The sequence below is a fragment of the Carya illinoinensis genome, chromosome 9, assembly GCF_018687715.1.
Source record: "Carya illinoinensis cultivar Pawnee chromosome 9, C.illinoinensisPawnee_v1, whole genome shotgun sequence".
NCBI classification, from domain to species: domain Eukaryota; kingdom Viridiplantae; phylum Streptophyta; class Magnoliopsida; order Fagales; family Juglandaceae; genus Carya; species Carya illinoinensis.
In genome coordinates this window covers 7,732,597-7,793,544 of record NC_056760.1, presented here as the reverse complement: position 1 = coordinate 7,793,544, position 60,948 = coordinate 7,732,597, and the positions used below count along the sequence as shown (strand labels likewise).

Sequence of the window (60,948 nt, the reverse complement as noted above, 5' to 3'; positions counted from 1 at the left end):
TTGCACAAAAGAACTACAATCGATCGAATTCCATTTGACAGTGTGTAGCCCAAGCCAAAGGAGCCTTTAACTAACAAAAATTAAAAAAGAGGATGTTTTTTCATTTTCTACTAAAAGTGGGGAATATGCTTAAGTCAGCTACCATTTCTTATCATCGTGGCAAGAACACCTTGTCCAAGGAATAATTGGTCACAAATTCGACATTCATCCAGATTGCTAACTCAAATGTGTGGATTCAAATTTTTACGGCGTACAAGAGCATTCTCCAGGCATTCGGGGAATAATGTAGTCAGATCCAGTCGAAAAACAGGAAATTAGAAACCCCAAAGGCAATACCGTCGGGCCCAAAATCACTCCAATCTGAACTACGGATTAGTTTTTTTTTTTTTTTTGTTCTTCTTTTCTATGAGCAAATCATATCAACTGAAAAAAACAAAAAACAAAAAACAAAAAAAGAAGTCCTCTTGAATATTGTTTTGACTACTGAAAGAATATCCAACAGCAATAAAATGTGCACCAAGGTTGTCTGAAATAAGGCAGTTGATGAGAATTCCGGATAAATGTGCATACGTCAATGGTGGCTCCCGCTTAAAGACATCCAATCTCATTCAAATGATGGAAAAGGTAAGGAATAGATGTCAAAAGAAGCGAAGAACCCAATTGATGCAATGATGGGTGCATGTGTGGCGGGGACTTGAGTGCCTTGACGCTGCCGAACTACAGATTACTCAGCCCCAGATCTGGTCGAAAGAAAGCTTTTTACTCGCATTAGAGAACTGGGAAAAATGGGTAGAGTTGTAATGGTCCATCTATTAAGTGAAAAACACTGCAATTACAGAGTTGTAATGGTCCATTATAAAAGTTCGGTCAATTTGCCCCACAGTTAATAGAGGCCACACGTGAAATCACAAAATGGTTCCGAATAAGCGCTTTTGTCTCGAAAAAGGTGATTGCAATCAAACTCATAAGATCATGGTTCTTAGAAATTTTAAGTGTGGGTGCTTTCAGGTCCCCTTCACTCTGTGGGTGCTTTGCTTGTCATTATTGACTCAAAATTGTGTATTGCAAAGCAAAATCACGACTAAAGAAGACGGTAAAAGCTGTAAATTAGCATGTGGTATGAGGAAATATACATGATATAAGCTTGCACAATGCATCAGAAACGCTCATCTGAGAACAACATTCAGCTTGCTCTGCACCTGGTCCCTCACATTCCACTGCATACAAAATTACATTTAGTTTGAGGTTTTTTTTGGTAAGATTATTAGTCTTCTTCACTATAAACACACTAAACAAGAGGAAATGTCTACAAACCATATCATAATACCTGCAACTCATTAATTTCCTCATCTGTGAGTGAACGTTCCATGGATCGATATGCAATCCTATAACAATGACTGGTCATTCCTTTCTTGTTGGTGAAATTGTCTATCAAAAGCACCTGAGAGTAAAAAATGTGGTTTGATGACAAGCTTCGGGGCCAAATTTCAATTTTGGCTGAGAAGAAATTTATCCAAGTATAAGATCCATTCCTCCCTCGAGACACCAATGTTAAGCTATGCTCTGGAGTCCTTTGGGGAACAAGGTTAAAGGACTAATGAAAGCATTATATTTACTAATTTCAAAGGGTACAGAGATGGACATAAACAAGATAATTCCCAACTTGCCCATGATATCCAATGGCTTGGTAGGTCTTAAGAGAATATATTGAATTTCATATTTAGCTTGATTCCACATCCATTCATGCCCCTGCAATTGCTAACTAGGTCTAGAGTCGTAGAAAAGTTTTGCTAGGTATGACATCTAAAGACATACCTCCTCAGCAAGATCTCCAGCAACTCCTCTGACAATTTCACATAAATTGTTTTCAGTGAACGATTCATTGATCCAAAAGCTCATGTCTTTGTAACAAGGAGGATACTGCAAAAGAATACAATAATTTCAAAATGTGTTTACAAGTAGCATTAGATGTACTGAACCTTTTCTGACAAGTAGTAAGATGCCTAGAACCTAGTTAGCAAGTAAGTCGGTCAATGCTTGTAAACAAAAGAATCACATGTAAATTTTGTTTACTGAAAGAACTCCATGCACATGATGCACAAAGCAATATAAAAACAAAAACAATATTGTAGCACCTTTCCTCATAAACAAGGACACTTCTGTCAAAAAATTTTCAATTAGACACCGAAGGAAAAAAAGTCAATAATACCTTTGAAAATGGCTTGAATTTGATTCCCAGCTGGCCCTTGGAAAACTGTAAGCTAAAAGCTCTAAATTAGGTACTCAAGTCTTATGGATACCAAGTATGCAATCAGGGATTCAGATATTTAAATTATAAAGAAGACTTTAATTCACAAACTAACATAACAGCAGGGGAGAGGAAAACCATAAAACATTTTCATTTGATGAATTCAGGAAAGACCTGCGAGGTAAATCGTTCATCATTTGACCAGAAAAGTCGGATATCTGGTATGTCAAATAGAACCATTGCCAATCGCTCCAAGCCGAGGCCAAAAGCCCAGGCAACATTATTCACTCTGCCAGCTCTCTTTAAGATTTCTTGTTCCATCACGCCACAACCCAAAACCTCCAGCCATTTCTCCTGACATAATATTGGGCATGGGATGCTTAATTATATGCAGTGCTTAAAGAAAAAAGAAAACAGTAGCAATAGAGTATATATTCAATGGTATGGCAAATTCTACACAAATAATAGCCATTACTTTCAAAATACATTATGTGGCCACAAAATTATTTTCCAACTCAACAAGTTAACTTAGACATAGAGCTGACCCCTATTTAGTTAGGATTTGGAATTAAACCACAGTTGAGTTTAGCTAAAAATATATATTGCTTAAAATGCTCAATAAATTAAGCAGAAACCAAGCTAAGTATAAGACCTTGTAATTCAGTAACTGCGAGACTTTAATCCTTTATTTAGGTCAGGTGCCAATTTGTTAATGCTTCAAAGGTCTTTTTTCCAAGTAAGAGAAGGAATATAAGTCTTAGCAACAGTAAAAAGAATAAGAAAAGGCAATCACCAATGGTTCAAATGGAACCATTTAAAGAAACTTGACTTCTACGGCCACCCCAAAGATCTCCTGTGGCCTGACCTTTCAGAAGAAGCAACAATGCCTTGTGACTATTTCCTATTTTTCATGAAATAGATGAACAGTTCTGTCCAAGAGCATTGCTACTCATCATTCCCACACACCACACTTATTTTTTTTTTTTTGGTCTTATTCTTCTTAAACTAATTGAATTCTTCTACTCATTATTCATACACCACACATTTGGTAAGAGAAAAAAATTAAAAAAAAAATAATAAATGTGATGTGTGGGGATAATGAGTAGAATTTTTCTCTGTCCAAAGAGGTTTGCTACGGATCAGCCACTGTTCACGGCTGATCCGTAGCACACCTTGCATGTAATTTTTTTTTTTTTTTAAAACAAGACCGATGTGCATCCCCTCCCTCCTACCCGATTCCCTCTCTCAACTCACCCAGCTCCGCCGTGCGCCACCTGCAGTCACCAGCCACCACCATCAGCTCCCCCTCAAGCCGGCCAACATCAAGCCTCCACGGTAGCCCCCAACCGGATACTCCTCCCTCCCAACCACCACCATTGAGCCCAGCCAAGCAATCCGCATCGCGTTCAGCCTCTGTCTGCCACTGTCAGCCACCCAGCAGCGCCACCAACCACCTCACCAGCTCTCCCTCACACCGGCGACCCTCTAGTCACCTTCGAGCGTCCATGGCAGCCCCCACGCGCAGCCCCCTCTCCTCTCCCGAAATGGGTCTTACATGAACTTAGCCACAATGCCGCCGCCGTTGTACGCCAGCCCAGCCACCACCACCGAGCCCCACGACCTCCCAACAACCCCCACCGTCGAACCCAAGTCACGGCAACCCTCTCCTCCCTCTCCATCGCATCTCACAACCTGAAATGGGTCTCTCCATCGCATCTCTCATTTGGCCTAGATGGACGCCGGGTGGGGGTGGGGGAGAGGATGCCGATGCCGGGTGGTGGGGGTAGAGGAGGGGCAGGGGCAGGGGGGGCTTGGGCGACACACAAGGTAGAGAGAGGGAGAGGTTTTGTTGTGGGGTGTTTTTGGTCATTTTACTCTATGACACCTAAGGTGTGCAGGGGCTGCTCCCAAACAGGGGCTGATGCCAATACTTTTTCCTGTCCAAATAGTATGTGATAATACTTTTTTTTGATAGGTACATAGTATGTGATATACTTTTTTTTGATAGGTACATAGTATGTGATAATACAGCTGGTACCAGCTCAAGCAATCACTTCAACAGCGGACCCAAGCAAATTATAGAGTATATAGATTTATGGTCCCTGGTCAGCTAGCAAATGCCATAAGCCTTAGTGCCTATAAATACACCTTCCTAAATGCACCAAAAAATAAACATGCATGTGTGGCACTGATAATGTTTTATTGCTCTATGAGGAAACTTTTGATAAGATCTAATCAAGACCTGTAACTAAAGGTTTTGGCCTTCAAGAAATGAAAATGAAATATTCATTGATACAAAATAATTATATCAAAGCCTCTAAAATCAAGATAGAAATTACTTAGTTATGTTAATTGTTGCAATAATGATTTCCTTAGAACTTATAGGCAACAGCCTAGCTAGAATTGTACTGATTAAAAAAAATCAGCCTAGCTAGAATTATAGAGCCTATGACCTTATCACAATAGAATGGAAAAACAGATACATTTTAACACCAGAGTTCACAGTTGGCAGGAAAGGGGATGCATATAGCTGACTGCAATTTAGTTGGAATCAAGATTCAGCTCATTTGAGATTTCTTTACATCAGGTCATCACATAGACTAACATAATCACTTAGCACTCTGAAGCACCAATGTATACGGTTGCACTATCAAATATCCTCCTACAGCTTATTTGTTCCCACAGATATAAGGAGTTGTACGGATCCAAGCAGCACCAGGTGCACCACTGCAGGTTGTACTTTATTCAATACAACGTATTGCAGCTGGCTCCTTTAGTCAAGAGCCAGGAAAGATTAGTGATCTCACATTAATAACCCTATTTTGCCACATCAAGACACGAGCAGGCGAATTTTTTACTAGCAGGAAAAGGAAAAGAAAATTTTCTGAAATCATGAGTATCAGGCTAAGCTGCATAAATTGACACTTGAGCCCCAACCTATAGTACAAGTTTTCTGAATCCCCAAGCTAGAAAGAAGGGCATGGCTTCATATGCGTTCTAAATTAGTGTACAACACAAATGTACACTAACACGACTATGCCTGAGTTCGCATGCATCTGCCTCTAGCTGGAAAGAGAAAGCATGACCCACAAGCATCCAACATTATTAGAAATATACATTATAACAATAAATGCAATACTCTTTTGTTTGTGTACAATATGGTAAATTAACCCATGAGAAAGGGGTGTAATACATGTATGTTCAACTGAAAAAGGACATAATGGGGTTGGAACACATTGGAGACTGTTTCTGTATATCAAATCTGGAGAAACAGAACTCGTATCATTTTTTTTATTGGGACCAGGTGTCCGAGAACAAAGTCCCAACAAATCCCGAGGTGCATAGGCCCTCGACAAGCAATTTCCCGCAAGTGCACTTCGGGTAATTCAAGGGGATATTTCCCCAGTTTGATGACCCCTAAAAATTGTTTGCACCCATGAGGATTTGAACCTTAGACCTAGAGGGAACATACCACGAAGACTAAGGCCATATTATTTAAGCTACTTAATCTTCTGTTGTTTATGTTACTTTCATATTTTATATCATTTATTGGCATAACCACATGTCATATCAGTACTTGTTTATTAAATTTTTGCAACAAAAGAAAATCAGAAAGATCCCTGAAGAAAAGAAGAGTTTATACACCTTTTTTTTTTTTCCTGGCATTTTCAGATTGGCAAGAAAATATTTTAATGAAATGGCCATAACAGAAGGGACTGTACAGAAAATATTATTTCTCATCTTCTATTTGCAGACGATACATTGCTGTTTTGTGATGATAATGTAGGGCATATTCAATCTTTGAAGGCCATTCTACTTTTTTTTGAAGTGGTTTCTGGTTTAAAGATAAATCTCGCAAAGACGGAGATGGTAACGGTGGGGGATGTAAGAAACATTCGGGGGCTGGCCAACATCTTGGGGTGTGGGGTCTCTTCGTTGCCCATGAAGTATCTTGGACTCCCATTAGGTGCATATTTTAAAGCTAAGACAATTTGGGCAGAGGTGATAGAAAAAGTAGAGCGTAGGCTAGCCGGGTGGAAAATGTTGTATTTATCTAAGGGGGGACGGATCATACTTAGTAAGAGTACTTCATCTAACCTCCCCACTAATTTCGTCTCTATTTCCCCTTCCAGCTAGCACTGCTTCAAAGATTGAAAAACTTCAACCTGACTTTTTGTGGAGTGGTCTAGGTGAGGAGTTTAAATTTCATTTAGTTGGATGGGATAAGGTGTGTACACCATTGAGAGAGGGTGGTTTGGGGGTTCACAATGTGAGGGTATTTAATAAGACCCTACTAGGAAAATGATTGTAACACTATAATTATGCGAGGGAGGCCTTATGGAAAGGGGTGATTGATGCGAAGCATGGTAGTGCAAGGAGGGTTGGTGCTCTAATGAGGGGAGGGGGGCATATGGTGTGGGGTTATGGAAGCAAATAAGGAAAGGTTGGGTGGTATTTTCTAGTTACACCAGGCTGTGTATGGGGAATGGCCAGAGGATAGTTTTTGGAATGACGTGTGGGTGGGAGACACGACTCTTGAGGCATCTTACCCCACTATTTTCAGAATTTCAAGGGAGAAAGAAGTGATGGTGGCTGACTTGCGGGGTTCTACACATGATTCCCAAGCGTGGAACATCAATCTCACTAGGTAGGCTCATGATTGGGAAGATGGTATGCTGGTGGAATGTTTTAACATGCTCCATAGCATTTATCTTGCTGTTACAACTGAAGACAAGTTGGTTTGGAGACCTTCTAGGAAAGGGAAATTCTCATTTGGTTCTTTTTATGAGACACTTACAGCCCAACATTCGCCCAACTTTTCGTGGAAGAGCATATGGAGGAGTAAGGCACCTCCCAAGGCTGTGTTCTTTGTTTGGACAGCAGTCCTTGGGAAGATCCTAACCATTGATAACTTAAGAAGGTGTGGTCTATGTGTAAAAACAATGGGGAAATAGTGGACCATTTACTCCTACATTGTGAGTTTGCCCGGGATACATAGAATCATTTTTTTAGCAGAATGGGACTAGCATGGACAATGCCAGGAAGGGTAGTTGAATTACTTGCAAGTTGGAGAGGGATCTCAGGGATAGCACAGATTGCAGCGATATGGAAGATGGCCCCCATTTGTATTCTTTGGTGTATCTTGAGTAAAAGAAATGATAGACATTTTGAGGATCATGAATGCTCTGTAGAAGAGTTTAGAAGTTTTTTATGGAATATTTTATATACGTGGGCCATTGCTTTAGATTTTAAAGGTCTCAGCTTCCATGATTTCCTTGTAACGGTATCTAGTTCTTAAAGCGATGTATTCACATGTTTACTTCCGGTGTACCTGGCTTACGTCTTTCTTCATATAAATAAAATTTCTTATTACTTATCAAAAAAGAAAAAGAAAAAGAAAAAGAAGGGACTGTACAGAAGAAACGAGCAGAGTTCCTCAGAAAGGCAGTATAAGGTTATAGAATGGCATACCTTAAAGTATATCTCAAGTTCAAATGACGGATTGGTGAATGGGAAATAAGCATCAATCCAGCGCATTTCCACAGCACCTGATAATTTTAGCAAATTTTAAATCACAGGGTCTAAACACATTCTACAAAATAAAAAACAAGCCTAAGAACAGAAATTATAAAGAATTATTAGAGTTTTAAGGAAGTATAAAGAATTATTAGAATGTTAAGGAATTAAACACTTCAAAAACAATTTCCCGCATTGATTTAATTTTACTCCCAAAAAAAAACTTTTGCTGGTTTTTCTCACCTAAAATAAACTGAAATTCCCTCCAAATTATTTCCTTTTTTTTCAAACTTAATAATTTTATGGTACTAAGAGCGTACACCATGGAGGCGACTGATTTTTTAGAAGTAATAATGATTGATTAAAGGTGCAAAAGGCGCAATCCAAGTACAGAGGGAGTGTACAAAAAAACGCTCTTCTAGATGGGGAAGAAGATACAAGGAAAGCATGAGAATTAAGCCAAGGAAACCACGGTGGCAATTGATATTATACTGTAAGCATTTGCTCAGAAAGGTTTTCACTCTTAAGTTTACCAAATAGATGCCGTGCCAAACCCTCAAGACATTTCTTCAAGTCCTCGGCTGCATAAGATGTGGCATCCATGCCAGATGCCTCCCACTCATCTGGTTGAAACACACGAACACCTTCCATCTATATATCAACAAAACAAATTCATCAAACACAATGAAGAAGAAGCTTTGATATATAATTCTAATTGTTAGACCCAAAAATTAGAAACCTGATGAAACACAGGGTAATGAGTTGAGTCGATGGAATCTCTCCGGTAGACATCTCCTGTTACAAGAAAATGAGTGTGTCCTTTTCTCAATAGTTCTGCCTGATGTGCACTTGTATGACACCTCAAAACAGTTTGAGAGTCAATATAGTATGTGTCATTATAACTCCTGCTTACATGATCAGCAGGAACCAAGACATCATCAAAGTTCTGCAAGAAGTACACCTACCATCACAAAAATAGAAAACAGAAAACCAGAGAGAGAGAGTGTGTGTGTGTAATGCCCTAATGGAAGGCCCAAAATACATGACCTATACTCCAAAAAGACTAATCAATGATACAATTGGAGTCTCATTGGAACCTTATAAAGAGCAAGACCTTCTCATTTCCAAGTAATGTGGGATCACATGCACCACCTATCCTCAATCTTATCATATGGGAATATCACAATCTATTCCCCTTAAATTCCCGACATCCTCATCGGGCCTGTCTATTGTAGGTGGCACGGTTCAAGTCCCACATTTCTGATTGGGATAGACTCTGATACCAATTGTAACGCCCCAATGGAAAGCCCAAACCACATGACTTATACTCCAAAAGGACTAGTCAATGATACAATTGGAGTCTCATTGGAACCTTATAAAGAGCAAGAACTTCTCCTTCCCAAGCAATGTGGGATCTCATTCACCACCTACCCTCAATCTTATCATATGGGGATATTACACAGAGAGAGAGCGATAATAATTCAAAACATGTCACAAAAAAATAGGAGTCTGAAATCATTGTAAAGTTCAGGAGATTCCGATGAGCACATAAAAGCCATGCATTTAAAGCAATATGGGGAAGGGGGAGTCCAATCTTGCAGGAAACCAGAAGTTTTATGAATGTATATTTCATTCTTTTCCATCACAAATAAGTGGAATACAAGCTGTATAATCTACGTGATGGTTCATAGTTGCATGTGCAATAAACAAATCTGGTCATCATATGAGCAGCAACAGCTAAAGAGAGAGCCATCATAAACATGCAATATGTGATGAAACATTATAACAATTTGCATAAGTACCTGTTTTACTGATACAATTGGGCAAAGATTATCAAACTTATCAAAGGTATTTGAATAACTGGTGTCAAAATACTCATATATTGCATTCTTCAAAATCCCAATCGGATGTTGATCCCTTCTGTGAAGTTGCATTCCGAGTCTTGAAAAAATTGAATCTGGGACGTTGTTTGTGGGATCATCCCTTACCACATCTGCACATCCATTATCCCAAGATATCAACCCAAGGGGAATTTATTTATTTTTGATAAGTAATAAGTAGATTTTATTCATACGAATGAAATAGGCATAGCCTGTGTACACAGAAAGTATACAAAAGAACAGCTAATTACATTCTAGATTAAGAAAAGAAAGTCATGGACATTGTTTCCATCAAGTAAAATGGCTGAAAATCAAAGCATTAAAGTGCACAAAAAAAAATTCTGAAGCTCCGCCATAAACCCAAGGTGAATTTATGTGTAGATAACCAAAACAGTACACTGGCCGTATAAATCCAACAGGTATGGAAGTTGTTTGCACTCTGGTAATGGTTTTTAGGCTCTCCCACAATCCTCATAAATGGAAGTTCAGCAGTGATAAAGAGTACACTCTCTAATTTACCCACTTATTTTTTATCTCTTTTTCCCATACCAGCAAGTATGGCGGCCCGTATTGAGAAGCTCCAGCAAGATTTTTTGTGGGTGGGTCTGGGGGATGAGTTTAAGTTTCACCTGGTTAAGTGGGAGCAGGTTTGCCGTCCTATCACGGGGGGAGGTTTAGGAGTCAGAAAACTAAGGGTTTTCAATCGTGCTTTGCTAGGCAAATGGCTATGGAGATTTACCAGGGAACCAGAATCTTTGTGGAAATTATTGATTGATAAGAAATATGGGGGCCTATGGGGGGGATTGGTGTACCAGAGAAGCAAGGGGGGCCTATGGAGTAGGTTTATGGAAACGCATAAGAAAAGGGTGGGGGGCTTTCAGCCGCTTCACTAAATTCCAATTGGGTACGGGATCTAGAATAAAATTCTGGAGCGATGTCTGGTGTTGAAACAGGGCTTTGAAAGATTTGTTCCCTTTGCTTTTCCAGTTGGCAAGTGCCAAGGATCTCTCAGTAGCGGACGTAATGGAGACATCGGAGGGACAACTTCTTTGGAATATTAATTTTAGTAGGAGGGCACAAGATTGGGAAATGAGCAGCTTCGTAGATTTTTACAGCCTCATCTACTCCATTAGACCAAACAGACAACAAGAGGATGCTCTATGGTGGATCCCTGCAGGCAAAGGTATTTTTACCGTGCGATCATTCTATAAGGCCCTCACTCAAGAGCTTAATATTCAATTTCCCTAGAGAAAGATATGGCATCACAAGGACCCTCCCAAAGTGTCTTTTTTTGGCTGGACGGCCTCCTTAGGCAAGATACTTACCACCGACAACTTAAGAAAAATGAGGATTATTATCGCAGACTGGTGTTGCATGTGCAAAGGAGCCGGATAGTCGGTGGATCACCTTCTTTTGCATTGTGATATAGCAAGGAGTCTATGGAATGAAGTCTTTGCTCGACTGGACATGGCTTGGGTCATGCCAAAAACCGTAGAGGCAGCCTTGGCTTGTTGGACAAGCTTGAGGGGTCGGCAACCTATTAAAGCTATTTGGAAGATGATCCATCTCTGCATTATGTGGTGCTCGTGGCAAGAGCGCAACAAACGGACTTTTGAAGATCAGGCGAGATCATTGGAGGAGCTTAAAGTTTTATTTTTTAGAACTCTTTATAGTTGGGCTATTGCTGGTGACTTCAATGGCATGACCCTTCATGATTTTCTTGTCTCTATTGTGCCTACCTAGTTAGGACATCTTGCCTCTTTATAATACTGGCTTTTGCCATCCGTTTTTGATTAATAAAGTTTGTTTATTTATCAAATAAAAAAAAAAAAGTTCGGCAGTATAGCAGCCAAAACGATATAAAGTTGAGGTCTACTTTTTGAAGAAATTGCATTTCCAAATTGTGACCAGGGCAATCAACTCAGAAATTCGTCCTAACAAAATCCGAGACTAACATAACGTTTTACACAGTCGTATATCAAACAGAATCAGAAAAAATAAATCGCCCCGTACTGCACGGCAACCTCGTAACAGTTAACAAGGAAAACTACACCAACTCAAATGGCAAAAATGCTCACTGAATACAGAAACTACAACCGTACCGCCTTATCACAGAATTTACAGATAAGGAAAATAAACTAACACTAAACCAGTTCAGAGAGTGCAGAATTTGAAAATGTGCAAGATACCCACTATAAATTAAGCGAAAAGGTTCATAATTTTGGACCAACCCCGACCGAAAAATTATAAACTTTCTGAAAGAGGATAAGTTACCTTCTCGACCGATCTTGACTCCACCAAATTCGAGCACCGAGGCCACCGGTTGCCTCCATTTCTTGCGGTGAAGCTCAGAGGAAGAATAAGAGGAAGAAGAGGATGAGGAAGGAATGCAAGTGGTGAAGCTTCTGAGGGCATTTCTGGAGAGGAGTGAAGTTCTGAACAAGAGAGTAGTCTGAGCAAGTGGCACGGCCATTGCGACGCTCTTCACACGAGAAAAGGGCCTCTGATAATACTCCGGATTTGCGGTTGAGTATCTCTTAGCAGCGTTTAAGGTCGCGTCCAGATTGAGCGGGTCGACCAGTAGATACGGTCGAATCAAAACTGAGCGGGTCAAGTTTCTTTTTTTTTTTTTTTTTCCTCGGGGAGTGGGTTTAAATCGCTCAGAATCCCTTGTTACATGACCGGTCTGATTCCTGAATTGTATTTCGCAAAGAAAAATTTTTCTTATCACCTTCACACTTCACACTTCACACACCACACTTATTTTATTTTATTTTTTATTTTTTTTATAATAAATATAAAATATATAGATGATAAATAAAATAATTTAATTAATTTAAATGTTTAATAAGAATAAAATGAAATAAAAAATATAAAAAAATAAAAAATAATATTTTAATATATAAAATGTGTAGTGTGGAATATTGTGTAGCATTCCATATTTATTTATATTGTCATTATTATGATTCCCAGCTCAACCCCATATATATTTTTTTTTTTCAATCCTTGACGCTCTTATTTTTCCGATTCAATTGCGAAGTTGACATTGATCTACTGACTTATAATAAGATCCAAGCTAGGAGTACCTCATGCCGATAGTCCAGCTTCAAAGGGGTGCGTTACGAGACAGAAATCCATAAACATACATAAACGAAAAAGTGGCAAAGTTAGCTTTTCCTCTTGGCCAAAAAGACAAAGTGAACCTGACCGACCACATACAATTTTTTGTTTTCTTTTATAATATTGCACCAAGCGATCTCATTAATTTCTTGAATTTACTTTAAAAGGTTATTAAGACATCAAATTATACATCCTCTGCCATCCATTCCCTCTGGTATCCTCAGTCAGTCCTGCCAAAAATAAGACACAAACTAATCGCTCAGCCAAAATTCCAAAATTTCCAATTAGAACTATGACAGCATGGATAATTCCTCTGAACATGAAAAAACATCTCATTCAATTCATGCTCTTACCACTCGTACATCAAGTGGCAAGCAAATTTTAAATTTTAAACAACACATAACTCTTAAATTTCAATAGGTGTCAAATTTTACAGTGGTCAAAGTTCTGATACAAAACACAGGAGATTCAACATGTTCTATGATTAACCCAACAACCATCTAACTTATCGGATTCGTTGGGAAAAATAAGAGTTAAAACCACATTTGATGCCACCTATATTATCAAACACGTCTAAACAGAACCTTTTATTTTCCTTTTTCTTAAACATGCATTTAAAAGAATTTGAGTAGACCATTTTAGGTCCATATATGCAAGAACCAATTTAAAAAAGCACCAAATATGTTTACCCTATTACCAAATACACAAAAGGCATAAAGATGATCTCAAGTAGATCGACAATGAATTACTTGTAGAGTTTCTCCATTGTATCCTTCAAGCGAGCCACATCAGCGCCAATTACTTCAACAGCCTTTTTCCCCGTTTTAAAAAAATGGAGTGTTGGCTGTAGCAAAAGTATAAAAAATAAACATCTCAGCTTTGTAACACACATGTTTACATGAATACACGAACATTTTAATGATGAGGGATCTCAGATACTATGCAAAGCAGCATGCCTTCCACCCGGTTAAACCCATATAATGTGCCCACATCACACAGATTGGATATAACATCAATATACAAACACGTTCCAAGTATAAACACTCAAAATGTCATACAAATTATATTGGACCACAACTTTTTAAGCCCACGATTAGATTATATGTACTCCCCATTCTTGTCGTCAGGCAAAATTTCATCTTAAACATATAGAATTTGGCCAACAAACCCTAATCTCATCTTTAGTTTTTTTCTTCTTTTTTTTTTTTTAATAAAGAAAGTCATTTTCAACATTTTAGAGATGTAGATGCCAGTGTGCTTGGCATGCTCATGGGCTTCAAGCTGTGGGCAGCACAACACATTAAGCCATGGGTGGACAGGCCAAATGATTCGCTCAATTATGGATGCCATACAAGCTGGACTGCTTTTACTTGAAGGCGTGGGGCTCCGAAGTTGGTGACTTGGTATTGTGGACTAGGATTGATAGGACAACGATGGATCAAAACGGACTAATTTTTACTTGTTAGTAGGATTCTAAAGCCCCAATCCCCAAAACTCGATATTTCCATATGTTCTAAAGGTGTCTATAATTCCCGCCATAACCATAAAAACAATTACACAGTATTTCCTTTTTTGGGGTGAGCAATTACATTGAGGCTTGTTTTCTAAAGGTGCCTATAATTCTTGTTAGAACCATAAAAACAATTGCAGTGTATTTATTTTATATTTTTAGAGATCAATTACATAGGGGATTGTTCTATTACGTGTACAAGCACTTTCACCCATTTTAGAAAATGATATCGCATAAAAAACAGAAAAAAAATATATTGTGGATTAGCATCATGTTGTACTATTTGCTATCCCCAAAAAATAACTCTCTACTCCATGCATTCAAAATAATTTAAATAACAGAAAACCATTTATTCAGTCTTTTGATAAGATGGAACTTAAGACACAGGAAGTACAATTTGACAGAAAGAGAATGTTGTCCATAATGAAATTAAAGAATGTACAGGCACATGGCAGAAATTTGATTGTGGAGTCACATAAAGGCATAAGAACACAAAGCAGAAATGAAAGATCAAATCGTTTACCACAGAGGTAATTTGTAACTTGCTCAATACACTTCCAAGTCCTTCCTGCAAATAAAATAAGATTTCTTACTTATTAAAAAAAAGAATTGGTCTGCCTCAGTTATGCATGAGAAGGTATGATAAAGAATTTTCACTCCCAAGTGAGGAAGTCGCACATAACACTCCAATACAATACAGCCATGCAAATTGCAAAACATGATGTAATACAATCGCTTTGTCAGATATTCTAGTGGAAGGTTAATGGAAGTTCCAATACAAAGCTCAGTTGAAATGATCCAATTCATTTTGTGAGCAACTCTCTGTCCAGCAACAGAATCTTGTTCAAAACAAGTGTTGACTCGTCCCAATGACATTATTTCCACATGTTCATTATAAGTTTCAACAGTATTAAAAGAAATTTTCAGGAAAAAAAAATATTTAGTGCTGTAACATTTCCTTTCCTTTTTGCTTTTTTTTTTTGGCCAGAGGGAGGAGAGTCGATACAGGGTAAGACCTTGCATTACCCAGCCCGAGAAAGTATTTACCATTGTATAATTTGTTTAAGGAGAACTTTACATCTAGAAATACTTCATTTCTTAGCAGCATGATAGATTAAAAACTATTTGTGCTTGCACTTCAAGTTTATGACATTGAAGCTGTTGCCGAGCTTGTGATAGATATCTACAGATACTTTCTTTTTTATAAGTACGATATCTATAGATACTCAAATTCTTTTTCCACTCAAAATGATATGAAAGAACCACAAAAGCTTTACCTTACGATGGAATGATTAGTTACAAAAAAGAAAAATAAGAAGAAAGGGACAGAGTGAACTTTCTTATAAAAAATAAAATATAGTAAAAAGGTAAAATATTGAAATAAAATTGAAACCAACAATTGCTTAACTAATGTTTCCAAGAATTGCTATAATAACATGGTTTCAATCATCAGATCAAAACCAAAATACCTGCATTCCAGACTTGAAATTATTTTTTGTCAACATAAGATTTTATACAAACATTGTATGATGAACATGATGATTCCAACTTCCATGCAAATTAACTTTTTTTTTTTTTGATAAGTAACTTCCATGCAAATTAACCAAAATTGGAAAAGAAAACATCCCAGTTCCCCCTTCCTACCTGGTCAATGTCAATCTTATATGTCTTCACGTGAGGGTATTTCTCACTCAACTCTTCAATGAGAGGAGATATGAACCTGCCTGCACAATAAGGATATCCCATCATTCAATTCAATGAAAGATGAATTACAAAAAAATAAATAAATAAATAAAGAGCTAGGAATGCAATCAGATAATAAAGCACCTTTTAATTCACATTATTTACTAATCAACCTAAATAATTAGAAACTTACAAGGTCCACACCAGACTGCAGTGAAATAGAAAACTGCCGGCAAAGATTCGTCTGCCACAAAAATTATAGCAAAAAATTGCATAAGCTTTCTAGGAGCTGGGCAATACAGTTTTTTTCAAACAAAGAATACATATGCAAAAGGATTCTTGTCTCTGTTTTCATCTAATTTTGGTATAGGACTTTTTTACAAGTGAGAAATCTGTTGTGTGGAAAAAATATACAAGAGGAATGTATATACCTTGAACCTTGCCAAGTGTACTATTGAATTCATTTTCCGACTTAATGAGAAGAATGTTGGATGGACCTGAAATCAAATCATTGATTTGGCATATGATATAAACATGATGTCGGATTATTATCGGATAAAAAATATATCTTGGTAAAACACAAAGCTATATCAAGAGAAATGCTCTTTCCACTCCCATCATGGTTGATTCCACACCATTCACTCACACGATGGGTCCCAAATGTGAGAGAATGAAATATGGAAGAAACCACTATTGAAGCAAAAATAGCGGTTCCAAACATCAATAAAACAACAACAAAAAATCAATTCATGGGAATAAAAAAATATCAAACACATTGACATATATAGGAATTTGTGCAAAACTTCGACTATGTACCACGGCTACCATTGTTTCTGTATCCACGGTATCTCTTTACACTAGTCATCTCTTCACACCTTCCTCTGCACTGACACCAAGTCCATTCCCCCTCCATTCCGACTCAACCGCACTGCAACCAATATCACCTCCCTTATCCCAGCACCCCCTCCCCCCTCAAAAACCCCCGCCTACTCCTACCATAACTTCCGTCACAACACCCACCAATGCCACTTCCGGTACAACCAACACTTTTTATTTTTCTAATCTCGACCGAATGATAGAGAATACTAAGTATTAACAGCTGAATCCCCTTTCTAAGTATGGTTTGCATTCAAGATATAACCGGATGTTACACCCACTCAAAAACTTGTCATCATATTAATATTTCTCAACTCCAATATGATCAAACGCCTTTGGCACATTTATAATGCATGCCAAATATCACATATATTGAAATTATTTTACTGCTCAATACGATCATCTTCTTCGGGAGCAGGATGTGAACCTGTAATTCAACAATGGGTCTAGCAAAGTATAACTTGAGCCGGATCATATAAAAGGGGGTGTGACGGGTGTCAGTGTGCGGGCGGGAGGGCATAGGAACGAATAAATAAAAATTTGGTAAAAACAAAAGAATATGTGCATATAAACACAATTTAACCAATTAAGAAGAAAAACGGAACGCATTGTACAAATGCAGGTACCTGAGGAAGATGAAAAGGGTCGGGATAGCAGGAATGGAAGATTCGAAAAGCGAAATCCCGTGGCGGTGGTGGGATTGGACGAGATGGAGGAGAAGGGTTTAGAAGGACTCGGATGGGAGAGTGATGGGGTTGGATTCGGCGATAGTAGGGTTTCGTAGGAACTAGAATTACCAGAACTAAGATTACAAGATACTGCTGGACTAAGCTTGTTGCAGCCAAGTGCTTGGCGCAGAACTTGGGAGCGAAGAATTGAACTTCTCGCCATTTTTCTCTGCTCTCTCCCTCTCTCAACTGTCTCTGGTCCTTTCAGAGTCAGAAATTTGTTACTACTGATTAGGGTTTTAGCGAGAAGGAGCATTTTCTTTCGATTTTATTTTTTTCCGCAGACAAACGGGCCGTAAAAAGATATCGGGCTGCTCGTTGGTTGTCCCAATCCTTTCGGTTATAAAGTCAAGGCCCATTCTCGTGGTGAAAATAAAAACCGTTGGAAATGTAATTTTTAGTCCCAACTGATGGGAAAATAGTACTTCATTATCTTTAAATTAATATCTTATTATAATATATAAATACTATAATTTATTTTTCAAAATATTGAAAAAAAATTAATTTTAATTTAAAAAAATTTAAAAACTCTAAAAATAAAATAAAAAATAGTTTTTATTGACCTTGTTATTAGGTATATACATAGAGCGGGGAGAAAGGTGCTCAAATTAGCTCAAGGATTTATGAGGCGGTTTATGAATTTTTGGCTTAGTAGTGAAATTGTTTGGATTAAGATATTTTAGTGGGTTTTGAAAAATTAGAGATAAAAAGTTACATTAAAATATCGTTTGAATATAACTTTTGAATATTATTTTTATTTTAGGATGTGAAAAAGTTGAATTATTTTTTATATTTTGTTTGAAAGTTGGAGAAAGTTGTAATGATTGAGTAATAATTAAAAGAAAAAGTTGAAGATTTAAAATTGAAAAGTATTTATATTTGAGTGATATTTAGAAAAGAAATAAGATAAAAAAATTTAAAATGATATGAGATGAGATGAAATCATATTGAGTAACGATAGATATAATCATGGATTGAAAAAATTGAAAATTAATCATTAAAACATTAATTTTTTTTTTACATAGATTTTATATTTATTAACTTTTTTTAAAATTAATGTATAGTATTTACAAAATTATATATGACTGTAAATATTATTTATCTATATCATAAAAAAATAAAAACCCAATATAGACGTATAAGTGAATTCCAATGTGGCTGCCACATCCTTCCTATGGATATAAAGGATGATGAGATTGGGTGGAAGGACTGCTTTGGTCAGTGGAACATTAATTTTTTGCCCTTTCTTGCGAGTGGAAAACGTGTCATGTTCCAACTAGATTTTTTCTCACAGAAAGTATTGCTTTTAAGAGATTTTCGTCCATTTTCCATTCTCCCTTTTTACGGATACCAAAATCATTGCCAAGTAAAAGGCGATTGCAACCTCCAACTTTCTCACCAATTGTAGCACTTTAGTTCCTGTAGCTAAACTATTCCTAATTTGGTTTCTCCTATGATTATAAAAGTGCTCGATTACATGTTGATTTTTTATTTTCTCTAGACAATTCGTAATGGTGTTTAGAGCTGTTAAGTAGATTAAAAAGATTTTATAAAAATAAAATGCATAAATTAATATACTTTTATATGTATTTTTATAACGCCTCATATCTAGATAGGCTACATGTCACTTAAAATCATATCTCAGCATACAGATATAAATTCTAAATTCTCAATTATATATAAAATCTCATTGTTTAAAACAAAATATTCCAAGATAATTAACGAAGAATATCACAAAATCTTAATATAAATGTCAACTACGTCATTAGAGCACAATAAATTTACTAAATAACATTCTCCAATAACTAAGCCTGCACAATGACCCATTCGAATCATATTTTGGCCCAACCTGACCTGGCCCACATGAAAGGCAGCACCCACTCGACCCGACTGACCCGATACGTAAACTTTTGGATCGGGTTGAACTCGTTATTTTTACTCGCATGCTTGTGTTGTATTCAATATTTATTTTTCTACAGCTTTGACCTGTCATCCTCTCTCTCTGAGTATCATGCTCATCCCCGTTCCATAGATCGCTATCTAGTATAGGAGTACGAAAGTGCTACATACTTGGATTTGATTTCTTTACTTTCTCACCGTTCCTTTTGGTGTAGCCTCCCCCAGGTAAAATAGAAAAGAATGGAAAATCTCAACTCTTTAAATCCCACCTGTACCACTTCATTTCTAGAGAATCCTCGTTCTTATCAACTTTGTTTTTAATTTGAAAAATTCTATGTGCAGTCATTTTTGCGGATTCCTTTGCGCACTCCAGTAATACGATTGGTTGTGTATTAAAAAAAAATTAATCCAGCCAATCATATCAGTGGAGTGCGCAGAGAATGCGCAAAAATGACTGTATGTAGCATTACTCTTTTAATTTTTATCAACTCAGTTTTTATCCTAATTCTGGATAATCCCAACTCCCTCTTTATCAACTTTGGTATCTTCTTCTTATCAATCCTCTCAAGTTCTAAATGCCACTTTGCGAGCTTCAACTTTTTAAATCTATTGTGTACTTCTTTTTTATTATCTGAAATTCGATTTGAGTTTTGCTTCTCTTGTCCTTGTGGTTATTTGGTTTATTTTTGGATCTGATATAGAGCTCTAGGGTTTATTTTTAAGGAACTAAGATTCCTTACATTTTTTGATCTAGTATCAGAATTTGCTTGCATTTTGGAAAGTTGGGAGTATTTTCTAAATTCCTCACCTTGTGCTTGTTTGGAAAGGACACTCGGATTCCTTTGGAAAAATAAGGAGAAACCCAGATGGTGGGTGGTTGTATAGCAGCGAAGAAGAAGAATAGGAAGAACGACGGCTATGGTTTGAGAATAAGGAAAAATGGGTGATTGGTTTTGATCGACTTTGAGAGCTGTTAAGCCCGACTTATTGTCCAACCCGATCAACCTGATTTTATTTGGACGTCCTCAATTGGGTCTTTTGGTTCGGATCGAATCCATGCCATTTTGCACAGGCCTACCAATAACCGTGACATCCTTTTGTGCTTAATCTACTATACTTAAATAATTTTGTTTATGCTCCTTAATCTTGATTCTCAACTAAAACATTCAACTTATCTAACAAAAAAATGTGGAAATAAGAAATGGGTTATCAACAACTTAATAAGCAGAGAATTTATATTAGCATGTAAACATTAGCAATTACACGATTTAGAATGCAGAATAAGACATTTCTAATTTCAGAATGCAGAACCAAAACATATTATCAAAATATCAGAGTGACAGTTCAAAATATTCATATTCAAAAGTTCTTTAGCATAACATAACTGAAGATCATCATCATATCATATTATATCATATCGAGCGTTGTATCATAATAGAAGCTGTGTTTAACCCCTATGGTAGGTTTGTGTATATTTGCGGTTAACCAGGTAGAACCTATCACTGTTCGTCACCAAGGTGATGCACTCATAACATATACCACTATTATTTCTCAAGGTGGGGCCGGGGCCACTATTATATCTTGTAGCAGGTTTGGAGACCACTATTATGTCTTGTGGCTAGGCTAAATGCCACTATTATATTCCGTGATAGGGCTATAAATCAGAGCCAAACAAAAATGTTGGTACCAACACATTAACATAAGAAATATCGGAATTAGAACCAGAAGAAGAATTAGAATGTCATGCCAAAAGTTTTCATATGTCATATCATATTAAAATAGAGTACTGAACAGATTCATATAATTTTCACATAATCAAAAACAAATTCAGAGTATCTTCACTTAATCATGCATAAATGTTTAGATTTCATATTCACTCCCTTTGTACAATTCAGAAACGTGATACCAAAAATTTGTTCATGTCTACACTAGTCATGACAAAAAGCACTTTTATCTTTTATACAGATTTCAAGAATAATATAGATAAAATAACTGAGATTATTTTCAAGTCTTTTTTTTTTTCCATAACAAAACATGCGTATTTTCATAAAATCAACCTCAGTCTACTCATTTTATGCAAAGTCTAGTATAAAAACCCGGTTTACCTGACTTCTACAGTATACTATCTAAGTTTTGAACTTAAACAAAATCTTTGTCCTGACCTAATCCAAAAACCACTGATAGATAAATATCACAATTTAACATAGAGGCATACTACTATAAAAATCCTAAAATACTAACATCATTTATATTTCCCTAAATTTTAAAATTAGTCTAACCTTTCATCAGCCTGAGTTCTCAAAAATTGATAACCTCTCTTAAACCCATAACGCATCGGTGTAAGCCCTCAATTGCACGACCCATGATGCAACATAACCCACCAGCTTGTAATATTCACACACACACACACACACACACACAGAACTAACTTGAGAGAGTGGGAGAAAAAACCTGAAAGGTGCAATGAGAAGAAGTGAGAGAACCGAGAGATAGAGAGAGATAACGTGGACAGAGATCTTGATGTCGGCCAGTCTGTGTAGCTACCAAGAGTGAAGCGTAAAGGTGAGGGGTGTGAAATCACCACTTGTCCTAAAAACTAAAGCTGATGGGAAGATGTCATTTTTATTATTTATTTTATATCTTAACACTCCCCCTCATATATGGACCAAACTCTTTCTCAATAGGTGACCTAACACGTGAAATATTTAATGAAATAGGATAGAGTGTAGAGTCAGGGTTTGAACTCAGGACCTTTGACATGATACAATGTGAAATCACTACTTGTCTCAAAAGTTTAAACTGATGGAAATAAGTAAATTTTATTATTTATTTTATATCTTAACAAAGGGCTACGGTGGTTCGTCTATGTCTCCACAGGAAACGCTCTGCAAATTCATAACCTTATGATGGTGCTGTAGTGGTGCACGGTGGAGGGTTGAGCTAGAAACTTGCTTTGTTTATAGATGGTTAAAACATAGGGGGAGCGTTGGGATGCATTGGTCTTGCGTGGAGGCGGGTTGATGTTGGGTGGTCCTAGGGTAGCATTTGGGTTGATCCTGATGGCTAGCCGAGGTGATCACTCTGTGCAGTGACAAATAATGCAGGGAAGTGGCTTGCAACTGTGTGGTTTTTCATGAGATGAGATGGTGGTGTGAGGAGGTGCAGTGGCTCACGGTTTTTATTGAGATGACTTGTTTGGTTGCTTCCTGAATTTGGAAGGCAGCAATGTGGTCGGAGGTTGTGGGCTGGTAGTGTGCAAGACCTCATGTTTTTATGCATGGGAGTGATGGTGACGGCTAAGTGGATGGGTATGGTTGTTGTCGATGGTGTCTTTGGGTTTCAAACGTATAGGGAGAGGTTGTTGTGCGTGAGGTTTGTTTTTAAGGTTATTTCACGAGCTAGCATAGATATGTATATATATATATGGTGAGGTTTAAACAGTAATATTACATACAATCCTAATTTAGGGACTCCATTATAGATATAGATAATTTTATTTTTAAAATTATAAAAATATCTATCTTAAAATGATATTTTTTTCATTTAATAAAAGACATATACATACAGTCCCTATTTGGAGACTACAGATAGAATTTCTTAAGTTTAAAAGGATTTGTTGGAATCCTAGTGTTGTAAGATGGAATAAAAACAGTGCATGGTTTTTTCTTTTTCTTTTTTTTTTTCCTTTTTTTTTTTAAATTTTTTTTTTCTAAATACACGCAGCTTAGGGGTTTAGTGCAACTGGGTTTGGGTTCTCCACGAGTTTTTGGGTCGATTTTTTGAGCTTTTAAAATAGAGTTTTGCTACATACAATCACAGTCGCGCACTAATCTGTGTATCAATACTGATTTATTCATACTTAAAATTTAAATTAACACTGTTTTCAATAAAATCTACTTTTTAACCAATCACATCACATTAGTATACAGATTAGTCCACAATTATACTTGCAACTATATTTTTCCTTTAAAATAATAGTTGAGTATATCACCATTTAAAAGTGGTCTATTTGATCCGTAAATATTAAATAGATTTTTGTTCAAATTATTGAGTTCAATAAATATCTATATTCCATCGTAATAGAATTTTGAACCCGTGGTCTATTCAAAATTACTTATTAAATTTCAAATGATCTTCACCTAAATATTAACCTTAATAAATTAATAGTTCGCGGACATGGACAAGGGTTTGATACTAGGCTTGAGTGTTACAATTTTATATTTGAAATAATTTTATGATTGGATTTACTATAATAAATCACTTTAATTTATTAATTTTATTTTTATAAGATATTTTTACAAACTAAATACTTTTCTTACATTATTTTAGAAATAGTAATACGACTCATTATCTCTTTTATTATTATTCTCTTATTATCATATTATATAGTATTAAATAATTATAAATTATTTATTATATTTTATTTGTGAGCCTATCATTTAATGTCACGTCAAAAAATATTAAGAGGAAAATGATAAAAAAAAAAAAGATAAATATATTTTTTGTGACGCCCCCAAATTCCGTTTGGGATCGGACGGACATTTGAAGCGTCGAGACATGCAACACAAGGTTACCTGCCCCCGTTCATGACATATAAGATGTAATATTCCTAACATGCATCTAACAATATGCAATATTCGCAGCGGATAAATTTTTTTTTGTCTTTAGCAATACTATGCACCAAATTGAAAATATCTCAAATGCTTAAAACATACTTCATACATAAAAATCCATTGAACAACTAAGATCACAACACTAGTCCAAAATGGTTATGATCCAAAAAGTAGTAGAGATGCAACTCAATCGTACAAGTAGTAATTTACGTTAATTACTATATCAACATTTATGTCGCACCGTCACTTAGTCAACTGTGTCTAGTTGATCAGCTCCTGATTCTCCTTCAGGTCCTGTAACAAGATCTACCATTCGGGGGGAATGGTAGTTGGGACTACCAAAGTGAGATTTGATTACAAATCTCAGTAAGTTAACAAAAAACTTCCACACAAGCTAATGATGCATGGATGTCAGTAAAAGCATAAATGCATAATCAAATTCATAAGAAATTAAAGCATAACTTGGAGTACAACATAGCATAATTGACATAACTTAAATTGAAACATGAACTGAACTTGACTTGCAACTTGACTTAGCATGAACTTGCTCTGAAACTTGAATTAACATGAAAATACATATTCCACAGTTGTTGTGGCCCCATGTATTCTACACAAACTTGACTTAACATGAAAAATACATACTCCACAGTTGTTGTGGCCCCATGTATTCTATGTGTAAATACATACTCCACAGTTGTTGTGGCCCCATGCATTCTACACATCACAATGCAGTTAAATACATACTCCACAGTTGTTGTGGCCCTATGTATTCTACATAAACTTGACTTAACATTAAAAATACATACTCCACAGTTGTTGTGGCCCCATGTATTCTATGTGTAAATACATACTCCACAGTTGTTGTGGCCCCATGTATTCTACACAAACTTGACTTAACATGAAAAATACATATTCCACAGTTGTTGTGGCCCCATGTATTTTACGCATCACATTTGTAGTTAAATACATACTCCACAGTTGTTGTGGCCCCATGTATTCTACACATCATAATGTACTCAAGATGAAATGTGACTAGAATACGAAAGGACTGAAGTCCTGACGTAACATAACGTGACTTGAACATAACTTAGAATACATGACCAACTTGAGATAGAAACATTTCGTAACATGGCATAACATATAATAGACAACATATTTAACATGACATATTTGTAACAGTGAATATTACATGACTTGACTTACATGTAATAGATGACATACTTAGCATGACGTACTTGTAATGTACAGTAATACATAACAGAATATATTATGTAACAGATAAAATTTGATGACAGAATAAATTCTGTATAATAGACAATTACATGATAACTTGACATGGCATGACACATATGATAACATACATACATACACTGTAGTTCTTTTACTTAGCATACATACACAGTAGACTGCTAGTAAGTTAAAAGCTAACTTACCTCGATCTCCGCGTTTCTTATAAAACCTCAAGCGCGATCACGAGGAACTGTAATTAGTGATTCTAAAAGTTAGTACTAAATCACTAATAATTTGAAATATGGAAAATACTAACTTAAAGAGTAAAATTTTCATTTTACTCTCTACATGTTGGAAAAATGACCGTTTTACCCATAATTTAAGGATTTTGTATACTAATTCCAAAAGTTTCCAAAATTTACATTCCTCATGTAAATTTTGTTCTAAACTTAAATATCAACTCAGAAAAATTTAAAACAAAACACAACTATGGAAAACACACTATGGCCGAAACATCCATAGGCCATTTCCCTTGATTTTTGTTGCAATTCCTTCCAACTTCAAAACTCATGCTTAAACCAAAATTTTGCAACAAACATCTTCCAATTCTAAGTTCAAAACCATACTTAAAACATCCATTTAGAAAAAGCTAATAATTAACACCAAACTTTTTTTGTAAAAAGATCCAAGCACTTGAATCACAAGTTTTGACCTTAAATCAAAACATCTCCAAGAATTTCAAAAAAATCAAATCTTACTTTTAACATATTTATAATATCATCCTAACATCAACCATGCTTTAAATCATCGAACTAAAGTCACCAAAATCACAAAATAATATTTGGAGTTTTTGGTTTTACACTTAGTCCAAAAACATAAACTTTTTCCTCAACTAGTTTTGATAAATCTCTTGATCTATGACTTATAATTATATGATCTTCAAACCAAACCATCACATGGTTTAAAAAGATGTCCTAAAACATATATAAGCTTCTAATTCAAGATCACATGGTTAGAAATTAACCAAAACATAAATTTAGCCAAGAATATCCACACTTTGGCTTATTTGAATATCTATTTGCATAAAATTTCATATCTTTGAAACTAACATCAAATATCTTCAAAATAATAATATAACATGTATATAAGATACTTAGTATTCTCCAATAAAATTATTAAAGTCATTAGAATAGGTTTAGACCACCAAAGAGTTAAACTTTCTCAAAATAGAAACTGTTTTTCTTCTTCCAATTTCTAAGTTTCTAAATCTAAGCAAATATTTCATCAAGACCTTCAATCATGCAAAAATCCTCAACCAATAGTCATATATACATGTTAACAATACTCCATAAAAATTTCGGACCAATATCTATCCATTAGCTTGGTCAAAAACTCCAAACTATAACATATTCTCCAGTTTATCTCCCAGAATGACCTTTCTATAGTTTACACAATATTTGACTGACCAAATGATCTTCAAATGGGGCAAATAAGATATCCATGTAAACTAGACTCAAAAAGGAACAACTTATATGAAGGAGATTTTATGATAAAATACTTACAACAGCTTCGAAATGGGCATGCAAAAGAACTCCTAAAAGCTGTCTGAGAGAGAATGTTTGATATTCTTTTAAAGAAACGTGTAAATGAAGATAAGTTCGTGGGTGATGGCTGGAGATGCTTATGGAAGAGATAAGGGAGATGATAAGGCTGGAGTTGAGAGTTGAGTGTGGTTTTCTCCTACCCAAAATATCTATAAAATATTATCTCAAAAATATTCTATCCAATAATATCTATAAAAATCAGCTCAATATATTTTCCAAATGTGGAGTAGACTTGGAAGAGTAAGGTGGATAAAATCTTTCTATGTGTATTTTAAATCTCTATTCTTAAGATATTTTCCAAATGTGTATTTTGCTTAGGTGTCATGATCTCACACCTTGATTTCCTTCACAATTCTATCTAATGGTTTCTCTTTGTGCCAAGTATCTAATACTATTCATTATGTGTGGTTAAGATCTTGCCAAGTGTCCAAATAAAATATCACTATCCTAATTTGGACATTTCACACTATGATTTTGAAAATACTGCGCTCAGTACATTTACCGAGGTTACTATTCACTCCAAAAATAAACGTAATAAACTTAGTACTGAAAAATTCTAAATATTCAATTAAGCCTAGTGGTGTAGACTATAATGTATTCTGACACTTTTAACTATCTCAAATAATTAAAATCGCATTTCTAGCACCATAGTGAGTGATAACACTAACTATGTTGACAGGCTAAAATTTATGCGATTAGTCGATTCGTGTAAACTTACAGAGTTTTCACGAGGTTCCTAAAGTCAATAGAAATTCCTTAATTGAATTTCTAGCGGGCTGTTACATTTTTCCTATTCAAAAAAAAATTCAAAAATACAATTAATGTTCAATGAAATCATCACACTGAACTAAATTATAAACGGAGGATCCTGCCACATCCACGGGCACAAATCATTTCTAACAAAAGTTTGTAGAAATTGGACCCGATCATGGTTGGATATCTCACAAAGCTTTTCGCATTTTCTTCTAAAGCAACAAAGTTCTTGCTATCGATTTGGTATTTGGAATAACGTGTCAGGTTTACAAACAAAGTTCTTACAAATGTTAACAATTTGAGCACCAATTTCAAACGGGGCACCAAAATGTCAATCAAATAAATAGAAATGACTCATTTCTGAATGAATAGCTGGAGATTTTATTTTTCTTTCTGATTAGATCGTGTGAAAGTGTTAGCAGCCAGGGAGTCTCCATGCATTTGGAGAGTCGTAGGAGAAAAGGATCGATGGTCTCGAAGGTGCAATTTCTTATGGTCAAAGCCGCGTCCATTAATTAGACTCAATGGAGGTGGGTTTGGAATATTGGGAGTCCTCTTTTGTTGATGGAGAGAATTTGAATCATCTACCATTCAAGTCAATAGTTTTGCAAAGATCACTTGAACCCACCTCATTTTAGAACTTAGAAGTAGACTTGTCGGACGAGGGACTAACTAGTATCTCATAACAAGGTGTAAATCACAATTATCCCCGTTCATGCTTTTAGTATTTCTGTTAATAGCTTATACATGGTGAATATTTTTTTATTTTAAAAGTTTTTCTCAAGTATAGTTACTATTTCTCTTTATGCTGAAAATTATGAACATTTTATTTCAAAATAATTTTTTTGAAAAAAAATTAAAAATAAAATTGATTAAATAAATATTGTATATAAAATTATAAGTACATATAACACTACTCAATAATAAATCCATTGTGCACATGTGAGTCCGTTTTTATGATCCTGTACACTACGGGTGTAATTGGTCCTCTCCGGTTAGTCTTGGAGAAGAATTTCAAATCGAACTTATTTTTTTGGATCACCAAAAGTCCGGACTTGTAAGGACTTTGACAGAACCAAACTATTTTGGTTTGGTTTGGTTTGGTTTGGTTGATCGGATATTTCACTCCGGACCATTTTTTCATTTTTTCAAGTTTTTGAAATGATTAAAAAAAAATTCAAATTAATGATATAGTCTAAGTTGTCTAGCTAAGTATATACTTAACTAAAGTATAATAAAGTAATAATACTAATAGTATGGGTACTATCAATAATTAATAGTTTGTATTAAAATTCTTACCCTTTACTTTTTATATGATATAAGTATAAATAATTAAGCTATAAGAGAATCAAATAATTACTTGTAATTAGTTAGAAGAAAATTATACAATTACTTGCTTTTAATTTATATAACTACTTAAAAATAAATTATAAATATCATATAAAATTTATATATTAAATTCTGTTTGGTCTGGGATAAAAAAAATTCTACCCCGAGACCAGACCAAGAACTCAATTTTTTCACTTTCTTAGATTAAGACTAGCCAATCCCTTAATCGGTCTGGTCTGGATGATCGACGGTCTATCCGGTAGATTTTTCAATTGTGCACTAAGTAACTCTTTCTATAATCGAAACATTAACCAAAACCGCTTCATTATTGCTATTTGTGGGACTTGTTGAGATGACACTTGCTCTTATCAAACACAAAATTTCACAGATATAATAATTTTTATGATTAGAGATTATTGGTTACATTAATAATAATTTGCACCATAGTTTTAATTTGGTACATAAAAGTAAAGGATCCGAATGCTAATAATATCATCTATCCCTAATTATGACATGTGAAAAATTGATGGAATAAAAATGGGCTGCAATCTACACGCAACTTCAATGCTGGAAAAAAATAAAATGATCCGAATCCGACACATAAACACAAATCGGGGAAACTGATACTTGGTCTTAAAAAAGCATTTTAAGAAATGCCTGTGTGTGGATAGCATTTTCTTTACGGGAATGTGAAGGGAAAATATGAAATTAAAATTTCTATTAGCTCGAGAAAAAATCTATCGTCATTCGTCAAAAGATAATTAGGGGAAGAAAAAGCTGATATCAAATCATCACCTCCCTCCCATTATCGGAGGGTAATAAATGCAGAATACCTTTTCAAGGATATGCAATGAAATCACTGGTTAAGCTCCGGATCCTTCTCCCACGTCGTTTTCGAATCGATCAATTAGCTTTTCCGGACGCCATTTTGGAAGACACGTTAGACACCATTGACGGGGTCGAGAGGCCTCGTTCGCATGCGCAGTACAAAACTAGAGTACGCAAAAGCAATCATGCAAGTACAACGATAACTCGCTCGGAAATCCCAAGCACATCTCGAGGGTAATATCGGAAGCCAAAAGTCTCGGTCGCTATCTCGCCCTCTCTCTCCCTGGGAAGAAAGTCCTTTCTTTACTTCTCTTTATATCCGTGCTCTGCTTTTCCTGTGTCTTTTGCTCTGTTTTTTTCTCTGCTCTTTTCGGTCGGTACCCACCAATGGCGCCGAGTCTGAAAGACCTACAGCTCACCAAGGTTGCCGGCGCAGGTGGCCGGGTCTTCGACAGCGAAGATTCCGGTGACCTCGAGGACGTACGGCTCCTAGATTCCTACGATGATGGCGATAGTTTTAATAAAATCGAAGCAGGAATAAGGAGGGTCCAGGTCAGCGTCTCCGGTATGACCTGCGCTGCTTGCTCTAATTCAGTTGAGGCGGCTCTAAACAGCGTCAACGGGGTTTTGAGGGCCTCTGTTGCCTTGCTTCAGAACAAGGCTGACGTGGCCTTTGATCCTATGTTGGCGAAGGTTAGTATTGGGTTGGAATTCCGCATCTTCGCTTTGGGGTTTAGTTTGAATGTTAGTTTGTTATAAATTGGTAAAGGGGTTAGTGCTGTTTTCTGAAAACTTCGAGCTTTTGAGCTCGTTTTGGTGTTTCGGACTATGGGTCAGTGATAGTGGTTCTTCAATTTTTGTGATTTTTGCTCAATCTTGTAAATTTCTCTTTAATTTTTGTTTCTGGTGAATTGGGTCCAGGGTTCGTTTATTATTATTATTATTATTAATTTTTTTTTTTAAATTTGTGCTGTGCGGAGTTCTCTCTTAGGTTTGTATCTCGATATGGCGTATAATGTTTTCATTTTTATCAGTTGAACAAGGATTGTGATATTAGCCATGCAATTATTAGAAATTGTGATGATTTTTTTGGGGTAAGTTATCCATTAAGAGGAAAAACGAAATAAAGGGGTGCCACTCTAATACCTGGCAAAGTATTCATGAGAAACACCCAAAGAAAACTTGATTGTTAGATTAAATATATCTTTTAAACTTGCCTGTCAAATTAACTATAAATCACGCCTACACGATAGGTGCCTGCCTCCATTCCTTTAGCTGCCACTGGACTAACTGAACTTCTTGAATTTCCAAACTAGGGAGAGACAAAGCTGGACCAAATTTGCCAGAAGGCCAACGCTTTAAAAGGCACTGCTATATGAGAGGAGAGGAATTGATGGAATGTAATGAGTTCTAGACAACACGAGAAAACTTTAAAAGATTGTAATAATTTGTTTTAATACTTAAGAATCTCAGTGTTTTACGTACCGTACCGGCCATACCGGTCACTAGGCCGGTACAGGTATGGTACCTGTTTCGTACTGGCTAAAATACTGGCCGTACCGGCCAGTATTTCGGCCCTTTATCTTTTTTTTTTTTTTTTTTTTCATTTTTTTAAACTATAATCTTATTTTTTAACCCTCAATTCATACCAGACTATTTATAATTTATATATACATATTTATTCATATATAATTTATTCATATATAGACTATTATTTTGAAATATAATTTATATATATATTTTTTATATATCGACTATTCCGAAACGATATATGAAATGGTACCGGTACCTAAATATTTCGTTCCAGTACCTTGACCGGTACGACATCCGGTACGGTATTCAAAACATTGCTTAAGATAACGGTCGGTTTCTGTTATAGAGTTTGTGGGCATCCTTATGAAATCCTTCATCGTCTTCCTGTGTCTGGCTGCATGTGAAAATACCTTGCATAGAAGTTTATATCTGCCAAATGGGCACAGAGAACCTTGGATTTGTACGTAAATACTGAAGCATTTTGTGACTTGTTTTAATTTAGGACGAAGACATTAAGAATGCAATTGAGGATGCGGGCTTTGAGGCTGAGATTCTACCTGAACCCAGTACTTTTGGGACAAATCCACATGGAACCCTGTTAGGGCAGTTCTCAATTGGAGGTATGACGTGTGCAACCTGTGTAAATTCTGTTGAAGGTATTTTAAGAAATCTGCCTGGTGTAAAAAAGGCAGTAGTTGCCTTGGCCACTTCCTTAGGGGAAGTTGAGTATGACCCCCTTGTGATTAGTAAGGATGAAATTGTCAATGCAATCGAAGATGCTGGTTTTGAAGCTTCACTTGTACAGAGCAGTGAGCAGGACAAAATCATATTAGGGGTTGCTGGCATGTACAATGAGATGGACGGACAACTTTTAGAAGGCATACTAAGCCACTTTAAAGGCGTTAGACAATTTTGTTTTGACAAAACATCGAGAGAATTGGAAGTTCTCTTTGATCCTGAAATTGTCAGCTCCAGATCATTAGTTGATGGGATTGAGGGACAATCCAATGGGAAGTTTAAATTACACGTAACAAGCCCTTATGCAAGAATGACTTCCAAAGATGTTGAAGAAGCTTCAAATATGTTTTGGCTTTTTGCCTCTAGCTTGTTTCTCAGTGTAAGTATTTTCTTTCATTGACATGATTCAATATTTGTAATTTATTTCTTTTGTATTTTGCTTCCTTTATGTTGTCTCTTTCCTGATAGTTACAAAATAATGCCAACAGAAACTTAGTCACGATTACTGGATATGTTTCCTTTTGAGTCCATGCCAGTTAGTAGGGTCAAATTGGGTTGAGCTTTCGTCTATCTTACATTGAGAATTGCATTCATATCTCAATGTAATATTTCTTATAATTTATCAGTATCTTTTGGAAATCTAGATGATACTAGTTGATATGAATGTTTTTGAATTGCAATGTGTCACACGCCCCAACCTACACCCTAGGAGTTGGTAGTTTGGAGTGCTAGAAGATGTGAGTCTAATTTAATGTAAAAAGAAATTACTTATAAAAATGCATCCTTCAAATGGTTTACAAAATGATTTTGTAGCCCATGCAGACACCAATGATACTTCAGTTTCTATTCTTGCCTATTAAATTAATTGTTCCTTTGGCTCCAGATTCCTGTCTTTCTCATAAGGGTAGTTTGTCCTCACATACCACTGGTGTATTCCTTTTTGCTTTGGAGATGTGGGCCCTTCCAAATGGAGGATTGGTTGAAGTGGGCATTGGTGAGTCTTGTCCAATTTGTTGTTGGAAAGCGCTTCTACATTGCTGCTGCCAGAGCTCTTCGGAATGGTTCAACTAACATGGATGTTTTGGTTGCATTGGGAACTTCAGCCTCTTACCTCTACTCTATATGTGCTCTTCTATATGGTGCAGTGACTGGATTTTGGTCCCCAACGTACTTTGAAACAAGTGCAATGCTGATAACATTTGTATTGTTTGGGAAGTATCTGGAGTGTCTTGCCAAAGGAAAAACCTCAGATGCCATCAAGAAATTAGTGGAACTTGCACCAGCAACAGCAGTGTTACTTGTCAAAGACAAAGGTTTGTTTGCATGTGTCTTCCTTTCTTTCTTCTTCTTCTTCTTTTAAATAGAGGGTGATGTATTTCTGGGAATTTGCCCGTCAGAATGGTTGGAGTCTTGATGTTTTAGTAAAATTTTGAAATTGTATATATATTTTATCATTTATTTTTACATTGAGTAGGATAAAAAGTTGATTCCAAAATTTTATCGAACAATCTCAATTCACAATGCTTTTTTCTAAATAGGTGCCTCTCTTGTATATGTCGTGTACTTGAGTTGCGCCTTTTGCACTTTTTAATAAAATGTAACTGCTTTTAATTTTATTGGTTCAGTTGGAAAGTGTGTTGGAGAACGGGAAATAGATGCTTTGCTAATTCAGCCTGGCGAAATTGTATATATCTTTTATCATTTATTTTTACATTGAGTGGGATAAAAAGTTGATTCCAAAATTTTATCGAACAATCTCAATTCACATTGCTTTTTTCTAGATAGGTGCCTCTCTTGCATAAGTCTTGTGTACTTGAGTTGCGCCTTTTGCACTTTTTAATAAAAATATAACTGCTTTTAATTTTATTGGTTCAGTTGGAAGATTTGTTGGAGAACGGGAAATAGATGCTTTGCTAATTCAGCCTGGCGACACTTTAAAAGTTCTTCCTGGTGCAAAGGTTCCTGCTGATGGTGTAGTTGTATGGGGTTCAAGTTATGTTAACGAGGGGATGGTAACTGGTGAATCTGTACCTGTTTCAAAGGAAGTCAATTCATCAGTTATTGGAGGTACTATAAATTTACATGGTGCCCTTCACATACAAGCTACTAAAGTAGGAGGTGATGCAGTTTTAAGCCAGATAATTAGCTTGGTTGAGACAGCCCAGATGTCAAAAGCTCCTATTCAGAAGTTTGCTGACTTTGTAAGTGTTATGGATATTGTTTGACTGTAATCATGTCATACTCGTTCTATTTTTATGCTCTATATAGGCGTCATATGAGTATATTCTTTTCCTCCCGTCTTGCTTTGAAAATGAGAAAATAATACATTTTAAAGTCACCTGAAAAGTAAACTATACGTTGTAAGATGACTCATTCCATTGTAGCTTGGCAAGTGACGATGAGTGAACAGCAATTATTTTATGCTTATTGTATAGCAAACCTGTCATTTTTGACATTCATGATATATATGCATGCCTTCTACCTTTTCGATTCTTATAAATGGCAGAATACGATCCCCTTATCCTTCCTCAAAAATACCTTCAGAATGGATAGCTTTTACACTTCCACTTGGTTTTTACCTTTTATAAAGGTCATGTTTTATTCACAGGTGAATTTTCCTTACTGGGATTATTGTATTCTGGTGGAGATGGATTTATCCAGTCCTAAGCCTCTGTTGCATAGCTTAGTTACATGGTACCTGTGTTGAGTTTGAGTATCAATGAGTCAGTACCCTATTTTTCCTTTTTGATAAGTAAAAATATTATATATATATATCAATAGGAGTAACCAAGTATACTGGACGTATATAAGAAAACACCTAGCCCATACTAGAGAGCTCCTAATGGCCCAAAAAGCCCGTGAAGAACTACCAAAATACACCAAGCCTGAATTAGAATAGAACACACCTCCCCAACCCCAACCCCAACCCCAACCCCTTGTTTCCTATAAAACTAATACTCCACCCGAAACTCCCTCTACGAGCACGTCTTCATATTGCCCTCCCTTTAGTATTTCCTCGACTTGAGCTTACCACCTTTAGCGTCATAGTTGATTGCCCAAGAATGATGCTCTAACTCCCTGCTTTTCTTAAAACTTGATTTGGTTTCAAGTGAGTGGCTCGCCTCAATTTAAGTGAGTAGTGCTTTAAATTGGTCTTCACATCCTCCATGTGAAAGCCCCACGATATGCTGAATCTGGTTAACCTTATGCAGAACCCAATCCAATGGTGAACCTGCTATATTGTTTATCGGAAGAAGAGAAACCAGGGGAACAACATTATCCCCAGACACAGTACCCTATTTTTGAATGAGACACGATATGCATCTTTTTGTGCAAGCCTTTTACAGAGGCTGATTGGATCAGCTACCATAATGATTAGCACCTCATTGAAAGTTCATCGTAAATATATAAACAATTTGTGCATGATAGACTTTACGCCACTTTCCTTATTTTTTGGGTCCTTTTTTCCCCTATTTTTCTGCAGTCAGTTCTTGAATTTTATTTTTGAAATTATAGATTGATGTTATAGTATACACAATTCTTGGTATCAATTATTGGTCCTATCTTGGTTGTCTTTGTACATGCAGGTAGCGAGCATATTTGTTCCTACAGTTGTTGTCATGTCATTGTTAACATTGATGGGTTGGTGAGTTCACATTTCCTTGAGGATGCTGCCATGCACTTGTGGATGGTAATTTTATTCCATGTAGTTAAAATGGTTGTGCCTCCTTTTTATTAAATATTTTCTCTTGCCCATTGTCTCTAGGTATATTAGTGGAGCTCTTGGAGCTTACCCAGAACAATGGCTTCCGGAAAATGGAAACCACTTCATATTTGCCCTCATGTTTTCAATATCGGTTGTGGTTATTGCATGTCCATGTGCTCTTGGCTTGGCAACGCCAACTGCTGTCATGGTTGCAACAGGGGTTGGGGCAAATAATGGTGTGCTGATAAAAGGAGGAGATGCTTTGGAAAGGGCTCAAAAGATTAAGTATGTGATATTTGATAAAACAGGTACCCTAACCCAGGGAAAAGCCACAGTTACGACAGCAAAAGTTTTTGCTGGAATGGATCGTGGAGAATTCCTTAGATTGGTGGCTTCTGCAGAGGTGACTTCCAATTACCTTACAAGTTTCCTTCGTTTCCCTCAAACACATATTTTGCCTTTTTTATGTTTTCCTATTTTTGGTCCAAATATGGTGCCTCAAAAAATTCCAAAGAAAACCTCATACTATCGTAATGATATAAAGCAAAATAGTTACCATACTATTTTAACCGCTGTGAAACAGACAGCTTGCTTTTAATACAGTATTTAGATGTTTTGCTATTTTGGATTAACTGCATAGATGGGCAGATACAAACATTTTAGTTTTTCATTTTCTTCTTCTCATTGCATTATTCTCTCTCTCTCTCTCTCTTTGTTGGGGGGGGGGGGGGGGGGGGGGTAGAAATTCATCAAAATATCAAGCAATACCACCATACCAGAGGCTATCTTGATTTGTTTATTCTCCCGTCTTAGGTTAGCAGTGAGCACCCATTGGCTAAAGCAATAGTGGAATATGCACGCCATTTCCATTTCTTTGATGAGTGTACTGAAACCAAGGATGCTGAAAATAATATCAAAGAGTCAACTTCTGGATGGCTTTTTGATGTGTCAGAATTCTATGCTCTGCCAGGAAGAGGTGTCAATTGCTTTATAAATGGGAAAAGGGTCCTGGTGAGTTTTCTTTTCATTGAAATTTGCAAATATCGATTTATTTTCAAATATGCTTCATAATTTTGCTTATTGGATGTGACTTTTCCTAAAAGGTTGGAAACCGGAAGCTAATAACTGAAAATGGAATGGCTATCCCAACCGATGTTGAAAGTTTCATAGTAGATATGGAAGAAAGTGCCAAGACCGGAATACTTGTTGCATATGACAATAGCCTAATTGGAGTTTTGGGAGTTGCTGACCCACTAAAGAGAGAGGCTGCTGTGGTAGTGGAGGGCCTTGGGAAAATGGGTGTTGGGACAGCCATGGTCACTGGGGATAACTGGAGAACAGCTAGGGCAGTTGCTAAGGAGGTATAAAGTTTTATTTCTTAGTAATTTAAACCCCCATTTTCACTATCAAACCCTTAACTTAGAATTATTAAGAGAAATGCTAATGACTTTTTTAGGGTCCCAATAAATTTAGACTCTAACCAACGTTTTATCCTCGATATCATTGCGGAAAAATGGTTTTCTTGTTAATTTCTATATAAATATTGTTATTGGAACTTTGCATCAAACATATGGTTCTTAAGTAATTATCCATTATTAATTTTAGTGGATTAGCTATTCTATGCAGACAGAATTAAATTTGTCGAATAGAAATTGATATCATATATCAACTATAAAGACAAAAATATTTATGCTGGGCAGGTTGGCATCCGAGATGTAAGGGCAGAGGTAATGCCAGCAGGAAAAGCCGATGTCGTACGATCATTCCAAAAAGATGGGAGCATAGTTGCAATGGTGGGTGATGGTATCAACGACTCCCCTGCTCTAGCTGCAGCCGATGTTGGTATGGCAATCGGGGCTGGGACAGATATTGCCATAGAAGCAGCGGATTATGTATTGATGAGAAATAACTTGGAAGATGTAATCACAGCCATTGATATCTCGCGGAAGACCTTTTCACGTATCAGATTAAATTATGTGTTTGCCATGGGTTACAATGTGGTTGCGATCCCTATTGCTGCTGGGGTTTTCTATCCTTCTCTTGGGATTAAGTTACCACCATGGGCGGCTGGTGCATGCATGGCTCTCTCATCTGTAAGTGTAGTATGCTCTTCTTTGCTTCTTAGGAGATACAAAAAACCCAGACTTACAACCATACTAGAAATAACTGTAGAGTAGAAAGATAAAATTGATAAACTTTTGTAAGTTTCGGCTTCATATGAAGATTAGATGGGTTTGGATCCAGTTTGTTGTCCCAATTTTGTACATGATTTCTGTTTCATGTGCAGTGGTGGTGTAAATTTTGTAACCTGTTCATTGTAATTGCAACTTGTATAATAATTTTCGATGAAGAAGATGCTCTCTCTGCCCCGACCCACCCCTCGTATATATTGCTTGTCGAGCTTCATCCTCCCTGGACATTATGTTCCTAATCAATTTACATGCTTCCAACCTCGGGCCTAGGCCATGTTCAGAATGATCTCTTGGAAAATACATTATTTTATTATTTAAAAAAATAAGAGTAGTTTTTAACGGTTGGTGGGCAATGCGATGTCAGTACAGTTCATGAGAGTAGCATGTAGCATGGGCCGGCGCCTGAATATTTAATAAACGACAACTATATATCAAAACAGAAACAGAAGGCTAAGATTATTTATTTATTTTTAATTTTGTGTTTTATGGGGTTTGAAATTGGATTTTGTATTATACATGTACTTCTAGATAAAAATGATAAACATTCAGAAAGGATGGCTTCCATCAATGATGGCAGCATAAGAAATGTAAGAAATGTTCAAATCAAACAAAAGTTCTCCGCTGATTAATCAAAGATTTTCAGCTTTGAGGTGACGCCAATACTTGGTCAAAACTTTCAAAAATACAAACGTGGTTGGTCATAAATTCGTGAAGCAGAATCACTTCGGAAGATTATTTTGTGTTTTCTTATTATTTAAGATTGGCTATCTTTGACCCAATGTCATCAGCCAGGCATCAGTACACAGCTTGCTCCTTTCACACTACCTGTATGTATCTTAAAATATATATGTGTGTGTGTGTGTGTGTGTGTGTGTGTGTGTGGCAATATACTTGGTCGTGATATTCATATATACATGGAAGGGCCCGACTTTGATGTTGACAGAATTTAACCACGATTCACAGGTCAAATTTAACGATAATTTGGATACAATGTGCTTGCTTTGCAAGATATATATTCCTCGGTGATAATGATGGGAGGGCCCATGCAGCCTATGGTTGCTGAACTCGCTAGCTATAAAATTTTTGGGAGTTTTGTTACATACAAGTACAGTTACGTATTAATTTATATACTAATACTAATTTATTCATACTTAAAATTTAAATTAATACTGTTATCAATAAAATCTATATTTTGACCAATTACATCACATTGATGTACAGATTAGTACATAATTATGCTTGCAACTATATTTTTCCAATCCTTAAATTATACGATTGACTGGGCAACCATGCATTAACGCCAACTTCTGTTTGGAAGAGAAGTATACGAGGGTTAATTTGTATAGGAGATGAGATGAGAGGAGATGATTTTAAATAAAAAATTAAAATTAAATTAAATATTATTATAATAATATTATTATTTTAGTATCTGAAAAAAATTAAATTTTTATTATATTTTATGTAAAAATTTAAGAAAATTAATATAATAATAAGATGAGATGTTTTCAAAACCCTAACGGCCGGAATGCTTCGGCATGGAAAAAAATGAGCATTATCCAGAACGTACGTTCACATAGCCGTACATAAACATGTCCTTATCTCAATTTCTTCGTTTTTCATTTGTTCAGATAACCTTTAAAGAAAACATATGTCGAGTTCACACAGCATTAAAATTAGCTATAGCTAGCTCGTCCAAAATCTCATAAATATTGGCTTAATGTTAATGGTCGCTTTAAATATGTAACCAAGCTAAATATGCCCACTCATCACAAACCTACAAACATGAATTTTACCATATGGATGGGGCCGGATCGGAACGTACATGTAATTATATATATATATATATATATATATATTAATGTTATTTTATCTGCTTGAGTTAGGTGTTGATCATGTAGACAATTTGAATAATTTAATTTCTTTATAAAAGCAGACAAGAATTTGTGAATATAATAGGCTCGCCGAAGTCATTTTCTTAATTTGATCTATAATCTTTTAAGCTTATAGGTTGATATTATGCATGTTATTTTGATACCGTCGAATTTGCTATAATATACTCGATCGGGATTAGTCTAGGTAATTCCATGCGAAGTTTTAATAGTATTGCAGCGCGAACGTGCAAAATTTTCTGAAAAGGATATTAAGATAAACAAAAACCAGAGAATAGGCTTGAGTTAATTAGTAATATTTCCACGAAGATCTACGACCCAGGAAGATTCATGCATCATGTTTTGATTTCAACTTTTCTTATATGGTTGACGAATTAGCTAGCTAGCTAGCGATCGACGTGAACCTTGGGGTGATGAGGTGCAGTACCAGCGAGAGAGAGATCATGACTTCCTTAATTCCGATCCCCAATTATGCCGCGATCATGCACGAAGCAAAGCTTGATGGGAGACTAATTAAAGCTAGCAAGACTCAAGATCAGAATAGTCGATCAAAGTACTCGACCCAGCTAATTTCACAACTTTTCTGCCATTACCGATCCATCATGATTATCTTTTAATTCCTTTCTAGACTTAATTTGACTATACTTATAATGCTTTCTTATGTCAGCCATGAGCGAACAGCTTTATTCTAGCTAGTTTAATGGAGGACTGGCTTCTTCGCAAGAAGCTAGCTTAATTTATATATGTGTGGAACAATACTTTTGATCAATATATAGTCAATATACTATAGCAGTACTACAGCTAGCTAGTGCTAATTCCCATACTTCACGTTTTAATTTGATCATATATATCTAATTTTCTGCCCGGCACAAAAAATATGATTTATTGTTTCCAATTTCCTTTATTTTTTAGAGCGTCTCTAGGTTATTAATAATAAACTCCATTTTTTTCAAATGATTGAATGTGCGAGGCTTACGCATTTCGCATTTTAAAACTGTAGCAATACTCTTATACTTAACGGCTAAGAGTTATGATGTGTTCTGGACTAGTACAAACAAGTGATATTATTCAACTCACGTGGCAAAGAAACTTTGGCTGTTTGTGACAGCTTAATAATAATAATAAAATAAATGCCATACACACATGTTTGGTGATGGCATATATATCTCAAACTTGCATGGAGAACATGCTTGGATATATACGGTGGGTGTGAATGCAGTATATCAGAGGTAATTAATTTGTAAAAGAATGTGTTTTTTATTTGATTGTTTATTTATTATCATTTTAATAACTTTTTGACCAACTACGGGGCTAAAGACCTTCTCACAATAACCCTCCATGGAGTCTGAAACTAGAGCTTCTCTTTTATTATGATGACCTCGTTGATATAAACAGATGTTCTTTCCTGGAAGCACCGCATGCATATACTTTGGCACAAAGTCTCTATCTCTCTCTCTCTCTCTCTCTCTCTCTCACTATCAAAGAATGGTCAAGTTAGACGTGTTTTACTTTGACCAAAAATAGCCAGTATAAAAACAGTAGATCTCAGCTTGCTTTTTCCTTTCACAACACAAGGAAGGAGTTAGATCAGAAAACCATGGATAATACCTTCCCAAGTTCTAGTGACTGGCTGCCATTCTACGACCGGCCGGCCGCCATTGATGGCCAGCCAGTGCTTTCTCATGGAGTACAGATCTCGGATGCTACTGTGGTCACGACCTGCGTCGAAACTGACATCAATATCTCCAGTCCAAGCAGCAATCCATCGCTTGCAACAAATGGTCAGTTGACTCCAAAGGGTAGTCCATCGAAACCTATCCGCAGGAGGTCTAGGGCTTCCAAAAGAACACCAACCACCCTCCTCAATGCCAATACCGGCAATTTTCGAGCCCTGGTGCAGCAATTCACCGGTTGTCCTAGCACGGCCATCTCATTTGGGAACCAAAGAGGACCTGTCAATTTAAACTTTGGGAAAGCGAGTCAAGAAAACCAACGAATGGTTACTTCAGTAATGGCACCCTTTGGGACCAATTATCATTATCATCGACAGTCGCAGTCTCAGCAGCCAGTACTTGCAGATGATCTTCAGTATCAACGCCACAATCAACAGCAACAACTGCTGCTACAGGAGCAGCAGAGTATGTATTCATTTGGCAACAATATTTCTAGCGATGTTTTTGTTTCGTCCACCTCTAGCAACGCCCCTAGGCCCAACGTGGAGACTGCCGACGGGTTTGCCTTAATGGACGATCATAATGTTTTTTTTCATGAACTAACAATGGATTCTTTCTCCAGTGATGTTAAGAATGATGGTTTCTTTTAGGAAATAGTAGATTATATAATTAGTTTGTAGTTTGTTGACTTTCAGATCGATAATCTTCATCATCGATCGATCATCAATCAGCTGTGTAAATTGCTGTTCTTCGTAATCCCATAGGATTATATATATATATATATATATGCTATATATTATGAATGTAATATATGTTCTCTATATACATGCCTTAAGCATGTTGTATTATTTCTGTTTCTTTCTTCTCCTTGTTCTTGTTCTTCTTTCTTTTTATTGTCTTTTTATGAGTACTATTTCGATAAATAGCGCGAGTTCATATGTTTTCTCTAGTTTCTAGTACGCATGCTTTAAAATAGCGAAAAGTCTCATAGGTTATGAATCATATGACTGAAAAAGTTGGCCGTGTTCTTTGTAACAGTTTTGACTGTTGAATCATCTTAATTCGAAAGCTCTCTCTTTCGGCTTTCCCCGACTTTATATATTTTCTGTTAATATTTGCATCCCATTAATTCGATCAGGAGTTATATATATATACATAATAAATGAGCAACAAGTACAATTGTTATAATTAAGGTTTTAATTTGGTCGGAAATAACAACAATAATTTGACTGCAGCAAGCAATATTTCAACCACATGCAGTAGTACTGTAAATGAAGAACGTCATGCATGACAATTTCTTATGTATGCACCCTATATATGACGGCATGTTGATTTTGAACCACAAAATTCCATTTCATTATATTCTAAAGTTCCGAAATCAAAGCAATATATAGTACAAGAAAAGCCTTTTCTCACGTTAATCATATCCGGCCCACTAGTTCTGTATTTAATTGGTATTTGGTCTCTCAATACAAGAAGTACTCTAATAGGTGTTTGTAAAAAAAAAAAATCACATTAACGACGGATTATAATTTAATCAGAGAATGACTATTTATGATAAAAATATATTCATTTTAATAGAAAAGAATCATTTTTAAAAGAAATAACTGATCATAAATAATCAGTTTTTTATAGCACGTTTCACCATTAATGGTATTGTCAATAAGATTGACTCGAGTGAGAAAAGGGTGATCAACGAAGGATTGAAGTGCGCCCAAGACAAGGTCGAGCTGGGATCCTAGAGCTCCATATATTCGCATGCATGCGTCTGCCATCAAAGAAAATATTCTGTTTTATCCAAAGTCCAACCTCATCATCTTAGTTGATTTTCAAATCTTAGGACGGGTTGCCTCTTGACTGGGCATACCCTAATTATCTATGTTTTAAAATCATCAATATTGTCTGTACCCAACGAATAAAAGGAGGGAAGAAAAGTCAAGTACGGTATGTTTTCGGCAACGAAAAAAAATAAATGCAATACATAATATATATATATGTATATATATAGCTAAATGATGAACATTCTTTAAGATTATTATTGATTAGTATTTTACTTAATTTATCAGTTAATGTAAACAATTTACTTCTAGAGACGTTTACGAATTAAATTAGTATTTTATGAAGCAACCAACACATGGGGCAAGTAATTAAACCCTCTCTATTATATAATATTGCCCCCCCACAACTATAATATAATATTATTGAATAAATTCACCTTTCCAACTTTGATCGTATTGGGTTTTTAGATCACGACTTGATACTGTTTGTCATCAAATAAAACAGATCGTTTGGACTGAAAAACTAGCTATTTAACTCAATCTATCTCATCTTATTATTATAATTTTTTTAAATTTTTAAATAAAATATAATAAATAATTTAATTTTTTTAAATTTTAAAATAATAATAATTTTAAAAATAATATTTTATTTAATTTTTAATTTTTATTTAAAATTATCTATTCTCATTTCATCTTTATCTCCCTTTCCGATTCATTTCCGACCATTACGACATTCAGCAAAATATCCATGCTAGACCTGCACCTGCAAATCAATATTGTCACGATCGAAGCTCCATTTTGTGCTTTCGGGAGGGCTTGTATATATGGGACGGCGCCGTCATCAGTGACCATCTAATTAAATGCAAGCCTTTTATTTTAGAATAAATCTTGTATGCGGCCTTAATGTTATCGTTCAAATTTTTTTTCCTACTTAATAATTGAGAAAATAATTTTTAATGTATTAATATTTTTTAAAAATATTTAAATATATTAAAAAAATTAAAAAAAAAAGAACATAAAAATAAAAATACAAAATTATGTTACACGACATTTCTAACCGTCATTGCTCGACAGAAGCCTAACACAACTCTTTATTTTTTTATATTTTATTTTTGCTTTTAGCTCCAAATTGAAAACATGCACTATTATGATATTATCATTTCCAATATTTCTCAAAGCAATTAATGGTAAAATGGGAACATATTCTGTATTAATTCTAGCATTGTACAATCCCGCATATGTATGATCACGAGCTAAATCATCATGTGTTGGCGAGAGTTGGTACTGGACCAAGAGGGGAACGAAGACAGCTGATCTTGTGTTGATCGTTGATCGATACATGGGTACTTGCTGGATATTATATGCATGGTTGTTCTTTTGCCTTTTGTCATTCAAGCTAGAAGTTTGTCATGGCTTCAGATAACTTTGATAGTTTTGTGAGCTTGATGGAAAAAGAATCGATAATTAATTTGAGAGGGCAATGTGCAATTTTCTTAAAAAAAATAATTGATATTGTACTTTTGAACCTAGCAACTCCAAGAACAAGGATGTTGAAGCCTCTTTTTTTTTTTTTTTTTTCCTAACAAGTGAAGAACTTTCATATTATATGTATATAATATTTAATTGGTTTGTATCATGGCCGATGTAGATGTAGGGGTATTTGTTGAAGTTGTCCCTACAACAATTACAATATTGAAACCCCTATCCGTTTTTGTTTTGGGGTTTTAAATTAAATTTGGCCAAAACATATTTCAAAATTAATTTAAAAGTTTCAAAATTGAAATCCCAGAAATTGAAAATTCTAATAATTTGGGGTTTCAATTTTGAAGTTCCTAAATTAATTTAGTGGTTTCAAAATTGAAACCCCTAACATAAATTAGGGTTAGATAGTCAAGAAAAATCACAAATCTCCATAACATACAAATCACAATTCCATTATCCAAATCCAAGCATCAAGACACAATCCGTAGGAGGGATTAGGGATACTTATAGAACATACTAAGTAGGAGAGAGAGTGCAACTACGACGGTGAGGGTGCGACTACGAGAGAGAGGGTACGACAGCATATTTTGATCGATCAATATGAGAGTGGGAGAGTGGCAGTTGCGAAGTGAGGAGAAATTTTAGACTTCAGTAAAACAAAACGGAATAGCAAAACAATGTTGTTTTATTTTACTCTATATTCAGGGTGGGGGAAAAGCGGACCAAACCATCTCCATTCCTGTCCTGTCTCGCCCCTCAAGTGTGCCCAAGTGTGGGCGGGGTACCCTGCCTCCTGAATCTGATGTATGGGGCTACCAGCCTGCCTAGATGGGACAGGACAGGACGTTGAGGGGCGGTGGGCCCTGTAATAATAGGGATGAAGCTTTGTGCATGTTCATTGAGTTAACTTTTTATGGGCAAATGTTATCTTTGTTATCCAAACTTGATTCCCATTATTATTGAAAAAGTAGTGGTTCTACACAACACTACACCTAAAGGGGGGGTGAATAGGTGTAATCTAATTTTTATGGCCTTTTGAAAATTAAATAAACAAGCAGTTTGTTGCCCAGATGACTAACACAAGAGGGGGGGTGAATTGAGTTGTATTAAAAAAATAACAATTATAAATCAAATATATAATATAAAATATAAACAAAATATGAAATAACAATAAATATAACGAGTAAGGGTAAGAGAGAAGCAAACTCAGTATGTTAACGAGGTTCGGCTCCACTGCCTACGTCCTCGCCTCAAGTTACCCCTTGAGAATTCCCAAATTCACTATTCAATCTCCTTCAGGTGGAGATAGAAACTTATTACACCTTTGAACAACACCGCTACAAAGGATCCATGTAGAACACCCTCTACACTTGCAATCACCTTACACGTAGTGATTCAATTATTCTCCGTGTAGAATACTTTCTACACACACAAGGGTTATATACACCATTTTTCTGATACAAGAGCTGATAGTGGGTAGGTTATCAGAAAACACTCATCAATGAGTGAAATAAGAACAATACAGCGCAAACTATATCTCTCAAAATGAACAAGGATTAAGACTCAATGCTTAAAGAGGAGAAAATGAAAGCTTTGAATGAATGTTGTATGCTCTTGGTGTTGTAAATGTGAAGCTCTCAAATGATCTATTTATAGGCATATGAGACTTCATATTCAAATTTAAAAAGATTCACATGTCAAAGACAACATCATTCATTTTTTCAAAAAATTCAAATAAAAGGTTCTTCATTTTCAATTGTCAAAGACAACATCATTCATTTTTCAAAAACTTCAAACCTAATTTTTTACTTTTGGCATATGACAAAAGGAGCACACTTTCATTTTTCAAAAAGTCCAAACCTAATCTTTTACTTTTTGCATATGACAAAAGGAGCACATTTTACTTTTCAAATTTTTCAAACAAAATCATCTACCTTTTGTATAAGTCTAAAAAAGCATCAATCACTTTTGAAAATATTCAAATAAAACATGCACATGTGAAAGATGACAATCAATCATCTTTAATATTTTCAAAGTTCAACCCTTTAATCAAGGCATGCACATGCAAAAGATGACAATCAATCATCTTTCAAAATTTTCAAAAATATTCATGCACATGTGGAAAATGTATTTTAATGCTTTATGATAAAATATTAATTTTGAGCATTAATCCTAATTTCGAATTTTAAGAGATTTACAACATTATTCTATGACTTTAATGTGAACTTGTTTCCTTCTTGCTCATGCTTGATTCTTTGATGTGCTTGATTCCATTGTGTGAACAACTTGATCTTGAAACTCCTTTATTCTTTGAATTCATTTGTTATTATCAAAATTCATGTGTAGATTTATAATCACATGAAACTTGAAACCTTGGGTTCAATAATCTCCCCCTTTTTGATGATGACAAATACTTGATAAAACTTGAAACCTGTATTAATACTTAAGCTCCCCCTGAAAATATGCGTTAGTTTTTCAAGCAAAAGTATAAATATAATTCCAAGCATATATAACAAGTTTAGCAATTTAAACAATGTTAATGTTCTAGTCTAAAACTTCTCCCCCTTTTGGCATCATTAAAAAGGATCGGCAGCAAATAAATGGACTAAAGAAAACGATGCGTTTAATAGTCACTGTAGATAGTTGAAAAAGGAGCCGTCCGTGACCCGACAAATGCTGCAAAGACTTGAGGCCTAACTCTATGAATTTAGTGCGGCTAGAGATTTAAACAATCGCCTGATGTTGTTGAAAAATGTGATTGAAGGCTCTGAGTTGCTATAAAAAATGATCATTTTCATCTATCGGATGCCAAAAAAAATAATTGCTTCTTGACCTGAGTTCTGTTTTACCACAACGATAGAATGGCTGAGCAATTCTCTTCCACTAATGTTCCAGACTTGAATCAGAAACCCTTGACGCATCAATTATCAATCTTCTCTCCTGAGGCCGTCAATACCATGATAGGAGCAGTGAATCGTTTTTCTAGTAAGGCTGATTCTGAGATTATTGTATAATCAAGAATGCTCAGTAGTCAATATGCTGCCTCTGTTACGATCTTGTCTCGAAGGTTAATGGCGAGGGTGAGTGAGATTGATCATCTTAACATGCAAATATCTGAGTTACGACAGAAGCTTGCTAATAAGGATGATGAGAATAAAAAGGCTAAAGCAAGAAAACCAAGAGTTGAAAAAATTTTCAGATTAGTATGCTCATGATCTGTAACCACGAATAGAGGAGCTGGAACGAGAAAGGGTTCAGATACAAGGTCAACATCGGCAGATAACAGCAAAGGTTCATCGTTTACTAGAAAAATAGGGACAATCTACTGTTAATCTCGCTGGGTTAGTAAGAAAACTTTTGACAATGTGTGTCCAGCATATCTTGTATTTCTTGTGACTAAATAAGATTTGAAAAGACAATAGTTTGTCTTATTATTTATGCTATCTCTATAAAATCAGTCCTGAAGTTCATCTAATTCGCATCAAGTTTTCATCTCATCTCTATAACTCATCTGCATTCCTTCAATATTCTCGTTTTAAGCCTTCTATTCTTTTCTCAATGACTCATTCTTCTAACATTTCTCTAGATCCATCCATGAGGCATTATGCATCTCAACCTCCTGTCCTTTCTGCAGCTGCCATTGGTGCCATGTTGCAGCAAGAAAATAATAATCTGACTAATAAGTCAGATTCTGATGCTATTTATGACTTGGTGAGTCTTGGGACTCGCTACTCTTCCTCTATTGTTGCTTTTTCTCAACGGCTACAAGCCAAAAATCATGAAGTTGAAAAGCTCAAAGAACAAATTGTTGTACTTCAACGAATTGTTCAAGAGTCTAACACAAGGGAAGGAATCATTCGGCAGAAGAATAAAAAGTTGAAATCTTTATTAGATTCTTCATTCCGCTTGCTGGTTCCCATGGATAAGAATGACATGATATTGTTTGAAGAGAATGAGCGTCTCAAACATAAGGCTAAGAATCTCAAGTTTATGTAAAAGTATTTAAAAAATCTATCTCTATTTTTATTGACTCTAGTCTATCTTTTAAGAGATATTCATAGCATGCATCATACCTATTTCTCTTCTGATCATACATAATCTATCTTCTGGTAAAGGCTTTGTGAAAATATCTGCTAACTGATCATGTGTGTTTGTGAATTCTAGTACTATATCGCATTTCTGCACATGATTTCGAAGAAAATGATATCTTATTTCAATATGCTTAGTTCTAGAATGTTGTATTGGATTCTTTGAAAGATTTATAGCACTTGTATTATCACATTTGATTGGAATGTGATTATACTTGAGTTTAAAATCTTCAAGTTGTTGCTTCATGTAGAGAACTTGAGCACAACAACTACCCGCAACAACATATTCTGCATCAGCAGTAGATAGTGCAACAGAATTTTATTTTTTACTAAACCAGGAAACTAATGCATGACCTAAGAAATGGCATGCTCCACTAGTGCTTTTTCGATCTATTTTACAGCCAGCATAATCTGCATCTATGTAACTGATTAGATCGAAAGATGTGTGCTTAGGGTACCATAACCCTAGGTTAATTGTACCACTAAGATATCTAAGAATGCGCTTAACTGTAATTAAATGTGATTCTTTTAGAGATGATTGAAAGCGTGCACATAAGCATACACTAAACATAATATCTGGTCTACTGGCTGTTAAATATAATAAGCTACCAATCATACCTTGATATATCTTCGAGTCAACTGGCTTACCGGATTCATCTTTATCAAGTTTAGTTGATGGGCTCATTGGTGTTCCAATTTCCTTAGCATTTTCCATCCCAAACTTCTTCAGTAATTTCTTAATATATTTTGATTGATTGATGAATGTCCCACTTTTTGCTTGCTTAATTTGCAATCCGAGAAAGAATGTAAGTTCTCCCATCATGCTCATCTCAAATTCTTCCTGCATAGTCTTAGCAAAAACTTGACACATATTTTCATTAGTAGTACCGAATATTATATCATCAACATAAATCTGAATCAAAAGAATATCATTATTTTCATATTTAATGAAAAGAGTTGTGTCGATTTTTCCTCTTGAAAAACCTTTTTCAATCAAGAAACCACTAAATCTTTCGTACCAAGCTCTAGGAGCTTGTTTAAGTCCATATAGTGCTTTTGTGAGTTTGAAAACATGATTTGGGGAAATATGATTTTCAAAACCTGGAGGTTGCTCAACATATACCTCTTCATTTATAAAACCATTTAAGAAAGCACTTTTAACATCCATTTGAAAAAGTTTGAAATCTTTATAACAAGCATATGCAAGTAGCATTCGAATAGCTTCTAATCTTGCGACTGGTGCATATGTCTCATCATAATCGATTCCTTCTTCTTGATTAAAACCTTGGGCTACAAGTCGAGCCTTATTTCTAGTTATAACTCCGGACTCATCTTTCTTATTTCTAAAAACCCATTTTGTTCCAATAATAGTATGATTTTTGGGTCTAGAAACAAGTGTCTAAACATCATTTCTTTCAAATTGATTCAACTCTTCTTGCATAGCTAGAATCCAAGATTCATCAAGAAGTGCGTCATCAATATTTTTGGGTTCAATTTGAAATAGAAAAGCAATATGATTGCAAATATTTCTAAGAGATGATCGAGTACTTACACCTTGTGAAGGTTCTCCCAAAATTTGTTCCACTGGATGATCTTTCATAAATTTCCACTGTTTGGTTGCATCTTGTATTAAATTTTGATGATCTTTCCTGATGGCTCCATGTAGAACTTCCTCTATTGTTTTCTCTTTGTTGAGATTGAGACTTTCCGTGTTATTTATACCTCCTATTTCTTCATCAATAGATTTCTTGGAGAGTGGAGAATTAGATTCATCAAATACTACATGCATAGATTATTGTATAGTCAAAGTCTTTTTATTGAATACTCTATAAGTTTTACTATTAGTAGAATACCCGAGAAAGATACCTTCATCAGATTTTGTATCAAACTTGCCTAAATTATCTCTGTCATTCAAAATAAAACATTTGTATCCAAATACATGAAAGTAACCAATGTTGAGTTTTTTCTCATTCCAAAGCTCATATGGGGTTTTATCTAACTTAGACTTTAGCATAACTCTATTTATAACATAACATGCAGTACTTACCGCTTCGGCCCAAAAATAACTAGGCAAGTTGTTCTCATTAAGCATTGTTCTTGCCATCTCTTGAAGAGATCTATTTTTCCTCTCTACTACCCCATTTTGTTGAGGAGTTCGAGGAGCAGAAAAATTATGCACAAAACCATTTTCATCACAAAAAGTTTCAATATTTTTATTAACAAACTCTTTTTCCCTATCATTTCGGATACTTGAAATAGTATAGCCCTTTTCATTTTGAATTCTCTTGCATAACTTGGTAAAGGCATTATGTGCCTCATTTTTATGAGCAAGAAAGATGACTCAAGTATATCTAGAAAAATCATAAACAATAACAAATGCATAATATTTTCCTCCTAGACTTGCAACTCTATTTGGTCCAAAAAGATCCATGTGTATCAGTTGCAATGATCTAGTAGTGGAAATATGTTTCTTAGTTTTAAAAGAAATTTTTGTTTGTTTACCAAATTGACATGCATCACAAATTTTGTCTTTAAGAAAATTTGTTTTTGGTAAACCTCTCACAAGATCATTTTTTGAAAGTTTGGAAATAAGTTCCATGTTGGTATGACCTAATCTTCTATGCCATAACCAACTAGTTTCATTTTGAGCTGAAAAGCAAATAGCATCTTGTGAGGTAATTTCTTCAAAATTAATTGTATAAACATTATTATTTCTAAAAGCAATAAAACAAATATTACAATCATGATCATTTAAAATAATGCGCTTATCCATTTTGAAAGTAACTGTAAATCCTTTATCACATAATTGACTTATGCTCAAAAGATTATGTTTTAAACCTTCAACAAGTAGAACATCTTCAATTATGAGAGAAGATTCATTACCAATTTTACCTATTCCCACGATCTTCCCTTTCGAGTTGTCTCCAAATGTCACGTGTCCTTCTTTTTTAGATCTAAGATCAAAGAACTTAGTCTTATCTCCCGTCATGTGTCTTGAACATCCACTATCTAAAAACCATTTGTTTTTACTTGTGGAAGACTTCATGCATACCTCAATGTCATCTTTAGCCATAAGACAAAGATTTGCTGATTCTCCATTGCTTGCTTCACTATCTGAACTATTTGAATCATCATCCCATGTAACTTTAATTGCTTTCTTGCCCTTGTTCTGATCTTTCTTTAGCAGAGGAAAACTTTTTGAAAGATTTCCTTGGAGGAGTTCTATTTTTCTTCAAGAACCTCTGAATTCTTCTTGTTATCATCGCAACTTCTTCATCTTTATCTTCATTTTCCTCATCTTCATCATTTTCACTTTCATGAGGAACAGTTTTAAGTGCTAAGCTCTTCTTTGGCTTTCCTTCTTCTTCTCCTCTTTTCAATGTGTACTCATGGGTGATAAGTGACCCGATGAGTTCATTGACTTCGAGCTTCTTGAGGTCTCTAGTTTCAAGAATCGCTGTCACTTTTGATTCCTAGCGTTTTGGTAGAGAGTTGAGAATTTTTCTTACTATAGCCACCTTGGAATAAACTTTGCCAAGAGCTGTCAAGCTGTTTATGATGTTAGTAAAACGAGTGTGCATACAAGAAATAGATTCATCATCATTCATCTTAAACATTTCATATTCATGAGTAAGAATATAAATTTTTGATTCCTTAACTTGCGAAGTTCCTTCATAAGTAACTTCCAAGTTATCCAAAATTTCTTTTGCCGTAGCACAAGTCATTATTTTATTAAACTCATTTCCATTGAGAGCATTAAATAATAAATTCATAGCAGTTAAATTCAAAGTATAAAGTCTATCGTATTCACGATCAAACTCTTCTTCTTCCTTTTTGACCTTTACTCCATCAACCACTTTTGTTGGAATATAAGGTCCATTTACAATACATTTCCAGATTTCTCTACTTTGAGATTGAAGAAATATTCTTATTCTAACTTTCCAAAATGAGTAATTATCTCCACAAAAGAGTGGAGGCCGACTGCTAGATTGACATTCACCAAATGAAGCTGCAATGTTAGCCATAAGATCTTAACTCAAAAGATAGTTAATCTTATAATAGAGCTCTTAGCTCTGATACCAATTGTTACCCAGATGACTAACACAAGAGGGGGGGTGAATTGAGTTGTATTAAAAAAATAACAATTATAAATCAAATATATAATATAAAATATAAACAAAATATGAAATAACAATAAATATAACGAGTAAGGGTAAGAGAGAAGCAAACTCAGTATGTTAACGAGGTTTGGCCCCACTGCCTACGTCCTCGCCTCAAGCTACCCCTTGAGAATTCCCAAATTCACTATTCAATCTTCTTCAGGTGGAGATAGAAACCTATTACACCTTTGAACAACACCGCTACAAAGGATCCGTGTAGAACACCCTCTACACTTGCAATCACCTTACACGTGGTGATTCAACTATTCCCCGTGTAGAATACTTTCTACACACACAAGGGTTATACACACCCTTTTTCTGATACAAGAGCTGATAGTGGGTAGGTTATCAGAAAACACTCATCAATGAGTGAAATAAGAACAATATAGCGCAAACTATATCTCTCAAAATGAACAAGGATTAAGACTCAATGCTTAGAGAAGAGAGAATGAAAGCTTTGAATGAATGTTGTATGCTCTTGGTGTTGTAAATGTGAAACTCTCAAATGATTTATTTATAAGCATATGAGACTTCATATTCAAATTTAAAAAGATTCACATGTCAAAGACAACATCATTCATTTTTTCAAAAATTTCAAATAAAAGGTTTTTCATTTTCAATTGTCAAAGACAACATCATTCATTTTTCAAAAACTTCAAACCTAATCTTTTACTTTTGGCATATGACAAAAGGAGCACACTTTCATTTTTCAAAAAATTCAAACCTAATCTTTTACTTTTTGCATATGACAAAAGGAGCACACTTTACTTTTCAAAATTTTCAAACAAAATCATCTACCTTTTGTATAAGTCTAAAAAAATATCAATCACTTTTGAAAATATTCAAATAAAACATGCACATGTGAAAGATGACAATCAATCATCTTTAATATTTTCAAAATTCAACCCTTTAATCAAGGCATGCACATGCAAAAGATGACAATCAATCATCTTTCAAAATTTTCAAATTTAATTTTCAAAAATATTCATGCACATGTGGAAAATGTATTTTAATGCTTTATGATAAAATATTAATTTTGAGCATTAATCCTAATTTCGAATTTTAAGAGATTTACAACATTATTCTATGACTTTAATGTGAACTTGTTTCCTTCTTGCTCATGCTTGGTTCTTTAATGTGCTTGATTCCATTGTGTGAACAACTTGATCTTGAAACTCCTTTATTCTTTGAATTCATTTGTTATCATCAAAATTCATGTGTAGATTTATAATCACATGAAACTTGAAACCTTGGGTTCAACACAGTTAATAAATGAACCAAATAACACAAATAATCAACACATGATTTTGATCACGGAGTGGAAACTCATTTGAAGAACATCTTCAAAATCTAAAACCACTTCGGGTGTAAGACACCACCTTAAATCCACTATAGAAATTTTAGTTTGTTACAACCAATTTAGAGACACTCACAAAACCTTTGTAGTAGCTAAACTTGGCTTGCAACACCACGAGTGACCCACTCGATCTCTACACGCATGTAGTGTCGGAATTCTGACCTTCCTATAGCTTCCCACGAGAACCTCTCGATCTCTGCATCAACGGCAGCTCCGGACTCTTTCGGCCAATAAAAATGTCCACTTCAATGGACTCAAGTAAGAGTTGATTTTGAATGTGTTGTGGTGGAGAAATGTTTATCCAAGAGAGAATCAACCAAATGGGGGAGAGTTTGCTCTAAGAAATTCTTGGAGGCCCTTAGAGTTTTTGCTTTGATTCTCCACCCCCAGAACAGAAGTTAAGCTGTTCTATTTATAGTTCACATCAAATGATGCGCTTCAAAACCCTACATTGTAAGAGATCTGGAACATTGGCTCGAGAGAAGTGTCGAGCGAAGGTCGAGCGAGACAATCTGCCTAAGTTCGCTCGAGCGACCTGTCGAGCGAGTATCGAGCGGTCGACTCTGCCTGAGTTCGCTCGATCTCAGTGTCGAGCGAGGCTCGAGCAGTTGAATTTGCCTGAGTTCGCTCGAGCTCAGTGTCGAGCGAGGTTCGAGCGACACACTCTGCCTGGGTTCGCTCGAGATCAGTGTCGAGCGAGGGTCGAGCGGTTGAATCTGCCTGAGTTCGCTCGAGCTGCATGTCGAGCGAGGGTCGAGCGAAGTTACTTTCTTTTGACCAATAACGAGCACTTCAAGCCTTTCCCTAACAACACTTGTTACAACACTATTTTACACAGGTTTTCACAAGAATATGCTAATACGCTCATTTTTCCCTCAACAATTATAGTATTGCAGGATAGAAAACATTATCAACTCTGGACCTTTAGCGAATAAGTCCCATGTTGTCTTCTTGGAGACTAATGTAGATAATGTGTATATAGTTTAAGAAAAATGATAAATTTTATCTGTGCAGAGTTTAGTTTTTTGGGACTTTTGAAATTTGCAGACGGGATGACTCGTAATTGAGGTGGGGATTTGGGCTTTTGATTTCATGTTATTTACTATCCAAGCCTCTCTCAAATTCTTTGTTTTGGTTTTGATTTGCACGCGCTTTTTTTGGTTGGGGGGGGGGGGGGGTGGGCGTTGCCACGATTTTGTAAGGTTTTTATTTTCATGTTTGTTTTGTCGAATGAGGTCGAAAACTAATATTGGTTTTGTTTATATTTGATTTTTTGCTTAAAGCTGTGGTGTCGTGGAGGGCAGTGGATCAGGAATTTTAGGAACTAGAAATTACCTGCAAAAGTGACCCACTCGAAGGAAAAGACTAGTTCGGTGGTAGTGGCTACAACCTCTGAAGATGACCCACACAAATATCCACATAGATCCACTTGAAGACTTGAAGACCACGAAATCAAAGAAGTGCTCAAGAGGAAGACCACACCAGTGACACCATGAAGTTGAAGATGACGTCAAAGACCATTGATCAGAGCACCAACGCAAGAATCACCTTTTGGAAACCTGTGTTCGTAAACATTTACTACGATCTGCTAATTTAAATGAATACAACCTATATGCCGCCTATAGTTGACTGTTATAGTGTATTGTTGGACAATTTTTTTTTTTTTTAATTTAGTAATTAAATAAGTGATTTTAAATGTATTAATATATTTTTTTTTATTTTTTAAAAATATTTGAAATATATTAAAAAAATATTAAAAAAAAGTGAATAGTAATATAAACGAAGCAGTTATACTCTGGGCGGACCGCTCAATTTAAATAGCAGCTGTCTCGGCCCCCCCATTTGCTAATTACTGGTACCACCTTTGGCAAAAATTTGGAAGTTATTGCGTGCCATCGCTTCATCGGCCCCATTTGCATTACAGACGAAGCAAGAAGCACATGATTGGATTCGTAAACGTGTAACTTCTCAGCTTTGTTCTGTTTTTGATTTTTGATTTTGATTTTTAATAGCATCTGACGTGGTATATCATATATGCCGACTCTGCAGTGACTGTAGCCGGCGACCGTACAGAATTGATAATTTAATTGGAAAATAGAAAAATAATGAGATGGAATAATCAGAAAACGTTGCTGACAACTTAACAAGATGGAAATTAAAGAGGTGTGAAAAGCAAAGTTTCCGACTTTCCGTGGCTTTAATTCGTACAGGTTGATAGCGAGAGCAACCAGCCTCAGCCTGAAAGATTTCACACGTTGCCAACAGTTTCTTTCCCATGCTACGCAAAGTCCGCACGTTCTACAAGCCGAATTTCTTCTACGAATCTCACTAAACGCAGCTCTCTGAACCTCAGCATTGTCTGAATATCCCCTCTGCAAGCAGAATCGTGGTTAGAAGTAAAGTCATTTCTTTTTTTCATTTGTCTCTGATTTGTCATTTTCTTTTCTGTTAACTTAATTGATTTATCATCTGTTTTTTCTTCCTGGGCTATTCATCTATTCCAACTTTAATTAATTTCTCATATGGGTATCCTACTATTCTCCTCCTCCTTCTGTTCTTGGCCATATGGGCATTCTTCAATTGCTAATATTATTCATGTATTTCTGGGTTTTTAAGTTCTGAGAGTTTGTATTTATTTGAATGTTTCCATCTTTGGTTGATTTTCCATCTTGTTTTTCTTCAACCAGTCATGTGAATTCCTGGGTTTTGTTAACGTTTGAGAAGTTGTTATATTAGTATCTCTGTTCTTTGAATACTCAATTTATGGGTAAGGTGATCTGAATATATTTATTTTGGGTAAAAGAAAAGAGAAAAATTAGGGGAAGGCGGAGTCCAATGAAAACTGCTCGCATGAGATATCGGTATTATATTGTAGAAAATCCTGAACCTCACTGCCCCAATTTCAAGATAGTATATTAAAAAGAATTGTTTCTGGAAACATGACGATTAAAAGGATAAGATGACATTACATTAGATCCTAGTGTAATGGTTGAGACATGGTCAACAAAGAGGACTTTTCTAAAAATCCGTCCCCTCTAGATGGTCAGGAATTTCGACAGCCTACTATCACATGTTACACGAAGTATGAAACGAATTTAAGGTTTCTAGACTTTCCCAACTCAATTCAAATAACTGAGGCAAAACAATTGTCATAGATATAGAAGAGATAAAGGAGATTGTGATTGGTATGTGATATGAGTGGCAAGAATTGCGTGTATGGAGAGCCAATAAACCAATTAAAGAAGTTTTTGCAGGGTAATAGGAATGGACCAGAAAAATCAGATTTTAGTGACTAACTATTCCATTGATGTTTTACATGTCACGCGTTAAGCGATAGTGTCTGGACAAGCTGCAGATATGGAAACCTACTGCCCCATGTCAAGGTATATGTGTGGGCACATATCTCACAATGTTTTAACATATATTACTCCACACATATAGCGACTAGTCAACTTGTGTCACACCTTAAGTATGAAGCAAGTTATAAATTGAAACCAAGATATTGATTAGGATCAGGATTGGCTTTGTGACATTGTGGTGACTACATGTCAACCATGCACAAAGGCATATAAATAGGGAATAGGCTCACGCTTGGTGGTCTCGAAGTAGAGATGCCATCGTATTCCTCCTCAAAACATTTATTGTCTGTAGCATGTTATAGAGATTAATGACATTACCATAGATTACTTCAAATATTGAATAGACATTATTGAGATAATTTATTGAGAAACAAATTTGGAATTGTTCAATTGCTTCTGAAAACAAGACACGAGTCAAATTCCTTGTCCCCGCTGCTCCTCTCTTGAATGTTGTAATTGTGTATGTTACAGTAGAGGTTTACCTTATTCAGGATATGAGACTCATGTTCTCTATTTTATTAGACTTTGATGACAGAATCATTTATATAGAGCTGGCAAAGCCTGGGGCAATGCCTTCGGAGGATGCCCAAGAACCTCTGCTCTACCAAAGGTGTGGCATTTGCAGGAGCACAAGATGAGGTGCCAGATTACTGGTACTAACCAATTTGCTTTTGATTAAATCCAGAATTTTGAGAGGTGACAAAATAGGAATGGAGTTACGGTGGAGCAATACTAGTCAAGCAGTTTGTCTAATATGATCAATATAACTGATGGTATCTTACACAGCTTTGCCATCAGTACTAATCAAGTGTGATCAAACACTCTCAATAGGCATGCTCTATGCAAACCGAAAAGCAAATGCTTCGTTGCCTCAAAGCAGAGGAGCTGCGAAATTATGAAATAAGTTGTAGTTTTGGAAGTTTACTCGAACTTGTTCTACAGGTAAACATGTCACTTTAAAAGTGAAAATAGTGGAGAATTGCAGCCTTTGTGATTTGATCAATCTGAGTGACAATTAGTAGGACATGTGATAATGCCGTGTCTGTGTACAATTAAGGATAATGTGATTGGGCTTGTCCATCTCAACCGCATTTGTACATTAGTAGTAGAGACTAAATTGGGATAATAATTTTGTTTGCATATGTGTCTTTGTTCAACTAAAGTCCGATTGACTTCGTTCTTCGCCTACCAATGTCTAATACATTTTAAATGGACCATTGAAAAATGTCGGGTTGACTTACTTTTTCCTTCAAATTTGGATGATTTTATTTTTTAGTCATTCAGTCAAATTAAATCTTCCAAAAATATATTTGATTTCTTTCCCGACAGTAACAGCAAAATGGCCATTTTGATTTGAATTCAAAGTTAGTCTCCCGAGGCTTTCGTTTGAATTTGTATGTAATTGCATTTGTCTGATGATGTTTCTGTGCAAAGTCATCTATTAATACACTCTTAACAGTATGAACTATGAAGTAAACAAAAAAGTAGAGATAATTCCTTGAATTTTGGGCATGGACGGAACCACGATTTTCTTATCAAAGCATGAATGAAATAATATTTTGCGATTTCTTTCCTAAAGTCAAACCTGCTGTTATTTTCTTTTATTTTCTTTCAATATTTTAACACATTCCCTCCGAAAGAGAATAAGAAAAAAAGAGAGAAGGAATCAACCAAGAAAAAAATAAAAATTAAGGTACTGTTTGAATAGTGAGATGAGAAGAAATTATTTTAGATAAAAGTTAAAAGTTGAACAAGATATTATTAAAATATTATTTTTTAATATTATTATTATTTTAAAATTAAAAAGATTAAATTAGGTATTATATTTTATATAAAAATTTTAAAAAATTATAATAATAAAATAAGATAAATAAAAAATTTTCATATTCAAACGGATAATTAGAGAGAGTTAAAAAAAAAAAAAAAAAAGCTTTTGAATAGAAAAAGTTAACAAAGGGGAAAAGTCAGTAAGTAATTGGGCTTTAATTAAGGGCCCCAAGCAACAAACAACAAAAATACGAAGTAAAAACCAGTTAAGGTAACGAGGAACAGAATTCTGTTTTTACAGTTCATTGTACCATGTTGCCCCAAAAGCCATTCTACTCGATCCCTTTTCAATTCTCTCTCCTTGAGTGAAAGAGAGAGACTGAGAGAGATATGGAGGATCAGCAGCCGAGTGTTAATGGGAACGGCAACAATAACAACAACAAGAAGGAGAGTAGTGGTGGTGCGGAGGAAAGACCAGTTCGAGTATACGCCGATGGAATATACGATCTCTTCCACTTCGGTCACGCCCGCGCTCTCGAGCAAGCCAAGAAACTGTATTATTCTCCCTTTTCCCTTAATATTTCGTTTTTTTCCCCCCGGAAAATAGTTATAAATTCTTCATCTTTTTTGGGAAACATTTTTATTTCCTTGGTGGATGCGTTGTTTGACTTCATGGTAGATTTTGTAATGTCTCTTCCGTTATCTTCGGTCTTCGGGAAGAAACTCCTGTATTTGCAGATATTTTTCGAAACCAATTCATTTCCAAGTTTAAATGTGTATCCTTTTTGCGAACCTTTTCAGGTGATGTTATCTGTCAATTCAGTTACTTCGTTTCTTTGTATTATTTGATTCAAGCCGTGCATATACGTGAACTAAAATTTAGATTGCTGGATATAGGTCTATATATGTAACTATTTACTTAAAAATAATTGTAATTACATTATCGGCTTAGCAACTTGATGCTGAATATCAACCTGCCGTTTGGAGTAAATCATTTGGTCGTTTGTGAAGATTGATTCGGCGTTATTTATTTATTATAAGGACTCGTTTGGACCTCCTTTGAAAGTTACCTTTTCCTGTAGCTTTCTATTTACGAGAGGAAAATTCTACATTCGCTACCATCCATGAGTGTTGTGAAAAACGATGACAGAAAAGTAAATCAAAACAGGAAATTAATCACACGATACAAAAATTTATGTGGTTCGGTGCCTACGTTTACAGAACTGTAAAGGATTTTATTGTCTTGTGGAATGAAAAAATACACGTTGGGATGAAAATACACTATTCCATACCAGCCATACTGTTTATAATAAATATATATATATATAGGGTTGTATGGCAAAAACCCTAATTTTACAATTTCTGGGTTATTTGCTCGAGCAAGTTGTCAAATGAACTCTTTGCCTGA

At 35.5% G+C, this 60,948-nt stretch overlaps 5 protein-coding genes and 1 long non-coding RNA gene across 12 annotated transcripts in view; 4 read left to right on the top strand and 2 right to left on the bottom strand.

Annotated features, from left to right (window-relative positions):
• Nucleotides 1–449: 449 nt before the first annotated feature.
• On the bottom strand, nt 450–12,867 carry LOC122275974 (phenylalanine--tRNA ligase, chloroplastic/mitochondrial). 5 transcript variants are annotated; one of them, XM_043085355.1, is made up of 12 exons: nt 12,732–12,867; nt 11,920–12,338; nt 9,568–9,758; nt 8,505–8,711; nt 8,299–8,416; nt 7,721–7,797; nt 2,423–2,602; nt 2,210–2,254; nt 1,816–1,920; nt 1,328–1,441; nt 1,134–1,217; nt 450–826 (listed from the first exon to the last, which is right to left on the bottom strand). In XM_043085355.1, exons 1-11 carry the CDS (start codon nt 12,734–12,736, stop codon nt 1,167–1,169), a joined length of 1,512 nt encoding a protein of 503 aa, XP_042941289.1. In that variant the 5' UTR covers nt 12,737–12,867; the 3' UTR covers nt 450–826; nt 1,134–1,166. The 5 variants fall into 5 exon arrangements, with proteins under 5 accessions (XP_042941289.1, XP_042941290.1, XP_042941288.1 ...); XM_043085356.1 differs by having other exon boundaries at nt 450–809; XM_043085354.1 differs by having other exon boundaries at nt 450–776.
• LOC122275975 (thioredoxin O2, mitochondrial-like) lies at nt 12,770–17,813 on the bottom strand. 2 transcript variants are annotated; one of them, XM_043085358.1, is made up of 7 exons: nt 17,461–17,812; nt 16,390–16,455; nt 16,152–16,202; nt 15,920–15,999; nt 14,799–14,843; nt 13,515–13,609; nt 12,770–12,995 (listed from the first exon to the last, which is right to left on the bottom strand). In XM_043085358.1, exons 1-7 carry the CDS (start codon nt 17,723–17,725, stop codon nt 12,986–12,988), a joined length of 612 nt encoding a protein of 203 aa, XP_042941292.1. In that variant the 5' UTR covers nt 17,726–17,812; the 3' UTR covers nt 12,770–12,985. The 2 variants fall into 2 exon arrangements, with proteins under 2 accessions (XP_042941292.1, XP_042941293.1); XM_043085359.1 differs by lacking the exon at nt 12,770–12,995 and having other exon boundaries at nt 13,511–13,609; nt 17,461–17,813.
• An 11,899-nt stretch (nt 17,814–29,712) lies between these two features.
• LOC122276178 (copper-transporting ATPase RAN1-like) lies at nt 29,713–38,148 on the top strand. The gene is made up of 9 exons (XM_043085738.1): nt 29,713–30,511; nt 31,854–32,468; nt 32,973–33,402; nt 33,965–34,290; nt 35,677–35,735; nt 35,856–36,198; nt 36,609–36,806; nt 36,899–37,156; nt 37,496–38,148. Exons 1-9 carry the CDS (start codon nt 30,206–30,208, stop codon nt 37,970–37,972), a joined length of 3,012 nt encoding a protein of 1,003 aa, XP_042941672.1. The 5' UTR covers nt 29,713–30,205; the 3' UTR covers nt 37,973–38,148.
• Nucleotides 38,149–41,357: 3,209 nt separating this feature from the next.
• On the top strand, nt 41,358–42,401 carry LOC122277199. Its single transcript, XM_043087117.1, has one exon. The coding sequence runs from the start codon at nt 41,474–41,476 to the stop codon at nt 42,197–42,199; it is 726 nt and encodes a 241-aa protein (XP_042943051.1). The 5' UTR covers nt 41,358–41,473; the 3' UTR covers nt 42,200–42,401.
• Nucleotides 42,402–56,469: 14,068 nt separating this feature from the next.
• On the top strand, nt 56,470–58,913 carry LOC122275592. The gene is made up of 2 exons (XR_006228608.1): nt 56,470–56,810; nt 58,296–58,913. It is a non-coding gene; the product is annotated as an uncharacterized LOC122275592 (long non-coding RNA).
• An 898-nt stretch (nt 58,914–59,811) lies between these two features.
• The window catches only part of LOC122276556 (choline-phosphate cytidylyltransferase 2-like), a 7,080-nt gene continuing 5,943 nt past the window's right edge, over nt 59,812–60,948 (top strand). The window contains exon 1 of one of the 2 annotated variants that reach the window (XM_043086378.1): nt 59,812–60,094. In XM_043086378.1, coding sequence (XP_042942312.1) covers nt 59,931–60,094 — 164 coding nt within the window. In that variant the 5' untranslated portion in view covers nt 59,812–59,930. The remainder of the gene's footprint in view (nt 60,095–60,948) is intronic. The other variant, XM_043086377.1, reaches the window with a different exon arrangement.

What these genes read in the sequence shown, in the direction of transcription:
- LOC122275974 (XM_043085355.1), bottom strand. An exon ending in TTTGGCACGGCATCTATTTG is followed by an intron (nt 7,798 to 8,298) that starts GTAAACTTAAGA and finishes TAAAATTATCAG; the next exon opens with GTGCTGTGGAAATGCGCTGG. An exon ending in AATTCAAGCCATTTTCAAAG is followed by an intron (nt 1,921 to 2,209) that starts GTATTATTGACT and finishes ATTCTTTTGCAG; the next exon opens with TATCCTCCTTGTTACAAAGA.
- LOC122275975 (XM_043085358.1), bottom strand. Translation starts at nt 17,725, where the DNA reads ATGGCGAGAAGTTCAATTCTTCGCTCCCAAGTTCTGCGCCAAGCACTT. An exon ending in ACCCTTTTCATCTTCCTCAG is followed by an intron (nt 16,456 to 17,460) that starts GTACCTGCATTT and finishes ATTTGATTTCAG; the next exon opens with GTCCATCCAACATTCTTCTC. An exon ending in AGTTACAAATTACCTCTGTG is followed by an intron (nt 13,610 to 14,798) that starts GTAAACGATTTG and finishes CTTTTGCTACAG; the next exon opens with CCAACACTCCATTTTTTTAA.
- LOC122276178 (XM_043085738.1), top strand. Translation starts at nt 30,206, where the DNA reads ATGGCGCCGAGTCTGAAAGACCTACAGCTCACCAAGGTTGCCGGCGCA. An exon ending in GTTACTTGTCAAAGACAAAG is followed by an intron (nt 33,403 to 33,964) that starts GTTTGTTTGCAT and finishes TTATTGGTTCAG; the next exon opens with TTGGAAGATTTGTTGGAGAA. An exon ending in GATTGGTGGCTTCTGCAGAG is followed by an intron (nt 36,199 to 36,608) that starts GTGACTTCCAAT and finishes CTCCCGTCTTAG; the next exon opens with GTTAGCAGTGAGCACCCATT.
- LOC122277199 (XM_043087117.1), top strand. Translation starts at nt 41,474, where the DNA reads ATGGATAATACCTTCCCAAGTTCTAGTGACTGGCTGCCATTCTACGAC.